Below are 72,089 nucleotides of genomic sequence, written 5' to 3' on the forward strand. Positions count from 1 at the left end.
GAAGAAATGTATTCTGTTGTTGGATGGAATGTTCTGTATATATCTGTTAAGATAAGTGGTCAAAACCACTGTTTCCTTATTGATTTTCAGTCTGGATGATCTGTTGATGTAAATGTGGTGTTAAAGTCTCCTATTATTGTATTATTATTGTATTAGGGACAGTTTTTCTCCTTAAGGTCTATTAATATTTGCTTAGGTGCTCCTATGTTGGGTACATATTTACAATTGCTACATCCTCTTGTCGGAAAGATCCCCTTTTCATTATTTAATGCCTTAGTTCCTTTTTATAGTCTTCATATTATCTATTTACCTATTTATTTATTTTTAATCATTTTAATTTTTTTCATCAGGGTGAGTATACTTTTTCATCCCTATCTACTACTTCCCTCAACTCCCATCCATCTCCCCTTTGGTAACCATCAGTTTGTTCTCTATAGTTAAGAGTCTGTTCCTTGGTGTCTCTTTTTTTTTTTTTTCCTTTGCTCATTTGTTTGGTTTCTTAAATTCACATATGAGTGAGATCATATGGTATTTGTCTTTCTCTGAATGACTTTTTCGCTTAACATCACACCTAGCTCCATCCATGTTGTTGCCAGTGGTAAGATGTCATTCATTTCTATGGCTGAGTAATAGTGTAATGCATACACACACACACATATATATGTGTATATATATATGCATACATATATGTGTGTATAAATAAATAAATAAATATATTTATACACACAGTCCATCGTCATTCTAGTCACCTGTCAATGGACAATTAGGCTGCTTCCTTAGTTAGGCTATTGTAAATAATGCTGCAGTAAGCATAGGGGTGCATCTATCCCTTTGAATTAGTAGCTTTGTATTCTTTGGATAAATACCCAGTACGATCCTGCAATCATAGGATAGTTGTTCTATTTTTAATTTTTTGAGGAACATCCATACTGTTTTCAACAACAGTTGTACCAATTTGCATTACCACCAACAATACAACAGAATTCCTTTTTCCCCACCTCCTCACTGACACTTATGGTTTCTTGTGTTTTCTATTTTAGCCATTCTGACAGGTGTGAGGTGATATCTCCTTGTGGTTTTGATTTGTATTTCCCTAATGATGAGTGATGTAGAGCATCTTTTCATGGGTCTTTTGGCCATCTGGATGTCTTCTTTGAAGAAACGTCTGTTCATGTCTTCTGCCATTTTTAAAATTAGAGTATTTGTTTTTTGGGTATTGAGTTGGATCCATTTTCTGTATTTTAGACACTGTATATTGGATTATGACATTTTGCAAATATCTTCTCCCATTTAGTAACTTGCCTTTTAGTTTTGTTGATTATTTCCTTCACTTTGAAGAAATTTTTTATTTTGATGAAGTCCCAATAGTTCATGTTTCCTTTTACTTCCCTTGCTTAAGGAGACATATCTAGAAAACTATTGCTGCAGCTGATATCAGAGATTACTGCCTGTGCTGTCTTCAAGGACTTTTGTTTTAGGTCTCACGTTTAGGTCTTTAAATCCATTTTGAGTTTATTTTTGTGTATGGTGAAAGAAAGTGGTTCATTTTCTTTCTTTGCATGTTGCTGTTCAATTTTCCCAGCACAATTTGTTGAAAAGATGGTCTCTTTCCCAATATTCATTCTTTTTTGTTGAAGATTAACTGACCATATATAACTGTGGGTTTATTTCTAGATTTTCAGTTCTTTTCCACCCTTCTTTGTGTCTGTTTTTATGCCATACTGTTTTAATTACTGCCACTTTGTAATAAAACTTGAAATCTAGAAGTGTGATACCTCCAGTTTTGTTTTTCTTTTTCAAGACTGCTTTTGTTATTTAGGGTCTTTTGTGTTTCATACAAATTTTAGGATTGTTTGTTCTAGCTCTGTAAAAAATGCTGGTGGTATTTTGATAGGGATTGCATTAAATCTGTAGAGTACTTTGGGTAGTATAGACATTCTAACAATATTTACTCATCCAATCCATGAGCATGGAATATCTTTCCATTTCTTTGCATCATCTTGAATTTCTTTCAGTGTTTTTAATAGTTTTCAGAGTACAGATCTCTTGCCTCTTAAGTTTATTCCTAGATATTTTATCATTTTTTGGTACAGTTGTAAATGGGATTTTTTTTTTTTTTTTAGAAATTTCACTTTCTGATGTCTCATTTTTAGTATATAGGATGGCAGCAAATTTCTGTACTTTGATTTTGTATCCTGTGACTTTACTGAATTCATTTATCAGTTCTAGTACTTTTCTGGTAGAGTCTTTAGGGTTTTCTATATATACTGTCATGTCATCTGCAAATAATAAAAGTTTTACTTCTTCCTTGCCAATTTGAATGCCTTTTATTTCTTTTCATTGTCTGATTGCTGTGGCTAGGACTTCCGCTATTATATTGAATGAAAGTGGTGAAAGTGGACATCTTTGTCTTGTTCCCTGACCTTGGGAGAAAAGCTCTTCATTTTTCACCATTGGATATGATCCTGGCTGTGGGTTTTTCATAGAAAGTCTTTATTACGTTGAGGTATGTTCCTTTAAAGCCAATTTTGTTGAGGGTTTTTATCATAAATGGATATTGTACGTTGTCAAATGCTTTTTCTCTGTATCTGTTGAAATGATCATATAGTTTTCATCCTTTCTCTTCTTGATGTGACATGTCACCTTAATTGTCCTGTATGTATTGAACCACCTTTGCATCTCAGGGATAAATCCAGCTTGATCCTGGTATATGATCTTTTAATATATTGTTGGATTCAATTTCCTAATATTTTGTTGATGATTTTTGCATCTATATTTATGTGAGTTATTGTCTTCTAGTTCTGTTTTTTGTAGTGTCTTTATATGATTCTGGTATCAGGATGATACTGGCTTCATAGAATGAACTTGGAAATTTTCCTTTCTCTTTTATTTTTTGAAATAGGTTGAGAAGAATGGATATTAACTCTTCTTTGAGTGTTTGGTAGAATTTACCTGTGAAACATCTGGTACTGGACTTTTGTTTGTTGGGGTTTTCTTTATTATTGTTTCAATTTCATTGCTGGTAATTGGTTTGTTCAAATTTTCTATTTCTACTTGATTCAGTTTTGGTAGGTTATATGTTTCTAGGAATTTATTTATTTCTTCTGAGTTGTCCAATGTGTTGGCATGTAGGTTTTTAAAAATTGTCTGTTATAATTGCTTGTATTTGTATGGTGTTGGTTATTTCTCCTTTTTCATTAGAAATTGTGTTGATTGAATCTTCTCTTTTTTATGACTCTTGGTAAGAGGTTTATCAATTTTGTTGTTCTTTTCAGAGAATGAGCTTTCTGTGTTTGTTGATCTGTTGTTTTGTTTTTTAGTTTCTATATCATTTCTGCTCTGATATTTTTTTTTTTTTTAATTTTTAGGAAGAGCAGGGGAAAGAGCAGAGGGAGAGAGAATCTTAAGCAGGCTTCACATCCAGTGCAGAGCTTGACGCAGGGCTCAGTCCCACAACCCTGGGAACATGACATGGGCCATATCAAGAGGATGCTCAACCAACTGAACCACCCAGGTGTCCCTGCTCTAATCTTAATTATTTCCTTCCCTTTGCTGGATTTTGGTTTTGTTTATTCTTTTTCTAACTCCTTTAGGTGTAAAGTTAGGTGTTTACTTGAAATTTTTCTTATTTCTTAAGTAGGCCTGGATTGCTTTAATCTTCCCTCTAAGAACCACTTTTGCTGCATCCCAAAGATTTGGGCTGTTATATTTTCATATTCATTTGTTTTCATATAATTTTTAATTTCTTCTTTGAATTCTTAGTTGACCTCATTCATTGTTTAATGCATGTTATTTAGCCTCAGTGTATTTGTGGTCTTCCCACATCTTTTTTTGTGGTTGATTTCTAGTTTTATGGATTTGTAGTCAGAAAAGATGCATGGTATGGCTTTGATTCCTTTGAAATTGTTGGAACTTGTTTTGTGTTCTCATGGGCACTTGCAAAGAGTGTGTATTTTGCTCTTTTAGGATAGAAGGTTCTGAATAGGTACGTTAAGTCCATCTGGTCCAGTGTGTCTTTCAAAGCCACTGTTTCCTTGTTGATTTTGTATGGATAATCTGTCCATCCATGTAAGGGGATTGTTAGTGTGCCCTACTATTATTATTATCAATCATTTCTTTTATGATCATTATTAACTGTTATTAACACTGTTATTAATTGTTTTATGTATTGGGGTGCTCTCAGATTGGGTGCATAAATATTTACAGTTATATCCTCTTACTGGAAACTATTATATCCAATTATAATTATATCCTTTATTATTATATAGTGTCCTTCTTTGTCTCTTGTTACAGTTTTTGTTTTAAAGTCTAATTTGTCTGATAAAAGTATTGCTACTCCAGCTTTCTTTTGGGATCCATTTGCATGATAAATGTTTCTCCATCCCCTCACTTTCAATATGTAGGTGTCTTTTGGTTTGAAATGAGACTCTTGTAGGCAGCATAGAGATGAGTCTTATTTATTTATTTAACATTTATTCACTTTTGAGAGAGAGAGACAGAGCACAAGTAGGGGAGGAGCAGAGAGAGAGAGACACAGAATCTGAAGCAAGCTCCTGGCTCTGAGCTGTCAGCTTAGAACCCGATGCGGGGCTTGAGCTCACTGACTGTGAGATCATACCCTGAGCTAAAGTCAGATGCGTGGCCAACTGAGCCACCCAGGCGCCTCTTGAGTCTTATTTTTTAATCCACTCTGTCACCCATTGTCTTTTGATTGGAATGGTTAGTCCATTTACATTCAAAGTAATCATGGATAGACATGTATTATTGCCATTTTGTTACTTGTTTTGTGTGATTTTACTGTAGATGTTCTCTAATTCTTGTCTTGCTCTCTTTCATGGTTTTGGCTTTCTTACGTGCTATACTTGGATCCCTTTCTCTTTATTCTTTGCATATCTATGACTGGTTTTTGAAACGTGGTTACCAGTAGGTTTGTATATAACATCGTTTGCATATAGCAGTCTATATTAAGTTGATGGCTGCTGAAGTTTAAACCTATTCTTTATTCCTGTCCTCCCCATATTTTAATTACATAGTGTCATATTTTACTTCCTTGTATTTTAGGAGTCCTTGACATATTTTTACAGAAATATTTATTTTCACTGATTTTGTATTTTTTACTTTTCATACTTTTACTTATGGTCTTTCTTTCCATTCTGAGTCCCCTTTAGTATTTCTTGTAGGACTGGTTTAGTGGTCATGAACTCCTTAGTTTTGTTTGAGAAACTCCATATCTCTCCTAATCTGAATGATAGCTTTGCTGAATAGAGTATTATTGGCTGCAGATTTTTCTCTTTCAGCACTTTGAATATATCATGCCACTACCTTCTGGCCTGCAAAGTTTCTGCTGAAAAATCTTCTCTGATATTCCTCTTGTATATAACTGTCTTCTTTTGCTGCTTTTAACATTTTTTCTTCATTGCTATTTTTTGCCAGTTTAATTACTGTGTGTCTTGCTGTGGACCCCCTTGGGTTGAATTGGAGAGGGTAGAAATCTCTGCCTCCTGAATCTGGATATCTGTTTCTTTCCCCCATGTTAGACAAGTTTTCAGCTATTATTTCTTCAAATAATTGTTCTGCCCCCTTATCTCTCTTCTTCTCAGATCCTTCTAATGTGGATGTTATTATACGTGATAGAGTCAGTGAGTTCCCTGAGACTGTTCTCAGCTTGCATCATTTTCTTTCTGTCCTTTTCTCAACTTGGTTACTTTGCATTATTTGTCTTCCAGATCATTAATTTGTTCCAGCGCTTCATCTAGCCTGCTGTTTATTCCATAAAGTGTATCTTTAATTTCATTGATTTTATTTATCTCTGATGGGTTTTTAAAAATCTGTTTTAAAGTTTTCACTGATGTCTTCTACTCTTTTCTCCAGTTAAATTCTCTATCAGGCATATCACTTATATCCTTTTCACTTTGGCCTGTTGTTGTGGTTTGGTCCTGTTCTTTTCATTTGAGAGATGTTTCTTGTCTCTTCATTTTGTCTGATTTTCTGTGTTTGGAAAGTCAGCTACTTCTCCTGCTCTTAACAGTAATAGCCTTAAGACGAGGCCCTGTGTGCCCTGAAGTGCAGCGTGTCTCCTGTTCTCCAGTGCTTGTTGCTTCAGAGAGTATCTTCCATGTGTGTTATGTGTGCTCTGCTGTTGAGTCTTGACCTCTTTTTCCTTCAGTCCAGTTGTCTGCAGAGGTTCTCTCTGCCTGTTGTGGGTAGCAAGGTGTGCAGTGATCTGCTTGCAAAATGAGACCTACTCCCTTGCATGGGAAACTGAGGTCCTGAAAAATGGGTGGATCAGGAGAGGTGGTGTTGGCAGGGTTTGCACAGGTTTTCTTGGGGAGGGGCCCATGGCACCAGGACTCAGGCAAATGTGACTAAAGAGGGTGGATCCACCAAAGCAAGGGGGCCTGGGGCTCGGGCTAGTAGGTTAGGTAAGGAGTGTCCACACCATGCTGGTTTTCCCAGGTGGCCATTGTTTATGCCAGGGGTGGTGGTGGAGCAGGGAAATGGTGTCTGCCAGCGCCTTTGTTCTTGGAGAGGTTTCCCTGTGATCTCAGTCTTTCCTGGTGGTGCTGAGATGAGCAAATCATTCTCCCTCCCATCTGCCCTGCTTTGTTTCTCAACTTGCTAGTTCTGAGCTGTATCTGTGTGGACTGTTGTGCTGTCTGTAATGTCCTAATGCCATCCAGGCTTTCTGAGCTGAACCCACTGATTTTTCAAGTTCTAGGCTTTAAGTCTTGCTGGTTTTAAGAACCATATCCTCCCTCCCCAGTGTGTATATGAGCATGGTCCATTTTGCTCCTAGACCACATCTAGGAGTGGAGTTTGTTCTTCATTTTCTGGGCTATTTACTCTGATATGGGTGTTATCTAATTGTATCTGGGGGACTAAGCAAGCTCAAGGTCCTCTTACTCCCCCATCTTCCCAACCTGTAGTCTTCATTTTAAAGTCTACTTCATCTGATATATGTATTGCTACCCTGGTGTGGTTTTTGGGTGAGGAGGGCTCCTTTTGCATGGAATAACTTTTTCTTTCTCTTCAGTGTCAGTCTGTATGTGCATTTAGATTTGAAGTGAGTATCTTGTAGGCACCATGCAGATGGGTCTTGTCTTTTTATCTATTCTGTCACCTTTTGTCTTTTGATTAGAACATTTAGTCTTTTTACATTTAAAGTAATTATTGGTAGATACGTAGTTAATTGCCATTTTATTAATTGTTTTCTGGTTGTTTCATGCAGTTTTGTTTCTTTTTTCTTATCCTGCTTTCTTCCCTTGTGATATGACATTCTTTAGTGTTATACTTGGATTCCTCTTTATTTTTTGTATATGTATTCCAGGTTTTTGGTTTGTGGTTACCTTGATGTTCACATATAACATTCTATGTATATATACAATACCTAGATTATATGTAGATTTTTGATAAGTTGATGGTCACTTAAATCCAAACACATTCTAAAAGCACATTTTTACTTGCCCTCTTGATGTTTTATGTATGTGATGTCCTGTTATACATCTTTCCTGTATCCTTTAATTATTGTAGATATAATTGATGTTACTACTTTTGTCTTTTAACCTACAATACTAGCTCTGTGGTAAGTGATTGATCTAGTGCCTTTACTATATGTTTGCTTTTATCAGTGAAATATTTTTCTTTTAGAATTTTCTTCTAGTTGTAGCCTTAAAGAAGAAGTCCCTTTAACACTTCTTGTAAGGCTGGTTTAGCTTCGATTCTAAATGTTAACTTTCCTGGGTAGAATATTCTTGATTGTACACTTTTTTTCCTTGCGGCACTTTTAATATATTCTGCCACTCCCTTCTGGCCTGCAGCGTTTCTGGTGAACAGTCAGCTTATAGCCTTATGGAGTTTCGTTGTATTTAACTAGTGCTTTTCTCTTGCTGCTTTTATGATTTTATCTTTAATTTTTGATATTTTCATTATTGTTGTGTCTTGGTGTGGACCTCGGTGGGTTCATCTTATTAGGGATTCTTTGTGCCTCTTGGACCTGGATGCCTATTTCCTTCCTCAGAGTAGGGAACCTTTCTGCTTTTTATTTCTTCAAATAAGTTTTCTGCCTCTTTCTCTCCTCTTTTGGGATCCCTATAATACAAATGTTAGTACACTTGTTGTTGCAGAGCTCAATCTTAACTTTAAATTTTTTTCTTTTTGCTGTTTAGCCTTGGTGGTTTCTGTTACCCTGTCTTCTAGATTACTGATCTGTTCTGCATTTCTAACATGCCGTTGATTCCCTCTAGTGTAGTTTCCATTTCAGTACTGAACTCTTCAGCTCTCATTGGTTGTTATCTGTTTCTTTGTTGAAATTCTGAGTTCATCCAGTCTTAAGTCCAGTGAACATCTTTATGACCATAACTTTGAACCTAAGTAGATTGTTTGTCTCTGTTTAATGTAGTTTTTTTCCTGAGGTTTGTTTTCTTTTGTTGTCTCATTTTGTCGGACTCTGTTTCTGTGTATTAGGTAGGTCAGCTATATCTCCTGGTCTTCAAAGTAGTGACTTTATATAGAAGTCAGCCTGTGGGGCCCAGTAGCATAATCCCCTTGGTCACCAGAACCAGGCATTCCAGGGGTGTCTTGTGTGGGCTACATGCAACCCCCGTTGTGACTGGGCCATGACAGCTGACGTTTACTGGTGGGTGGAGCTGGCACCCAGCCCAGGTGGATGTGTTGCACTGCTGCCGGTACCCTGGTGGGCAGGGCTGCTGCAGTGACTGGTCATGACTGCTGTGGGCAGACTTGTGTGCAGGGCTTGTCCCCTGCATGGCTGGCTAAGAGGTGTGGCTGTAGCTGTAATGGGTGTGCTGATGGGATGCGCTTAAGTTCCTGGTACGGTTACCTGCAGCTGCTGCCATGTGTGCTGGAGGACAGGGCTTAGTCCCTCCCCCCCACTTTCTGGAGCAGGATATGTTTTGGAGGGACACAGGGCTAGGAGGTAGCTGCCTGCTGGGTTTTGCATGATGAGAGCTACTCTGGAGGGGAGCCTGCTGGGGCAGGTCCACAGGAGAACACCAGGGCTAGGCAAGCAGTGATAGCAAGGTAGATGGAGTATAAGAACTGGCTTCTGCCAGCGGCTGGCCAGCTAGGCTTGAAGAATGGCAAGAAAAATTATGTGCACCAGCATGTCCGTTCATGGAGAAAGTGTCTGCAGATCCCTCCTCTGCAGTGCATAGCCTAAAATTAGTCTGTAAGTCTTCACATATAAGCCACTTTAAACTGCTGCCTCTGTGTTGGCCTTAAACCTAACGATACAGGGTTCAGGCCCGTTAAGAGTGGAATTGGTTTTCTGTGGCCCTCCAAGTCTCCCTGAGAGAAGTCGTGCTGATTTTCAAAGCCAGATGTTATGGGGGCTCATCTTCCCAGTGCATATCCCCAGGATTGGGAGCCCCCCCAGGTGGGATCTGATCCCCTCACTCCTCAGGGAAGACCTCCATGCCTGTGATACCCCTCCTGCTTATGGGTCACCACACTAGCTGTTTGGTTCTCAACTGCATCTTTGCCTCCCCTGCCCGTCTCAGTGTTTTTGTTCAATATCTCTAGCTGCAGGAGAGCTGTGCTGCTAGTCTTCAGGTCATATTCAGAGTTCGTTGCATCCTCAGTGTGTCTGTGGGAGGAGGTGGGCCCAGGAGTCTCCTGTGTGTGGTCATATTCCCAGCCGTTCCAGTGTGCTTTAATTCTTCTATTTGCCTCTGTTCATGTTCAGAGTTTTGAGTCAACTATCCACAAGAACTGTTAGCCAGTTGAAGCTTAAACACAGAACTTGTATAAATAGTACTGGAAAACACAACTTAGTCCTGCAAATGGGTCATTCTTCCTCCTACCAACCCAAACTAGAACTTGACTCACTTGCTTGGGCCACACCTGTGGTATGACCGAGTCCAGTTATCTAACAGCCTACAGGAACAAGGGTAAGAGGCCTGCCTTAACATGTGAAGTTAGTAGGATGGGAGGCTGACTGGCCCTGTCTAGAAGTATTTACCTTGTGAAATTAGCAGCCTAAGAGTATCAGAGCACGAAAAATGAAAGGCTAGGGAAGTGAACATAGTATACATGACTAGCAGTCTTGTCTACTAGAGCATGTGGCTCAATGAGTAACAGTTCTCATCAGTTACATCAACAGCTCTTCCTACTGTAGGAGGGCATACAGAGAGACAGAAACTCCTTCCATACTCTGCTACATGCATGAGGATGGGACTGACTGCCTACACAGGTAAAGAGAGAAATTCCTTTTCTGGCACTGTTGGAATTGGCACGATGAGTAGGAAAGTGTGATGGAAGAGGGTATAAAAGTTTGCATGGCATTAACTTGGCAAAACTGGCCGCAAGCTTTTAGCACCTAACTTAGAATCATTTTTAAAGTTCCCAGTCTCCCACACTTTAACCTAGTTTATAGCTGGACAGCACTTCCTTCCGTGAGATCTGAGAGGATGGCAAAACTGATGAAATGTAAGCACACTCCTCACCATCCCCATAAACACTGTGTGCAAGATTCACGGGGCTGTTTCTCAAAACACTTCTCATTACAAGCCAAAGCATGACAGAAATGAAAAGTTGAAGCATTACAGGAGGGGCCAACATGCAGCCCAGGGGTGAAGTAGTCAGAAATTGTTTTAAAAAATTACCATTTTACATTATAATGTCTAATTCACATTCTCCTAGTGTTTTCAGTTACTAATGATACATTAAGGAATTCTTTTTAAATGTTTAATTTTGAGAGAGCACAGGTGGGGAAGGGGCAGAAAGGGAGGGACAGAAGATCTGAAGCAGGCCCTGTACCGACAGACAGGCAGTAATGAGCCAGATGTGGGGCTCAAACTCACTGCATGATCATGACCTGAGCCAGTCAAATGCTCAACTGACTGAGCCACCCAGACACCCCAGGCATTTCTTTACTCTGGATGATAGTTGACATTTTACTTGCCATAACCTAGTCAAAACAGGTCAGCATTGGGGCACCTGAGTGGCTCAGTCAGTTAGGCATCTGATAACAGCTCAGGTCATGATCTCATGGTTCATGGGTTCAAGCCCCGCATCGGGCTCTGTGCTGCTAGCTCAGAGCCTGAAGGCCGCTTTGGATCTGTGTCTCCCTCTCTCTCTGCCCCTCCACTGTTCATACTCTGTGTCTCCCTCTCTCAAAAATAAACATTTTTTAAAAAAAAAGGTTAGCATTGATAGATTTTCCGTAGGATGGAAAAATCAGACTTAAGACTAGAATTCTTGAATTGTGATTATGATTTAATACTTGTGAGGACATGGCTATTTTATTTTCTCAGAGCCAAATAAAGCATCAGACAGAATTATATAAAATTACAATCAAGAATTTATTTTTTTCATTGTTTTAGAAATAAAAAGTTCTAAAAAACAAAAAAGTTGCAAAAATGACAACATGTAATTTTGTTATATCCTAATTGCTTAAGTGTGTTCTGTAAATTCCAAATAAGTAAAATAATATAAAAATATATTTTCAAATCTTTATAGAATGAAAAGAAAACCACATTAATCGTTAAATACTCTTGGATTTCCTTTATGCTTCCCACAGATGAATTCACAAATATATAAAAACTGACATACATTTACATTCTGAAATACAAAGCTCCAATAGCCAAGTAGTTACAGTTTATTTTGTTATGTGCAAAGTAGGTATTTCATATTTACTTGCTATGGAAAGCAGAGTATAGGCTCACTGGAGAATAATCATTAAACACTGATTAGTTTTAAGAATAATGCTGCTGTCAAAATGTACAGCAGCACATATTTTTCATAATTATGTACTTCTCTTTTACAGTAACAGCTTTCAGGTATAAATCTTTCAAAGGCTATCTTTGAAGAACTGTGAAGCGGATATTATTTCAGATCTGATGAAAAATAATATGACAGTAACCTCCTCAAAAGCCAGGAGAGGATTGTTTTGCTTTTTCTCCCCTCCATGTGGTCAGTTTCATTCTGAAGAAAGGCCTGATGTTGCAGGAAGATGCATTTCACAAGCCCTTAACAAAAGTCTGTGAATTGTCAACTAAAGACACCCCCTCTGATGTGGATGGTTTCATTCAGTCCATGTTCTACCAACTTTATATCTTCTAGGTCATCTTTTATGATGCTAATCAAGTGGCTAAGGCCTTCCTGTTGTTGTTTCAAATGCTAGAAGGAATTTAAAAAATATATTAATATATTAACCTATTAAACTTCAAGCTACACACAAGAAAATACTTTTTTCACTATTTTAGTAGCAATACAGCACTTGGTAGCTGCTATGAATAGAGTGGACATGTGTATTTAAACATTCATACACATTTCTATGACCTATAGTAACAAACTAAAAAAACAATAAAATCAAATGAACAGTATTTTCAGTAGAAATTTTAAAGATATATATTTTTTATATTAAATAGAATCCAAGAAGGTACTCAAATATAGATGACCAGCAAAATAATCATTCTGAAAACTACAAGTGTTTATGTTTTGAAGAACCAAGTATATAATGATAACAGTGAAAACTACAATTGCTAACATTTTTAAGTATCCAAGTGTTAAGGCAGTTTTTCAGAGCTTCATGGCTGTTAACTAACAAAATTCTTTTAAGCACCCTTTGAGGATGTCATTATTACTGCTTCTCTACAGATACAAAAATTGAGATGCAGGTAAGAAACCTGCTCAAGGCCATAAACTAGGTGAGGAGCTGTGATCCAATTCCAAAACAACTGTTCATGTTACTCTAAATTGTATTGCATAAATAATATAATTTTTCACCCCAATATACTGGAATCTTTCTCAGCTAATTTTGTGTAGTTATTTACAGTGGAATATAATCAAGTGTATGTTTATGTCCCTAGAACCTAGGAGCCAAACTGGATTTTTAGTTGTATAAAATGACAGTATCCACTCTAAAGCACATAATAAAATTGGATTTGTAGATGACAATTACAGCCATCTAAAATCCTCTGGGCCATGACAACAACCCTACCTAATATGTTCCTCAAAATTTACCATATTAATGCCTTTAAATACAGTTACTGGTTGGACGGCTTTCATTAAATCCATCTGTATTTATAACTGAGGAACATAAGCTAGAGCAGTACTTTCCAAGCTTTTCATATCAGATGAGCCTAAAAGTGGTTGGAGTAGTTCTGGCCATCAGACCTCCACCTAGGTCCCCTGAGGGCCGAGGAGATCAGTAATTGGTACATACTTACAATTTATATGTGGTATACAGGCTGGGAATAGAGGACAGAACAGTTACTTCTCAAATTGTAATGTACATGCAAATCACTCTATGATCTTAATAAAATGTACATAAGTAGGTTTGGAGTAAGGACCGAGATGATGCATTTGTAATGACCTCTCATGCTGTTGCTGCTGCCACCTACAAATTGAGTAGCAGGCTATAGGGAACTCTGGTACATCCACTAACTAACTGAATTCATCTTTATTATAAAATATACAAAACACAGAAATATCCATTTTAACCCTTTTGAAAAATAAACAGTTCGGTAACATTAGTATATTCACATTCTGCAAAATCGCTAATCTATTTTTAGAACTTTTTCATCTTCCCAAATTCTGTACCCATTAAATACTCCCCATCCCCCTCCCCTCAGGCCCTTGGCAGGCACCATTCTACCATGAACTGGACTACTCCAGGTATACTATATAAGTGGAATTATACAATATCCTTTTATTTAAAAAAAAAAATTTTTTTATGTTTACTTTTGAGACAGAGAGAGATACAGAGTGCGAATGGGGAGAGGCAGAGAAAGAGAAGGAGAGGGGCGCCTGGGTGGCTTAGTCGGTTAAGCGTCCGACTTTCGCTTAGGTCATGATCTCGCGGTTCGTGGGTTCGAGCCCCGCGTCGGGCTCTGTGCTGACTGCCAGCTCAGAGCCTGGAGCCTGTTTCAGTCTGTGACTCCCTCTCTCTCTGACCCTCCCCTGCTCACGCTCTCTCTCTCTCTCTCCTAGAAATAAATAAAACATTAAAAAAAAAAAAAAAAAAGAGAGGGAGAGACAGAATCCGAAACGGGCTCCAGGCTCTGAGCTGTCAGCACGGAGCCTGATGCAGGGCTCAAACCCACAAACTGTGAGCCAAAGTTGGACACTTAGGACTGAGCCACCCAGGTGCCCCTACAATATCCTTTTAAACTGGCTTATTTCACTTGGCATAACATTTTCAAGATTCATCCAAAGTGTTAGTTTCCTTTGTTTTTAAGGCTGAATAGTACTCCACAATGTATATATACTGTATTTAGTTCATCGATTCATCTGTCTAGGGACACTTGAGTTGCTTCCACATCTTAACTATTGTGAATGCTGCTACTATGAATGTTATGTGAGTTCCTGCTTTCAATTCTTTTAGGTATATATCCAGAAGTAGAACTGCTAGATCATATATCAGCTTATAAGTTTAATTTTTTGAGGAACCATTTTCCATCACCACCAGCAATACACTAAAGTTCTGTTTTCTTCACAAGCTTACCAACACTTGTTATTTACTGTTTTTTTGGGTAACAGCAAGCCTAATGGATATGAAATGAATTCTCCCTTTTAGAAGTGCACTCTAGCACTAGTGCACTTACCTGCTTGATTTCTCGTAACAGATCTGCATCTATGTAGTATCTTTCCTCAGATTTGACTGCTCCAAAATGATTCTGCATCCTGATTTGGGACATCAGTTCATTTAGTCGGCCCTAAAAATAAAACTGAGTCAAATTACAACTGCTAATAACAGCAACTACTTCTAAAAGAGAATCTTTTAAAAGGATGGATACTACTCTTATAAAGTTGTATAATTCTCCCTCTGTACATTATGTGAAACACTAACATAAGCCAAAACCACATCATTAAGAATCTACTTTAGAAAGGAAGTTTTGAGTAAAGAGAACAAAATGATAAAAGCAAATATACATAATTCCTCTTTTTGAAGACTAACAAATTCTAGCTGTACGGTCTTATAAATGCCTACCTTGAACTGGGTAGGTGCATTCAGTTCACACTGAATTGTATCTAGCTGAACTCGCAGCTGCTCTTCATCAGCTTGAATGGCATACCCACTCTTCCTCTGAATTTCCTGTTTGATTAGGACCTGTATAAAGAAAATCCACCAACAATACCAACAGAATCAGGATTCTTTTTTTAGTTATGCAAGTAATTTTATTACAGTCAGTTGTTGAAAGAAACCAGCTTAATACACTAACAATATAGTAGGAATCTTAACAGTTTGAGATTTGGATTAGGTTTGTCCATTTTTATTAAAGGCAATCTACATTAGTATATTGGTATGCCTCTAATTTGTTTTTAATGACTTCATGATTTGTCATGCATTAATAACCAATGCTTTACTCAGTTATGATCCTCCTACTGAGGGGTATATATTGTTTCTAGTAATAAACATTTATATAGAGAGATGCTGATCTAGACCCCCAAGAATGAGACTGCTGAGTTTAAAAGCATGTGTTTTCAGTCTAACAGAAACTGCTAGACTGTTTCACAATTTAAATTCATAAACCACATAACAGTACACTTTTCCCCATACTGCTATCAGCAATAAGTTATTTAAATTTTGCCCCAACTGATGAGTGTATATGGAGCTCACATTTTTTCTTTACTCTATACTTCCCTAGAAATTAAAGGAGCATCTTTTTGATAGTTAAAAACTACTTTGCATTTGCTCTTCTGTGAACTGCCTTTACACATTTTTCTCCATATTTTAATTGAGATTTTTGAAAAAATTTCTTTGTATAATATGAAAATTCACCATTTGCAAATTCATTTTTCTTTCTCTGGTATCTGTCACATGACTATTGACAAATGGCTTCTGTTATCTTTTGCTTTGCAAAATTTTCTATTTAGTCTTTTATAGTTTCTGGCTTTCTGGCCAAAAATCTCTCCAATCTCTACAGTCATGAATGTAGCTTCATCAATTTTTTAGAGTTAAATCTTTAATCCACCTGTTTTTGTCTATGGTATGATACTGGAGTCCAGTTTTTTTCCCAGCCAGTTACTCTAGCATTATTTATTAAATAAACCAACTGAACTGAAATACCACCTTTACCATATGAAACTTTAAGATACAGTGGGCATCTATTTCTGGATTCTGTTCTATTTATCTTTATTGTCCAATCTTATGCCGGTCCCACAATAATTTGTTACAGAAACTTTAAGACAGGTTTTAAAATCTTGCAAGTCCCCTTCACTATTTTTTTTTGTCCTCCAAAAGCTATTCTGAAAACACTTACCCTTCTCAATTGATGAACTGAAAGATTTCTTGATCGAGTCTTTAAAAGTTGTAAATTTTCAAACTTTAGAAAGTGAACAGTAAATCTTCTCACCTAAATATGGTTTATATGTCATTTTGTAAAGACTTTAATTCAGATTTTGTACTTCCCTCATAAATTTATTCCTCTAAATATTTTATAATTTTTTCATCACAGTAATTGAAATATTTTCCTGTTTTCACTAATATGGTATGCTGGTTTCGGTACATTTATCTTGCATCTAGCCATTTTATCACGTTCTCTAGTTTTCTCCTAGAGTTTTTCTAGATACACAATCATGCCATCATCAAAAAGACAAATTATTTTCTGAATGTGATTTTAATCCTTTGCTTCTCTGAATAATTGCTGTTCATTTTTGGTAACAGTCTACCATTTTTCCTTTAATGTGCGGATTATGATAAATTATATGCTGATTCCCTGTTATAGAACCAACCCTGCATTCCTGAAATAAACCTTCCTTTGTCACAGTGTATTGCTTCAGAATTTGATAAATTGGATTCTTTTTGCATTTACATTGCTTTTGGTCAGATTTATTGAGGTATAATTCACATATAACAAATCACCCATTTTTGGTGCACAGTTATGAATTTTGACAAAGTCATGTTACTATCCCCATAATCAAGGTACAGAACATTTCCATCTACTCCTTGTAGTCATTGCTCTCCCTTTATTACCTGCCCCTAGCAACTACTGACCTGTTCTCTGTCCCTCATTTTGCTTTTTGCGTAACATCATATAAATGGGATCATGCCTTTTGTAGCCTTGAAATATGGCTTCTTTCACTTAGCATAATCTGCATCTCTATTTATTAGAAATGTGTACTAGTAGATTTTTATTGGGGGGTACGAGAAGCAGAGATGTAAAACAGTACAGCTGCTCTGGAAAAGTTTTTAGCAGTTCTACAAAAAGTTAGACATAAGTTACCATATGACCAAGCAATTCCAATCCTAGATTCATATACCCAAGAAAAATGAAAACATGCATCCGCACAAATATTTGAACACAAATGTTAGTAGCAACATATGTAATAACCAAATGGGGGAAACAACCAAAATGTTTATGAGTTGATGAATATTGGTATGTTCATGTAATAGAATATTATCAGCAATAAAAAGGGAGTAATATTACGTGCTACAACACAGATGAACCTTGAAAACACGATGCTACATAAGAAGCCAGTCACAAAAGACCACACCTCTTGATGCCATTTATGTGAAGTGTCCAGAATACGCTCATCCAGAGACAAAAAGTGGTTGCTTGGACGGGGGGGTTTGGGATGAAATGGGGAGTGATTGCTAATAGGGATGAAGTTTCTTTTTAGGGTGAGGAAAATGTCCTAAAACTGGCTGCGGCAATGTTGCACAGATGGACTATACGAAAAACCACTGAACTGTACACTTTAAATGGGTGAAATATATGGTGGGTAAAGTTTAAGAAGTTTCTCAATTTAAGATTTCTGCACCTATGTAGATGACTTTTTTGTAAAATTGAAGTCACCAAAATGCATCTATTTTCTCCAGCTCCCTAATTTGTTGCCCTGAATTGCATGTGGTGTTTTCTCATTCTGTTCTATCATCTATAGTAATGTTTCCTTTCTCCTTTTCCTTATTTGGACTCATGAGATGTTTAATCATTTCAAAGATCTTTTCAAAGAAACAGTTTTTTGTTTATTCTTTGTACTATGATTCATTTGTTTCACTCATTTCATATCTGTATTTCTCTCTCATTGGCGTCTCTTGATAGTCTCTAACTGCTTAAGATAAGTACTAGTTCCTTATTCTTTGCATTTGTATTTTAAAAAGAGAGCTTAAGGGCATCTCTGTAACTCAGTTTAAGCATCCGACTGAGGCTTAGGTCATGATCTCTTGGTTCATAGGTTTGAGCCGTCAGCCCAGAGCCTGGAGCTTGTTTCTAATTCTGTGTCTCCCTTTCTCTGCCCCTACCCCACTCATGCTGGGTCTCCATCTCTCTCAAAAGTGAATAAATATTAAAAAAAAAAAAATTTTAATGAAAGCTTAAATGCTACAAATTTTATTCTACATACAGGTCTTGCTGTCTTCAGTTGATTCTGGTAGCTAATGCTTGTTTTCATGACAGTTTAAACTTTCAGTTTTTGTTGCTATTCATGCTTTTACTCCCTCTTGTTAATTTTGAAGTTCTGTTTTTCATTCCACTGTTTCATTAATGGTTATACTTTTCTAGCATTGAAAATCAAATAATTTTACTTTTATGAAAACTAGATACGTGCTTTCTATACACCAAGATGATTTACTTCTTCACTGCTTCTACCCTCTCAAGATATGAATTTTAGAATCTATTTACTTTCTTCACCCACTCCTAGACTTCTCTTCTAACTCCTAGGTTTTACTGAGAAAGTCTGATACTTCAGTTTCAAATTACTATTTCTTCCTTTCAGTGTTTATGTTCTCTATCCCAAAAATCTCTATCTGGCGCTATCACACATACAGTCTTACAGATATTCAAAAAAAATTCTAAATCACTACCTGTAAAGTTCTATGGGAAAGGTCCATGAGTTTCCTCTTGTACTGTGCAATTTTGGCCATAGTTGTGGTTTGATTCTTCTGTAATTCGCTAATATCTTCAGATATGATCTGTTTTTCAAAACAAAGTTTTGAAGGAGAGTATAGACATCACAAATATGTATCAGGTTTACTGTATGCAAAGTCTGATTCTAAGATGAGACAGAGATTCATCTTTCAAAATACAAACACCTGTAAATCTGCCTTTATATTTCTTCACGTCTATGCACCTAAAATTAAAAAGTACCATTCAAAGGCTTCTTAAGAGCTCTGGGAAATTTAATGATGAGACAAAGTGTACAGAAAAACAAAACATATACTTGAGAAATATTAAGGAACAGGACGAACAACCAGCCGATGAATGGAAAAAGTTATCTATAAAGTCACATCCAGGAGTGGCCTTAATAGACAATCTGAAAAGCATAACATAGTCCAGTATTCAGTGAGTAATTTAGAGTGATCAGAGTGGAGGAGAAAGGAAGGATATTTATTATACAACCTAATACATTTTTATGCCTCTGCATCTTGGATTTGCCCTTTGGCCTGTAATCATACTGTTCCACTTTATGAAGTCTTAACCTTACAAAGTTAAAAATGCACTGCATTAAAGCTACCAAACCTGAATTAATCCCATAATTGTCAACTATCCTAATTAATCATTCTGTGGCACTGGCGGGAGCTGTTAAAAGAGGATAAGAAGATTGTGCAAGACGTTTTAGTATGTCCACATGGACATATCACCTTTTAAGAAAACTTTCCAGTGACAGGTCATGCTGAAGGAACAAAATTAGGTGGACCATGTTTTATATTACATAATCTAGGCACTTCTACTACCTTTGTTTTAAAAAGTTGGCAGGCTTCCAGACAAGAGTAATACAGTGGTCTTCACAACCAGCAATAACTAAGAGGGTTAGAAATGTTTACCATTCAGTATTTATTCACAAACACTAAAGCAATCTAAGGAATTAACCCAAGAAAGAAGGCATAAGGTTTTTTAAAATTATTATTTTTTAATTTAAAGTTCATTTTGAGAGAATTCCAAGCAGGTTCCATGCTGGCAGTGCAGAACCTGGTGCAGGGCTCAAACGTATGAACTGTGAGATCACGACTTGAGCCAAAATCAATTGTCCATGCTTAACCAACTGAGCTACCCAGGTGCCCCAGAAGGTACAAGGCTTTTAAAGAAAATACTTAAAAATGGGGCACCTTGGTGGCTCAGTCAAGCATCTGACTCTTGATTTTGGCTCAGGTCATTATCTCAGAGTCGTAAGACGGAGCCCTGCATCCGCACTGGGCATGGAGCCTCCAGTACTATAGCAGTACCCCCTCTTTCTGTCCCTTCCCACTACCTCAAATATTTTTTTAACTGTTTCAAAAGACTAGCTCAATGAGTAAAGAAATATAATGTGTTCATAATGGAATAATTTATGAAGATTCAATTATCTACAAATAATTCCAACTAAAATTCTAGCATTTTGATAATTAGATTCTGAGACTGTTATAGAACAGTAAAAATCCACAAAGATGAAACAACTCTGAAAAGAACAAAGATCAGAGATTCATTCTACCACACTGAGATACACTACAAAGCCACAACATGTAAAAAAAAAAAAAAAAAAAGTGAAACTGATTTAAGAACAGAATATATCACATGTACATAGATGGGAATTTGGTTGGGTAAATTTGCTTTGATAAGTCACTAGGATGTTATGTAAGTCACACTGGATATTATTTATGGATGACACTTGCAAACCTGACCCACTAGAGAAAAATAAAGTTGGGTTTGTACCACTTCCTGTACAAAGTCAAACTCCACGAAGATACAAGAACCTAATGGGAAAGGTTAAACTGTAAATGTTAGAAGAAAAAAGTAAGAGATGAGACCTTGGAGTGAGAAAGACTTCTTGAGCAAAATCCCAAGAAAAAACACAAGGCAAAAAACTAGTGGGTATCGTTANACGGTTCATGAGTTCGAGCCCCGTGTTGGGCTCTCTGCTGACAGCTATGTCAGAGCCTGGAGCCTGTTACAGATTCTGTGTCTCCCTCTCTGACCCTCCCCTGTTTACACTGTCTCTCTCTCTCAGAAATAATTAAAAATACACTGAGTGTTATGTGGAAACTAATTTGACAATAAACTATTTGTAAAAAAAAATAAAATAATAATAATAATTAAAAATAATTTAAAAAAAAAATTAATGTTTTCTATTCAACTGAGGACACCAAAAGCAGAGTTAGCAGAAAGGTGAGAAAGTAGACATTCGTAACAATTAAGTCAGATGAGGGATTAAAATCTAGAGTAAACCATGAACTCCTGAAATACAGTAAAGATAAATCTAACAGAAAAACTGGGGAAAGATAATAACTTTTTAAAAATGTTTATTTTTGAGAGCAAGAGAGAGGGAGAGAGACGCAGAATGTGAAGCAGGCTCCAAGCTGTCAGCACAGAGCCCAGTGCAGGGCTTGAACTCACAAACTGTGAGATCATGACCTGAGGTGAAGTCAGAGGCTTAGTCAACAACGTTTCTTAAAGTAGGCTCCACACCCAGAATGGAGCCCAACGTGGGGTTTGAATTCATGACCCTGATGATCAAGATCTAAGCTGACATCAAGAGTCAGAAGCCTAACTGACTGAGCCACCCAGGCGCCCCAAGACAGGAAAAAATTTGATTCTGGACAAGATGGACTTAAGTATATGTCACTCTATCTCACCTATTGAATATAGCTATAAAACTTAAGACTGCATGGGCAACTATTTGAAAAATAAATAGTGGCAGAAGGATTAGGGAAGGAGACATGAACTGAAGTACCACTGAACTGGTGGTGAGGTTACCATTTCCCCCACATCTGGCATCCCCCACTCGTTTCAACAAAACCCAAAACTGAGAAGTGAGCATACTGCTACAACTCTTAAGAAAAGCCTTTTAGCTCTGATGGAGGAGATACACTGTAATATCTAGAGGTTTCCTCAGCTCCAGTACTATAGCAGTACCCCCTCATCCATACATCCCCCATGCCTGGAACCATGGATAGTACCAGACCCTATATATACGATGTTTCTTCCTACAGGTACACATATCTGATAAAGCTTAATTTATAAGTTAGGAATAGTAAGAGACTAACAATAAAATGGAACAATTATAACAATCTACTGTAATAAGTTATATGAATGTGGTCTCTCAAAATACTGTACTGTACTACTGTTCTTGTGATGTGAGATGATAAAATGCCTACTTGATGAGATGAAGTCAGGTGAATGACACAGGCATTGTGACTACTGACCTGATGATTCATCAGAAGAGGATCATCTTCTTCTAGATTGCAGTTAAGGGGGAAAACCACTGTATTAATTTGGGCCAGATAACTGCTGCAGTGGCATGGTTCTGTACACAGCAGGATGCTGATCAGCATCCTTGCCTCATCTCAGTCGATGCCTGTAGCACTCACCCAGTTCTAACAACCAAACAAGTCTCCAGACATTGCCAAATGTGCCTGGGGGATAAAGCACCACCGCAGTTACCACCACCTCCCCTCTACTGAGAAATGCCCTAGGGCAATCACTTAAAGAATTGAAAGGAGAGGGGCAGTGCCAGGGTGGCTCAGTTGAGTAAGCCAGTAAGCATCCGACTTCGGCTCAGGTCATGATCTCACAGTTTGTGGGTTCGAGCCCCGCGTCGGGCTCTGTGCTGACAGCTCAGAGCCTGGAGCCTGCTTCAGATTCTGTGTCTCCCTCTCTCTCTCAAAAGTAAATAAAACATAAAAAAAAAAAAAAAAATTGGAGAAAAGACAAACCCACAATTCTAGCTGGAGACTTCAACTCTCAGAATAGAACTAGCAAACAGAAAGTCAAAAGTATAAAGAACTGAACAATTACCAACTGTATCTCACTGACACTAACAGAAAACTTCACCCAGAACAGCAGAATACACATTATATTCAAAGGCATGTGGGTTAAAAACCTTAAAAAGAATTGAAGTCCTACAAAGTTCTCTGACCATAATAGAACTAGACTAGAAATCAACGGGAGTAAAAAAAGAAAATTTCCAAAGATGCAGAAATGAAACATACTTCTAAAATAATCTATTAGTCAAAAAGATCCAACAGTCAAATAGAACTCCCAAGATAAATTAGAAAATAGCTTTAATGCATCAGAGATGAAAATATAACTATCAAAATTTTAGATAAAGCAGTGCCTGCAAGTAAATTAATAGCATTAAAGTGCTATATTAGGAAAGGTCTCAAGTTAGAAAAAGAAAAAGACCCAAAGCAAGCAGAATAAAGGAAATGGTTAAAAACAGAAATTAATGAAATTATTAACAGAATACTATTGAAAAATCAGTGAAACCAAAAACTTGGTTCTTTAATAAGATCAATAAAACTGACAAACCTCTGCCAAGACTGACAAAAATAAAGGCAAGTAACAGCTACTTCAGTCTTACTTTGAAGAACTTTGGTCACACCCTATTTATAGTACTATTGCAACTCATTTGAAAAGTTATGTGGATAAATTCAGTGTGTCCAGGCTAAGATGATGAAGGCCCTGGAAATCATGTCACGTGAAAAATCATGCTTGGGGGCACCTGGGTGGTTCAGTCGGTTAAGTGTCCCAACTCTTGGTTTCAGCTCTCAGGTCAAGATCTCACGGGTTGGGAATTCAAGCCCCACATCAGGGCTGTCAGTGCACTGTCAGTGCAGAGCCTGCTTGGGATTCTCTTCTCTCTTCTTCTCCCTGCCCCTCCCACTTGCTTGCTCTCTCTCAGAATAAATAAACTTAAAAACAAAACAAACAAACAAAAAAATGCTTCAATTTACAGCCAGAGAAGGGAATGGAATATTAAAAAGGAAGAATTGTTCAAAAGAACAATGTTCAAATATCTATAGTGCTATCATGGGAAGCACAGCGATCACCTACAAAGCAGTGCCAGGGAAAATGGGTGTAAATTATACAAATACAGATACTGGATCAATGTAAGAGAATTTGTATCAATTAGAGCTAGCTGACAATGACATGGGTTGCTTCATAAAACAGTAAGCTTTTCACTATTCAGTCTGAATGAATATGTTATCAGGATTTCCACATAAGAGAATGTGGAGGTAACTTGTAAGAACTTTCAAGTATTTGATTACTAGGTCTACTTAATAAAACATCAGGTAGATTTAACCGTTCCGTAATTTAAATTTGCTTCACTACAATTATACTATGCCAACATAAAGAATCGTAATTGTGGCCTTCATTCTGATAAGGCCTCATAAATATAATTGTTCAATTAAGAAAATAATATGCATTTTCTGGCTGGAAATGGAAATTACAACCTAAGAGCAACGCTAAGGAGCAATTCTAAATTCATTGCTAAAATGTATCAAAACAGATTTACACATTTTGGAAGCTCTATATTAAGTAGTTGCACAAAACTATGATTGTTAATTTGCAGTGTACACTATTTTTTTCCCTGTAAAACAAAACAGTAATCCGCATGGTAAAAAGAAGTGTCTGTAATTGTAATCTCTTTTACTATTGCCAAAAGCAGAGAATGAAGGTAAATGCTTACATCTAATCTGGTCTGATGTTGCTTAGTCATCTGATCTTGAACCTTCAGTCTTCGAAGAAGTTCTTTGAAACCCACCATGGGTACCGGAATTAACCTGAAAAATCCCAAGTGGTCAATTTTCATACCTTAACTTAAGCCTTTTACTATTATTACAAAGTAAAAGAAATTAGGGTTTTCGTAATAACATTCACATATTTTCACAATAAATTTTGAGGGTTCAAAGGCAGATCAAGGTCTACGGAATCAATCATGTTAAACCACACAGATTTTATTTGCCTCCTTACTTTATTTTACAAATGAGGAAATAAAATCAGTCAGAAACTGTATTTTTAAAAACAAGTAGAATTAGGGAACTGGTACTCAGATTTTAATGTTTACACTACACTACACTGCCTTACCAGTTAACATTCTTTAAAAAGCAGTGAAACTGAAATTCACCTCAAAGGTAAGAATTCTAATTAATAGTTGGCATTTGTTTGCTTCCCTAGTAGCAAATGTTAGTTTTTATATGAAAACAAGATGAAGATATACTTGCTTTTCAGAATCAGGGTTATCCACCTTGGCTTGTTCCCAGATAATAGGATCAACACCTACCAAAAAGACAAATATTTTTTTCTGAAAAAACAAAAACAAAAAACTATTCTCCATTTTCATATTTGTATGGGAAAGGCCTTCCTAAAATAAGACAAAAAACTCAGAAGCTGTAATAAAAAGGCCTGTCAAATATGACCACTACAAAAACGAAAATTTTTGTAGGATAAAGCTTAAAAAAAAATTACAGATTGAAAGAAAATACCTAAAACCTACAGGAAAATAGGTTACCCTCCAGAATACAGAAAGAGTTCCTATAAATCAGAAAGGAAGACAAAAACATCTAACAAAGTGGGCAGGGGTGTCAGAGTGGCTCAGTCAGTTGAGTGTACAACTCTTGATTTTAGTTCAGGTCATGATCTTCTGATTGGAGGGACTGAGTCTCACGCTGGGCTCCATGCTAGGAGCAGGAGCCTGTTTAAGATTCTCTCTCTCCCTCTTTCTGCCCATTCCCCACTTGCACGCACAGTCATGCTCTCAAACAACCATTAAAAAAAAAAGTATTAAATTTTTGCAGTCCGAGTGGCAAGATTAAAAAGATAACCTCCACTATTGCAAAAATAAATCAAAATGAGAAAATATTAGAAAAATTAAAAAAGAAAAAAACACCTTCATGTTATGTTTACAACTTTCTTTTAAGAGCAATTTGGCAGTATCTAACAATACATAAACTATACATAATCTTGAGTCAAAAATTTCATTATCAGAGATCTATTCTAAAGAATACAGATCCACATGTTCTAAGACATATTTATATTTACAAGGATGTTAACTGTTGCATAGTTTATAATAATGAAAAGGTAAAAATGACTTAGAAGTGAAGTATGGTACATCCATGGTATTCCATGTAGGTTTTAAATTTTTTTTTTAATGTTTTTTTATTTATTTCTAGCAGAGAGAGAGAGAGAGAGATAGCGTGAGCAGGGGAGGGTCAGAGAGAGAGGGAATCACAGACTCTGAAACAGGCTCCAAGGCTCTGAGCCAGCAGTCAGCACAGAGCCCGACGCGGGACTCGAACCCACGAACCACGAGATCATGACCTAAGCGAAAGTTGGACGCTTAACCAACTAAGCCACCCAGGCGCCCCTCCATGTAGATTTTAAAAAGAACATTTACTTTCATGTACTGACATGTGGAAAGTGCTAAGAAACGCTGTTAAAAGGCAAGTTGCAGTAAATGTACAGTGCAGAATCTTTTTCCTTTTTTAGCACTTCCGTATACATACACATATACAATGAGTTATTATTAGCTAATTTTTATTAGTAGCTATTTCTGTGGAAAAGAGATAAAGAGGCTCTGTCATGTAGGTCATATGTTCAATTTAGTTATGCTATCTACAATCTTTGATGGTGAGAACACATTCAGGTTTTACTTGAATACTCAGAACAATAGATAAGCTAGAAAAAAAAATATTAAAAGTTAATTACCCTTGGGTAGATAGCTTATGGACTATTTTTCTTTAGTTCATCATTTCACAAAATTTCTAACACACACATGAACTATATAAAAAAGCTAAACGACAATGACTACAATGAAAACATTCAAAACTATGTCCCAAAAAAGCAGACATGATAAACACTGATTTTATTAATAACCAACTACTTTCTCTCAAAAGAGAGGAAGCATATATATTTCTAAATCTTTCATTTCTTCAACTCTGTGATTCTAAAAACGTACCAGCAGGAGGATTCTGTAAAAGTTGTTTGATCTGTGCTGGAGAAAGTTCTGTTCTAGTCATAGAAAGGGTTACACCAAGCTGCTGCAACTGTGTTTTTATGTTAGTTTGTTCAAAATGCGCATATAGTGTTGTAGCTGGAACTCTTCTTGAAGTACCATTAGGAGAACGCTCAACAACATAAATGACAACTTCCGTCCTGGGGAAAGAATTACTAAGTTATAAAATGGCACAGAACTCACAGTCCCAAGTATCAGTGCACCATGTGACTCTACAAAGGTGCTAGATGAATTCAAAGATTGTTGTTTTAGAAGAGAATTAAAATAGCATTTTCTTAAATCATGGAAAATAAAGAACCATTACTTCACATTCACCTCTAAATCAACCTAAATGAGATAGGCATATATTTGTAAAAGGTATGCTTGGCTGCAAAGTCCTATGTCTTTTCCAGAATGGAGAAATACTTTGGAGATTCTGCTGAAGATTATCTAAGCTCAGTTATTATATCTCACTAATAATTCTTCTAACCCAAAATATCCTAAAATAAATGTTTTTGCCACTAAGTATGAAAATTATGCAGAAGATAAGGGAAGTTAAGTCAGTCCTATTTAGCCATGAATGGAATGGCTTTCCAGTAACATCTTTTTGGGCTTTGATTTGGATACAGGCAAAACTGTTTCTTCCTGTTTCTGAACGGAAAAATCTAAGGAATTATTAGCATCCAGTGGGTTAAGAACTCCAAGATTAAGAAAAAAGCTTTTAAACAAATGTTGCTGTCAATACTGAATAATCACTAGCTGAGAAATAACATTCTGCTCTAAGATTTACTCAGTGTTTTATCAACAAAAATGCTATTGATCACTCTTTTTGGACCCAAGCACATAGAAATAGATAGGACATTTAATGTATACTTACTGATCATCTGGCAATGTTTTAATACCCTCTACATTTACAGTAAGGGTCTGGTTTCCTCCCAAAACTTTATGCAATGATTCTACCAACTGCTGTTGCTGGCTTCGAATATCTGTTTCTTTTTTGTTGAAAACTAAAACCACTAGCCCATCTTCATCCTTATTATTGGGCATACAACTATAACCTACTGCCTGTAGAATGACAAAATAAACAATATCAAAAATATGTAGATTTTAAATTAGACATTTAATATTAATATCTTAAATATCTGCTTAAACAGGGAAAACAGCTTAATGTCTGCTAGAGAAGGAAATAATAATTTTTCCCACAACTCTGTACCCTATATCATCACACAATAATAAAAAGAAACTATTTTACCCAAAAATATAAACTTCAATGAAATTTAAATCCTCTCCAACAGAGTAACCAAAGAGCTTTCTCGTCTGAAAAACTTTGATATTCACTATTGTTGGGTGTTTCTGAACTCTGATGAAACAATTCTTCATGTAATTGTTAAAATAACTGCAAAAGTCATGGACCAAGATGTAATTTATTTTACCATATACTTAGTGGATCTTAAACTAAGTTTTAAATATAAAAAGAAATGACTTACTAAACATAAATACTTTTAAGGTAGAATAACACTGTCAAATTTACAAATACTGTAGGGGGAATGTCTACATCACTTTATAGTTTCATGTAATGCAAAACTTTATGAAGCATGTTAGTTTTTAACTAATATTAAATATGACAAACTATGGCTTTCTAAGTACTCTTTTAGATAGAAGTCTTTCTCTTTGTCACCACTTATAATACAACTTTTAAAAAAAATAACTTAAAAATGAGGAGCCTGGGTGGCTCAGTTGGTTAAGCACCCGACTTCGGCTCAGGTCATGTTCTCAGGGTTCATGGGTTTGTGCCCCATGTCAGGTCTGTGCTGGCAGCTTGGAGCCTGAAGTCTGCTTCAGATTCTGTGTCTCCCTATCTGCGCCTCCCTTGCTAATGCTCTCTCAAAAATGAAAATAAGCATTAAAAAAAATTTGTTTAAATTTAAATTCTACACTAGCTTGCATTTCACTGTATGTTATATATTGGATTAAAAAAAAGAAAATGTCCACTGTATAGCTCTCAGTCACTAAACAAAGGTATTAAAACTTCAACTATATACACTCAAAAACTTTTTATTAGGAGTGACGAGACAGATGTTCTTTAATAAGATAAGCCAGTCACTTTTTGTTGTTTAACCATGTTCAAAGGGTCTGATCCTCAGCCTTGCAGCTCCAAACAAGGCTTTATGTACATACTGATTAGAGACTGACATAGGCAGCAGAAAGTGGTTTGTTTGTTTGTTTGTGGGGTTTTTTGCCAAAGTGGCTGAAGTATAAACTGGATTGCAAATTTGTTGTGAAAAATATGCCATCAAGTTGACCTAAATACTCTCACTGGCTGATGAAACAATGTCTGGGCAGTTAAATTCCAATGAGAAGGTTGTTTGGTAGGCAAGGAATCAGAAAGAAAATGGAGTATTCTGTTTTAATGGCTTTAACATCCAGCTGTAATAGTGACAACAGAATTATACACACCAAACACAACATCTACTTGTATGCTGGTTAGGATATACTTCCTAGACAGTGTTGGATGAATACAACTAAGTTCTAATTTGGGGTCCCCCCTTTATAGATGCCAAGCAGACCACTCCCCTTCTGTTAACGCTTTTTCCTCAGTTTTAGGTTATATTCTAATCACACCTTCCTTCAGTCATATTCTGGTCACCTTCAATGACGTATTTGTAAGAAATCACTTCATTTTAATAACTTCTGTATTTTTAAAGCAAAAGCATAAGGTACCGTGTTCAAGGCGTGCTAAAAACCAAGCAATTGTTTTCTTGGTATTATTTTAATCCAAATATTAGATTCTCTTACACACACTCTTCAAGAGGATCAAAAGAAGTACTAATACCTTAAATCGGCAAAAGGGATTTTCTTGTGTGAATTCCACTGGTGGAATGTTATTGTTGAAATATCCTTTTCCTGTTCCCCAAAAGGCCTGCAGCTGATTCCATTTTGCCAAAATAGCATCCCTCTCATCTCCCAACAGTGTTGGAGCAGAAAGAGCACTCGCAGTATTTATCAGCTGGTTGGACTGGGTAGGAGCTTGTGTAGGCTGACTGAAGAGACCACCTAATGCTAAAAGTGTACCCCATAATTAGTATTTCAAGAAAAAAAAAATCAATTCAGAGCCTAGGTATGGTAGACAGAATAATATCCCCCCAACCTCCCCCACCCCCACAATGTCCACATCCTAATCCCCAGAACCTATGTCACCTTACACAGCAAAGAAACTTTGCAGATGTGATTAAATTAAGAGACTACGAGTTGAGATTATCCTGGATTATCAGAGTGGCTCAACACAATCATAAAGGTTCTAATGAGAGAAGCGGGAAGTCAGAGTCAAAGTGAGATCTGAAGATGGAGGAAGGGACTACAAACCAAGAAATGCAGACAGAGACTAGAACCTGGACAAGGTAAGGGAATGGATTCTCCCCTGGAGCCTCAAGAAGTAACACAGGGCTATGTACATAAATTGTCCTGCCTACACCTTGATTTTAGGCCAGTGAAACCCATTTCCTCAATTTCTGATCTCCAGAACTGTAGATAATAAATCTGTGTTGTTTTAAGCCACTAAACCTGTGATACTTTGTTATAGCAACATTAGGAAACTAATATATGAGGACAATCCTTACAATGTGAAACTTGCTTTTCTAATGATTATCTTCTTCATACAAGTAATTCCATTACTAGTATACAAGTTGAATCCAAATTGGACCCACAAGAAAAAAAAAAAAAAAAAGCATATGGCTATACGGAAAAGTAAAGTTTGTGAAGTTGTGGAACTTTTTTAAACCTTTACTGGTATTAAGTGTGTATAATAAATAAAAATTGGAGGAAACAAAATAAACAGAATCATTATATCAATATTTTGTCAATATCAACTTAATCACTTTTCCTTCACTCATTACAAAGAAATATGTAATAAAAAGAACAAATGAACTAATCATCAAGAGTCTAAACTACAAGTTTTAGCAGGTTATGGGGCACCAGGGTGGCTCAGTTAAGTGTCCAAGTCTTGATCTCAGCTCAGGTCAAAATCCCCTGGGTTGGTCAGTTCAAGCCCCACACTGGGTTATGCATGGTCAGTGCAGAACCTGCTTGGGATTCTCTCTGTCCCTCCCCTGCTCATGTACTCTCTCTCAGAATAAACTTAGAAAAAAATTTTTTAAATAAAAGCTTTAGCAGATCATATAGCTTTGGGTAGGCCACTTAACCTCTATGGGCTACAATTTCTCTAACCAAAAGGGAAAAGTTGCCAAACCAGATCAATATTTCCAAAGTGGGAGATAAGTATCCCTAATATATGCAATTATAGCTGTTAGGCAACAGCTGAGTCACTAAATGGACTAATTCACACAACAAAAAATTATCTTTTAATTACCTAATAATATATTTTAAAAAGTCTGTTTGGTGCTAATATGCCTTTAATACCTCACAACACCTGCTTATCCGACATTACATCAAAGAACAAGTCTAGGAGCACCTAGTCTGGGTGGCTCAGTTGACTGAGCATCCAACTCTTGGTTTCGGCTCAGGTCATGATCTCAACAGTTCATGAGTTTGAGCCCCACATCAGGCTCTGTGCTGACAGGAGCAAGCCCAGTGTGGGACTCAAACTCACAAACTGTCCGATCATGACCTGAGCCGAAGTCAGACACTTAACCAACTCAGCCACCCAGGTGCCCCTAAAGAAAATTGTTAACACAAATGGGTAGTTATGAGAAAAATCATGACGATATTACCAAAATGGTCTGAGTTGTAAGGCCACTCTATGAGATGATATTTAAGTTTTCTTTCAGGTCTAAAGATCACTGGGGCTTCTACAGGGCTGGAGAGACTCTTGTCACCCTCCAGATGAATAGTATAAATTCCCAAATGGGTACATATAAAAATTCTAAGAACTGCACCTGAAGTCAGAAGACTTAAATCCTGGTTATTATAAGCTCAATAAGCTATTTATTGTAGCCTTGGCCAGGAAATTCCAAGGCTTTATCTCAACTTTTAAATGAGACAAACTATGATCTGTACTGATTCATTTAGCTTGCTTTTTACATTTCACACTGGATTACAACCACACTAGTCTACTCAGAGTTCACTAGCTGCAAGGCACTTAGGAACTCAAATCACAAAATTCAATACATTCTTTTCAAGCCACAGCATATTAGATTTCTCACCTTTCTACCTTCTCAGGGTCCTTATGTTATTGTTCCTTCAGCTCCCAAAAAAAGATCTTCAAATTTCATTGAACACACATCCTCCTAGAAAAGCTCTTCTCCCTTAGATTTCCTGATAATACATAGTCTCTCCTGGTTTTATGTATCATACATTCTTTCACTCATTCAACAAGTATTTACCAAGTATCCCCTACATGTCACACATAGAGCTAAATACTAAGGACAGGATGGCAAACAAACTCAGCATATCAAATAAATATTAACAATTGTGGTAAGTTCCTTAGAGAAATACAGAGGCTATAAGAGTACTAAATGAGGGAGCTAATCACATCTGGGGGGTGGGAGATAAGAGAGGGCTGCTCCATTAAAATTTCACTGAGGCCTAAAGGACGTAGTCAGCCAGGCCATGAGGTATGGGCAAAGATGAACAGCATGTGCAAATCTCTGTGGCAAAGAGGAGGGGTGAGATGAACCAACAGAAGCAATAAGGAGTACTAACAATAAGGTAAGAAAAAACAGACGGGTATTATTGAAGTTAAGGGCTCATACTGGCCAAAACTGTGATAATTTGATCAAAAAGAATAATGAATGTAACCAACTCAAGCACACTCAATTTATGAAAACTCATGCATTCAAAATTAAACTTTTTAAAAGTAAAGATGAAAAATTTAAAACTCAGTTCCTTGGACACCACTGGAAATAATCAGGCCACTAACAACTTCTTATAAAAACTGTCAATTAAAAAGAATTTTTAGGGGCGCCTGGGTGGCTCAGTCAGTTGGACATCTGACTCTTGATTTCGGCTCAGGCCATGGGATAGAGCCTGCACTGGACTCTGAGCTGAATGTGTAGCCTGCTTGATTCTCCCCTGCGCCCCTCCCCACCACTGCTCTAAAATAAAAATTAAAAGAAAAAAATTTTTTGGCCTACCCTTACTATACAAATTCTATTTCACGATGACCAAGCAGTCCTGGGGGAAGAAGAAAAATTTCGTTTCACAGAAGAATTTTAGCGTGGAAGGAAGGAAAGAAATAGGAAATCACCATTTTCCAACTCCTAATAAAATAACTGACTGAGGCAATGATCATCAATGAATGAAACCATTAGGCTAAAGACTGATGAGGAACTTTACAAGAAAGATTGGCTGTCACCACCTCAACTCAATGCAATCTTAGCATCACCAAAAGAGGGGAAAAACTTTCAGTGTGATATAGCATGATATAGCACATAGCATACATGTGATATAGCACATAGCATAACTGGCAAAGTATGCATGCCAAAAAGTCAAACTTGAATATAAAGTACCTAAAGCTAACTTCATTTACCAGAAAAATGGGGGATAAAGTTAAATGACACTACAAGGAAACAAATAAAGAATGGGGGACATTTTGCAGGACAAGTTGCCCAGTTTCTCCAACAATTCATAAAGGGTGGGGGGGAAGGAGCAGGGGAATACTCTATACTGAAAACAAACTTGAGACACAAGAAAATAACTGTGGGGACCTTGTTTGGATCATGATTTGAGTAAACCAGCTGAAAAAACTTTAATGAAACATACAGGGAAGTTTGATTAGACACCAAGGAATTATTAACACCGAGGTGGAACAATGCCCATGTTTTTAAAGAGAGAAGTAGAGTAAAGTAACACTGAAGGGATGTGTTGAGATTTGCTTTAAAATACTTCAGCAATCTGGGGCGCCTGGGTGGCTCAGTTGAGTAATGTTGGACTCTGGATTTTGGCTCAGGTCATGATCTCACATTTTGTGAGATGAGCTCCGTGCTGGGCTCTGTGCTGTCACTGCAAAGCCTGTTTGGGATTCTCTCTCTTAGGCTTTTCCCCACTTGCCTGTGTGCACCCTCTCTCTCCCAGTCTCTCAAAATAAATAAACATAAAAAAAATAGAAACTTTGCAGAATTACCAGGCAATGTTGAGGCCCCAACTTAGGTCAGTGATTAAGAATTTAGAGGTACTGGGGCCCCTGGGTGGCTCAGTCAGTTAAGCATCCAACTTTAGCTCAGGTCATGATCTCACAGCTTGTGAGTTCAAGCCCCATGTCAGGCTCTGTGCTGACAGCTTAGAGAGCCTCGAGCATGCTTTCAGATTCTGTTTCCCTCTCTCTCTGCCCCTCCCCTGCTTACGTGTGTGCGCGCTCTCTCTCTCTCTCAAAAATAAACACTAAAAAAAAAAAAAAAAAAGAACTTAGAGGTACTGTTCATTCAATCTTTTGTATTGTGTCATTTTCTCAAGCAGTATCTAGATGCACAGTTGGGCTTACACCAGCTTGGATTTTTTCCCCCCTCGGGCACAGAATGCAATGACAGGGAAGTTGAGCATACTGACAACCACCGACTGAAATGGAAGGCCATGGAATCTTAGCTAATTAGAGAGTACAGACAAGAAGCTGATGGAAGAACAGAAAATGGTCTAAATGAAAACGTCACTGGTCTAAAATAAAAGTCCTAATGAGGTCTAGGAACAGCTACACGGGAAGTAGTTAAAAAGGCAGGCTAAAAGAACAATAGGTTGAGGGATGTTCACGTTAGTGATTTTGAATATTTTCAGATGTTGCCAAGGTCCAGGATAAAAATTGTGGTTTAAGTGAAATGGAAGAGGTCTTTGGAATAAAAGGTAGATGGCACGGTTATCCCAGTATAAAGCCATGTGATGTTTAAATAACCCAAATAGAGAGAAGTTGAAAAGCAAAGCAAAACAGACAGCCAGCTGCCAAAATTTTCATTGAGTAAGAGGGGCTGTCCAGGAAGTCAGCAAATAACAGAGATTAAACAAATCACAGATGGAACAGCTAGATAGCAAGCACCTCATACAAGCAGGGATTTGAAAAGTAAGGCAACAGCTCCATAATCTTTGCAGATTAAACTCAAACTCCTTACAGCAGCAGGTCCCAAATTCATTATGCTATGCCATACACTGATGCTTCTGTCAGTTATCCCCTCTACATGGAATATCCTGACTTTATTCAACTAATTCTTTCAGGATTCAGCTCTTCCTCTGTATTGCATAGTGCTTTCAAGTATATATGTATTTTTATAATTTGGTGTTTATTATTCTAATTATTTGTTATTCTATCTCACTATAGACTATAAGCAGGGACTATGGCTTTCAACCTTATATACCCAATGCCTGACATATAAATATGCAGTCAATAAGTGGCTGCTGCGTAACTGAATAAACCCCTTTCATTATGCAAATGAATAACAACAAATCCAACTTCCCAATTTCCCTAAAAAGCAAGTGTAACTACCGTAATAGCTGGAGAGACTTTATTTCAAGGAACAAAGAAAAAATTTCACTTTCCCTTTCTTCTAAAGTACTTGGATTTCCAACAAACTTTGCATTTTTGCAGGAAAATAGAAGAGGAATGATTAGAATACTAGAAAGAACTCTGAGACTATTATTATCTTCATCCTACTGGCTAGACAATTCTTGAAATTTATGTTAAATAAACTACTAATCTTGAGGAACTTTAGGATAAGTTAGGATGACTTTTAGCCAATCAATCAAGGTACTTAAGAAAAATGCAGCAAAAGTGATTTTGAGGCAGAAGACTGGAAAAGTGAAAAGAACATTACACAGGAAGTCAAAGAACTCGAATTCGTGTTTCTATACTACTTCCTGGGAGGTACATGGAAAATCACAATCTCTCCTCACCTATAAATGGAGACAACACGAGTATTATTTCATAGGATTCTCATGAGAATTAATCAACCCACACAAGGTAACCCTGGAATACACTGCCATACCAGATAGCAAGGAAGCTATCAAAGACTAATTCTAGGGGCACCTGGGTGGCTTAGTTAAGTGTCCAATTTGATTTTGGCTCGGGTCATGGTATCATGGTTCATGGGTTCAGGTCCCACACTGGTCTCTGTGCTGAGTGCAGAGCCTGCTTGAGATTCTTGCTCTCTCTCCTTCTCTCTGCCTCTCCCCACCTCTCTCTCTGTCTCAAAATAAAACTTAAAACTTTAAAATAAAACTTTAAAAGCTTAAAAATAAATAAGACTAATTCTACATTGTGTCAAAGGACTTGGGAACCAGCCTAAAGAGGCGTGCATCTTTGGCCAAAGATGTAACATTTAAGCATCAATAAGGATAATAACTGCAACAGATTAAAAAGTACCAAATACAGGTAGTTGAAATATTTAAGTTCTTAACATTATAAAAATATTAATTGGTTTCCTTTAGAGAATGATTGGGCACCAGCTCTTTATTTTGAAAACTAATAATAAACATGGTAAAGAATGAACCAAATAGTAGATGAAGTTTCTCTTTATTAAAGTACAAATACATGGAAAAAGGAATCACAGGGTTGGAATAAATACCATTTTGCAACCCCTAATGAATTAATAGATCTACGTAACAATCGCCAATGGCTGCTGCTTATATAATGAGAAAAAGAGACAACTGACATTATATACCTCTTGATAAAGAACACACAAAACTATCAGAGCGCCTGGGTTCAGGCTCAGTGGGTTAAGCATTCGACTGCTGGTTTTCGCTCAGGTCAAGATCTCATAGTTGTGGGATTGAGCCCCACATCAGGCTCTGCACTGACAGTGCAAAGTCGGCTTGGGATTCTCTATATCTCTCTGGCCGTCCCCCCACCCCTTACCATCTCTGTCTCTCAAAACAAACAAACATTAAAAAATACAACACTATCTTTACAACACTATCTTTAAAGTAGTCTTAAAACCAAACAAAAAAACAACTATCAACGTAAGTAAGTGCCTAGGTACAACCCACTTTACAAGAAACACAGAAAACAAAATATGTTAAACTCTACCACAGGAATGCAATCCAGTAGAGTCCGGACTTGAAAAACTCTACCAAAAAAAATGGTCTTATTTAACAAATTGGGGGGAGGAGGGGAAAGAGGGCTAACAGGAGAACTTACAAAGGTTTAAGACAAATAAAACTAAACTACTGTTACACACTTACATGACAACACTATAAATAAAGAAAAGTAAGGAACAGATCACCATGAAAGACAGAACTACAGCTGCTCTGACTGGGAAGTGACTGACTGGGAGGGCAACGTACAGGGCTTCTCAAGTGTTGCCCAGGGGTCACCTCCCAATGTAGGTACTGTTTACAAGGGTGTTCACCTTCTATACAATTCATTAAGCTGTACTTTTACGCAGTTTTCTGTGTTACTTTTAGCAACCGCGAGAGAAATTTAAATGGAATGTCACTAAACACAGAAGCTTTATAGTCCTCATCCTGCCCATGAGTCTTCTCCCCAGTTGCTATTATCATATATTAACATGAGAAGTAGCTTTTGGAATCTTGTGGAACATACTGATAAATCTTCAAAAAAAAAAAAAGACATCATTAAAGTGTCTTGAACAGTGCATTCAATGTCAGCTATAGCTTACAGTTTTAAATGTGAAGACAAAGGCCCCTCATACTTACTAGTTTGCTGTTGCTGCTGCTGTGTATTAAATCCTCCAAATCCCAGTCCAGTTCCCAAACCAGTACCTAAACCAGTACTACTTCCAGTTGTTGTACCGAAACCAGTACCAAATCCAAACCCTTTGGTCTGAGTACCACCGAAGAGTCCTTTGAAGGAAAAATTTAAATTGCATTAAGTTAACCACAAAAACCGACCTCTAGTTCATTCATTTCTACAAACGGCTTAAGATGTCCTCTTACCAGTAGTTCCTGTGTTAGCTGGAGCAGAGAAGCTGAATGCAGAACCAGCTGTTGTAGATGTTGTCCCAAATCCTCCAAACCCAACTAATTAAAAAAGGATAAATAAAACAGAAAGAATCTTTTACATAACTAAATCATTTCTTTTTCAAATTATTCATTCCCACATATAGAGACAAAATACACTGATCTAATTTTTCCTTTCTCTACTTTTAACTTCAATTTTTAAAAAACTATACTACTACTACTACTACTACTACTACTACTACTACTACTAAGTCAAATGTTGCAGGAAGTGACTAAGTACTTAAAACAATAATAGCACAATGCAATACATACCCTTAAGTCATAGCAGAGAAAACATGTTAAGCCTATAAGCAAACTCTAAAATGACTGTGTACACTTTTAGAGCTGGAGTTGCAAATTCAAATGTCTATAAAATTCAGGCTGTAACATTAATAAGTGAAATAGACCAGGTGTTTACTGACTGGTAGAACTGTATAATGTAAACAGTTTTTAAAAGTGGAAGCAGTTTCTAAATTTGAACAGATTACTGCTACAGGAGAATGTTAGTAAAGTTGTTTATTCCCATTTTTCCCAAAAGAAACAGAAGATCTACATTTTCTCCATGAAATTTACAGAATTTTAGACCCTTAGTGATTGACTGATTGGAAACTAATTCAAATATTTTTAAAGTAGTGTGCTAAACAGATCACATTGGCAGACAGCAGCGCCAGTTTGAAACTTTGGCTTTGGTGAATTAACTTCGGTTCTATTTTAGCTTATATTTCTACTTAGTCTTCATGAACATTTAGCAACTTTCCAAAGGAAACATACTGACCTCCCTACAAGAAGAATGTGTTTCTTGAAGGACGAGCTAAGGGGGAAAAACACAAACGGAAGGCAGAGGTATGGAAGGGGAGCAGAGCTAGCACAGCTCTCTGGACCAGCTCGGAAACGGACAGATCTACAAATTTCATTTGTAGATTTCAGAGATGTAACTAATCTTAACCATATGTATGTAACCTGACATATGGATGGAATGGAATACAGACAAGCTGCAACTGTTTTATGTGTGTTTTTTCCTTATTGTCAGTCTTTTCCTGATAACCAAGGTGGTCCCAAAAACACTTTTAAGAAAACTGTTTTAACTATTAGTGATCTTGGAGTTATGCCACAGGTTTTCTGGAATTCTAATTATTAATCTCATATATGTATAGTGTAAGAGACAGAGACTTATGTTATATAAAAGATAGAAGGAAAAAACCCAACCCTTTGATATTCCTCATATAATTTTGATTTGGAAAATGACTCGAATAGGCTGCAGGTTGCAGCCATAACCAGGTAGGTTCTACTGCAGTACTGCAAACTATAAACATTTTGATAAAAATCACCTAACGTACAGCAAACTGTTCTCAATCTTTTTCATTATTCTTCACTTCCACAGAAAAACTATGATATATTCTGGATTGGCTACATAATGAAAATATTAGTATCTTATGTCTTATAATACCAAAAATGTTTATTAGTAATAGTGGATCTGCAGAGATACAAACAAAATAAGCGTTTCTATCCCTTCTCTGAAGATTCAGTTAATGAATGTATATAAAGTAGTTAAAATACAGTTATTATCACAACTCAACACTTAACAGTGGTAACTCCAAATGAACATGAAATCAAGCAAATACCAACAAATTTATTTACTGTTGTTGAATTACAAGGTGAGTGGCTTTGTTCAGAAACACAAACTTCAAAATAATATTGCTGTTTTACCCAGTGCCAATTTTAAGCACACAGGGAGAAGTAAACATACCAAGTGGCAATGATACATGATCATTTAATAATGGGTTATTTTATCTTTGGAATTCAAGGTTTCAAGTATTCTTCAAAACGTTTTAAATCAGATGCCAAGGCAATATTTGCACTGTACTAACAAATACTGAACAAACACACACACTTCCCACGTAAATTTTAGGGAAATAAGTAATAATAATGTTTACTAAATGCATATAATTGGCATGGGCATTAAGTGGCATAATGTAAGAGAATATGAACAAGAAATTCATATACGAGCAGCAGAGGAACAAGACTTTTCTATAGGGTGACTGTATGTAAAATACAATAAACCTATTTTAAATTTATATACACATACACACATTATAGTTTGTGTTTTGCACATTTCCAAAGAGCTTCAATCCACAGAGACACTAAAAAAATCTTCATAATTATCTTTTTGAATCCAAAGATGTCTAGCCTACCTACTTGAACTCAATGCTATTTGACAATAAATTGCTCTGATCACTTCTCAAAAAAACCCACTAAAAAGTCGGGGGCTCTTTCCATAATTACAAATCTTACAGAACTGTATCCTAACTTGCTGAGTTGACCAAAGAAATACAGTATTATTCTTACACACCATAAAAAAACAAGGCAAGTTACTGCTGTTCGTATAAGACTTGTTTCTCTTGGGAAACACGACGACAATTAAATGAAATTCCAATGAAAGATGCAGGAAAAAATGAAAAAAAAAAAAAAAATGACTGCAGGAGTCCAAGAATTCCAAAGAAAGGGGCCTGACTGCTGAGCTTGTATTTTGGAAGAGATATGTAGTAATTTGGAAAACATAATCTACTCAAAATAATAATCCATTCCAAATTCTCATCACTCGGAAGGTAAATTCTGTTCAATTAAATGCAAGCTTAAAAAAGGAACATTATAACTTGCAAGACTTCCTAAAACCAAATCTTTTAAGACAGTCGAAACTAGATACAAATGTTTTTGATTCGACGCTAGAAAGTGAATTTCTGTTCATGAGACAACCGCTGTTCTTTCCCAAACTAGGAACCACAAAACATTCTTGGACTCCAGCTCCCAGCATTCGTTACACATACGACCCGCATATCTACCTGCACTTGCCAGACTGTTACCAAAATTGAACGGAGTCGCCGAGGTAGTAGAAACACCGAAATTCCCAATATTAAAGTTCACTGCAGGATTAGCAGTTAATCCGAAACCCCCAAAATTAAACCCACTGGCGGTGGAGTTGGCAGTCTCAAGCCCACCAAATCCTGATAGGCGTGTAGGCAAAAAACAAACAAAATTTTAAAAGGGGGGAGGGGAAAGAAGAAAAAGAAAAGAAAGCAAGAGAAGGATTAGAAGTCAGCAGGTTTCACAGACGTGAACAAAGACAAACCTTGACTTAGCTCCAAGCAAGTTAAGAACGCGGAGGAGGTGGGGACAGGCGAGCGAAGTCCCGCAGCAAGGACCAAAGGGGCCAGGACCGAGGGAGCCGCAGGGCGGCTTCCCAGGCTCCCCTAGCCCTAACCTCACCGAGCCCAGCAGCGGGAGGCGAGCAAGGGCTCCCGCGGGGCTGGGAGGCTGAGGTGGGGAGGGCAGGGCGGGTCTCCGGCAACTGGAAAGAGGAGCCGCCCTCCAGTCTCTCCGAGTCTGGTTCGTCGGCGGCGGGAAGCGAACCCTAGGAGGATAGGGCACTTCAGGAACCCACGCACAGCGTGGGGGCCACAGGCTGGGCCTCAAGTTCCATAGCGGCCTCCTCAGGAGCCGCCTGGGCTCGCTCTGCCGCCGCCCGCCCTTTTCCGGGCCACCTAAAGTCTCCAAGTGGCCAGGAGACCCCAGGATGGCCAAACTGGAGTCCCGGATCGAGGGGGGGGACCAGAGGCCTCCCTTCCACCCCGGGAGAAGGTCCGCAAGGATCACTTACCCGCGGGGGCCGCGGTGGCTGCAGCGGTGCCAGAGGTGCCCGAGGGAGCCCCAAAGTTGAAGGCCATGTCGCGGGAGCAGGGGACCAAGGCTCTGCTCCCGCGACACTAGGTGCACTCGGCTTTTTAGTCCGGCGGGAAACTGCTCTCGGAAAACGGAGTCCCGCCTCCTTTCTGGCCTAGCCTAAGAGGCCGGAGCGCAGGAAAGGCGCCGGGGGGCGGGGATTGGAGGGGGAGCGCCCCCCCCACGCCCTCCAGCTTCCGGGCGCTTGGTGGCCTCACGTGGCGTCGGGCGTCACAACCGAGAGGAAGTGGTGGTAAATTAGCGGCTGCTTGGCGCCTGAAAGCGGAAAAGACTGGTAGGGAGGGCCTTTGGGAAAAGCGTGTGTTAACACGCGGATGGGGTCGTGAGTTCGGGCTCCGCACTGGGCTGTCCGCTAGCTGCGCAGGGACCGATTCGGGGCCTCTGTACTCCACTCTACCCGTTCCCTGCCCGCAGGCGTGCCGGACACTGTCTCTCAGAAATAAATATTTTAAAAAAACAACAACAAAAAACGGTGTGCGTGAGGATGAATGCCATTGTGTAATGAGTACTAAATAGGCCAAATCTCCGTGGTGGAGGGTCAATGAATAATGCTAAAACTCATGAAAATTCACTAAGCAGCTTGTTACCTTGTCATGGGGGTAAATTAAAAACAAACCAACAACCAAAAAAACCCCAACAGAGGTAGCTTTGAGAATGATGTCTGTTTAGGGCTTTTCTTTTTAAATAACAAGCCTTATAGAATTATTTGATTCTGAAATCCATATGCTTGTATAACTAATAAAAAGAAAAAACAGTAATAAGCCATTGTGTCTATCAAAATTACAAATCCTTGGACGTAGCAATGCTGCTTCTAAGAATTTATCTTATAAATGATCAGGAAAAGTTATGGAATACAAAGTTGTTGGTTACATCATTGTGTATACTAACAAGTGACTGGAAACCAACAGGTTTGCTTAAATAGTTGCATTTATACAAAGAAATGCTATTCAGACATGAAATGGGAACAGTAAAGCTCTTTTATGTACTGAAAAGAAAGATCTGAAAGGTTAGTTACATGAAAAACAGAACACTATCTGTGCTATGCTACAATTTAGGTGACAAAGGATTAAAATATATACAGATTAGAATATATACAGTTTTGTATAAAATATTCCTAGAAAGCTATATATATGTAAAGGGGGTTTCATTAGTTGCCTCTGGGAAGATGAACTAGGGGTCTGAGAGATGGGTGGAAGACGACTTTTCACTAGAAAGCCCTTTTTTGCTTTTTGAAAATGTAAATGTATTAGCTATTCAAAAAATTAAATCTTGCTGATACTGGCACGTGTCCCGGTGAGAGGACTGATAAGCAGGAAGGGAGACAGGAGCAGATGGGCTGGAGGACTGATGGGGTGCGGAGGGAAGGGACAGGAGGAGTCTAGCAAGAGTCCCTAATTTCTGGCGTGTACAACCGGGCAGATTATGATGGCGGTCGTGGAACAGAGACAAGAAAAAATGAATTCCTTTCTTAACTTTCTGGATTTGAGGACAGTCTGGCCGAGAACCTCCAGCAGGTGTTTGGTGTGTGCGGCTGAGGTTGAACGGAGACCTGTGTTTAGGTTGTGATTGAAGTCAGGGAGTTGCTGGAATTGCCAGGAAGAGCGTCAAGTGAGAGGAGGTTGCAGCTGAGCACAGGATCAAGACTCGAGCAGGGCGCCTGGGTGACTCAGTCGGTTCAGCGTCTGACTTTCCATTGCAGCTCAGGTCATCATCACACGGTTGTGAGATCCACCCCCACATCTGGCTCGGTGATGACAGCACAGAGCTGGCTTGGGATTCTCTCTCTTCCTCTCTCTGTGTCCCTCCCTGCTTTTGCTCTCTCTCTCTTTCAAAATAAACAAACATAAAAAAGAAAAGAGAGCAAACAGCCCTCAAAGGAGCCTGAGAGAGCTTGGCCAGAGAGCTAGGAGAACCAGCAGAGTGAAATCACAGAAGTAATGGAGGACGGAGAGAAGGATCGGGGATGAAAAACAATGGGTGAATATTTCTTTCATAAGAAGCCTTCCCTGACCACCCTTTCTAAAATACATTCAACTCCTGTCACTATGACTACTTAAATATCTTAGTAATTACCACCACCTATTTATTGCTTCTCCCAGTTAATATAAGCTAAATGAGGGCAGGGAGCTTTGTTTTTTTTGTTTTTACTGGTTGTATTCCCACTGCTAGCAGTGTCTTTCCCCACCCCCACAGACCTTATTTAATACTATAGGATGGATGAATGAGTTCCTTGACATGTCCCTGGTCCTTGCCTTTCCCATATTCTCCAAGCTCTACATATTTTATTAAAATTTTTTTTTAATGTTTATTTTATTTTTGAGACAGATCATGAGCAAGGGAGGGATAGAAAGAGAGAGGGAGACACACAATCTGAAGCAGGCTCCAGGCGCTGAGCTGGCAGCACAGAGCCCAACACGGGGCTTGAACCCTTGGACTGTGAGATATCACCTGAGGCAAAGTCAGATGCTTAACCAACTGAGCCTCCCAGGCACCCCTACATATTTTATTTTTAAACATTTCTAAAATACTTTGTCTCCACTGCCATCTCCCTGATTCAAATTACCATAATCTTTTGCCTAGACTAAGAATTAGCAAATATGGCCACATTGCGCATTGTCAACTTTTTGTGTAAATACAGTTTGGGGGACGTATTGTTTTTTGTTTTTTGTTTTTTTTAGAGAGAGAGAAATCACACAAAGGGGGGAGATTGGCAGAAGGAGAGAGAGAGAGAGAGAGAGAGAGAGAGAGAATCCCAAGCAGGCTCCATGCTCAGCGTGGACCCTAACACAGGACTGGATCCCATGACCCTGGGATCATGACCTGAGCCAAAATCAAGAGATGGACACTCAGCCAACTGAGCCACCCAGGTGCCCCATAAGTACAGTTTTACTGGCACACAGACACATCCATTTGTTTACATGTTGCCTATGACTGCTTTTATGATACAAGAGTAGAATTGAGTGGTTGGGACAAGAGAGGCTTGCAAAGCCAAAACCATTTGGCCCTTTACAGAAAACGTTTGCCAGCCTCTCCCTAGACACCGCATAGCCCCTGCAGTGCGGTGAGCAGGGCCGTTAGACTATGACCTCCCTCTGGGTTGCCTGGAGAACAGGCTGGCTGTGGCGAGGATTTCCCCCCTTCTCCTGGGGAAAGGGGCTGCACCCACACTCGGATCCCATGGAACCAGTGTCTTCTTTCCCTAGCAGTGGAGATGGTGACATACCATGGGCAGCTGGCATTCCCAGACAATTTCTATAAAGCATTCACCCCAAATCCAAGCTGCCTGTTGCTCAGCGGCTTGGTTATGGGGTACATTCCCCCATCGACAAGACTGCTTCTTCACGCTTGCCGCATTAAAAGAGGACTAGCAAGCAGATAGGGGCTCCTTAGTGAGACCAAATCATACTCTGACCCTTGGCTTTCCTCTCCATGGGATGACAGAAGGATGGAGAGTCTGCCTTTTTTCTTGCTGTCCCGGCCCTATACGTTTTTATTTCCCCCAGTAAAGCCCATTACTTAACCCTGGCTATGCAGCTTTGTGGAATTCACCCTGGAGGCTTGTGCACAACATCCAGACGATATCCATCTTGCATGCCAGTGGAGACCCCAAAGGACCCACCTAACACACGACCTCCTAACTAACCTCCCTGCATCCACATCGACTCTTCCAAGTTGTTCACCCTGCAGCCAGAATAGGTCTTTCTAAACAAACCTGCCCCCTCAATCCAACTTACAATACAACAGTGGCTTCCTGTTGGTCTTTAAAATAAACCAGAATTTTTTACATGTCTTAATAAGACCCAAGTTGATCTGGCCCCCGCCTTTCTCTCCGACCTTATCTCCCACTGTTCTTCCTTCTCTGAACTCTGAGCAAACATCTTCTCAGGCATTTGTAAACATGTTCCTTCCTTCCATGACCTCCTTCCTCTGTCTGAAATGCTAAAATGCTTCCTTTGCCTAATTAACACCTATTCTTTAGTCTCAGTCAGATGTTACTTCCTTGGGGAAACCTTCCTTCAACTGTTAAGCCATGTTCCGGAGCATCATGAAACTTAGTTGAAATTTTACATTTATAATTATTTGGTTGCTTTTCCCCCCCACTGGACCCTAAGATCTATATGTATCCTTGTGATTACCAGTAGCCTAGGTCACAGTGCCTGGCATAAAATGGCTGCCCAATAAAATTGGTTGAATACATTATTTATTTTATTTTATTATTTTATGTTATTTTATTATTTTATTTTAGAGAGAAGAGCACGAATGGGGGAGAGGGGCTGAGAGAGAGAGGCTTCTCACTGAGCAGAGCAGGGCCAATCCCACGATCCTGGAATCATGACCTGAGCCAAAATCAAGAGTCAGACATAACTGACTGAGCGTATAAAGAAGCCAGGCCTTAAAGACCACACATTTTATGATTCTTTTTTTTTTCCAAATGTTATTTATATTGAGAGTGAGAGTGCACAAGTACATGGGCTGGGGTGGGGGGTGGTGGCTGGAAAAGAGAGAGAGAGAGAGAGTGAGAGAGAGAGGGAATCCCAAGAAGCCTCCACAAAATCCCAGTGCAGAGCCCAACCTGGGGCTCAGTCTCATGGACCATGAGGTCATGACCTGAGCTGAAATCAAGAGTCAGACATTTAACTGATTGAGCCACCCATGTGCCCCACTTTTACTTCTATGCGATGCCCAGAAAGGCAGGTCTATAGGGACAGAATGTAGGTTAGCGGTTGCCTAGGGCTGGAGGTGGGAAGGGAGATTAACTGTAAACCCGAATGAGGGATTTTAGTGAGGTAATCATGTTCTAAAACTACATGACTCAGTAAATATACTAAAAACCATTGTGTTATACATTTAAAATTTTGTGGCATGAAAATTATACCTCATTAAAGGTTAAAAAATAAATACATTAGGGGCACCCGGGTGGCTTAGTTGGTTAAGCGTCCGACTTTCACTCAGGTCATGATCTCGCGGTTCGTGGGTTCGAGCCCCGCGTCGGGCTCTGTGCTGACTGCCAGCTCAGAGCCTGGAGCCTCTTTCAGAGTCTGTGACTCCCTCTCTCTCTGACCCTCCCCTGCTCATGCTGTCTCTCTCTCTCCTAGAAATAAATAAAAAACATTAAAAAATTTTTAAAAAAATACATTAGTTGAATAAATGAAAGACTATAGTTTTTGGAAATGGGGCCTTCATCTTGTAATAAATATGTACCCATGTTTCTTGTGTTGTCTACGACTCACCTATACCACACGTTATTAATAAACCTGGTAGTACATGTCACCCCTTATTAGTATTCTTTTAAATATACTTTCCGGATCTCTCTCTTACTCCTTGATTTGAAATAATTAGGCTTGGTAGCTTACAGAGTTCCAGATGTCTCTATATGCCATTGAGCAAGCAGAAATAGACACACGGAGCTCCCCTAATGACATAAGCCAGCTAAGAGCATATTTGTGATTCCTTTTTTTAAAAAATTTAAATCCAAGTTAGTTAACATGTAGTGTAATAATGTTTTCAGGAATAGAATTCAGTGATTCATCACTTTCATATAACACCCAGTGCTCATCCCAACAAGTGTCCTCCTCAATGCCCATCACCCATTTAGCCTGTCCCTCCAACTACCTCCCCTCCAGCACCCTCAGTTTGTTCTCTGTATTTAAGAATCTCTTATAGTCTGCCTCCCTCTCTGTTTTTATCTTATTTTTGCTTCCCTTTCCTTATGTTCACTGTTTCTTAAATTCCACATATGAGTAAAATCATAGGATAGTGATCTTTCTCTGACTGACTTATTTCACTTAGCATAACACACTCTAGTTACATCCACGTTGTTGCAAATGGCAAGATTTCATTCTTTTGGATTGCCGAGTAATACTCCTTTGCATATATATACCACGTCTTCTTTATCCATTCATCAGTTGATGGGCATCTGGGCTCTTTCCATACCTTGGCTACCGTTGATAGTACTGCTATAAACACTGGGGTGTGTGTGTCCTTCAAATCAGCACTCCTGTATCCTTTGGATAAATACCAGTAGTGCAATTGCTGGGTGGTAGGGTAGTTCTATTTCTAATTTTTTAAGGAAGCCTCCATACTGTTTTATTTTTTTTATTTTATATATATATATATATATATATATATTACAAATAGTTTATTGTCCCCTCCATACTGTTTTAGATTTGGGATTCCTTGAAAGCACATATGCTAGGGATCAAGCGTCCTCAATACATAATGACATTTGTAACACTGAGCTAGCTATGTGATGGCTGATCTGGATTTGCTCTGAGTCCAGAAATAAGATGCAATATTACTGGGATGGGAAAGGTTTTAAAGGTAGTCTATTTGGGGGGGCTAATCATTTTGGGACAAATGTCTATAGAAACAAAGGTCCAGGATCTCTCCCATAGCTCTCTGGCCCTGCTGGGCCCTTCTGGGTAGACTGGTATGCATTTAGTGTGTGTTTACCTGAGAGTAGGCCTGAGTAAGAATGTTTGCACAAGTGGGTTATTTGGGAGGAAGCAGCAGTTAAGAGGATGGAGACAGTGACACAGGGAAAGAAGAAAGGATAATGGGAAGGAGTTTGTACTGTGAGCAATCCTAGTTAGGGAACCACCTAGAATGAGCCTGAGAACTGTCCCTCTGATTGGAGTATATATCAGCTGACTTCTACTCCCTTTAGTTGAAGGTCAATACCTGGGCCTATTAACCCCCCAGAGCTCTTGAGGGGCTTCCAGAGCTCTGGAGAAAGCCCTGGGGCAGAGGAGCACAGTGTGGGACTCCCTTCAAGTGCGACTTGTCAGGCTGCATAGAACTGTCCACCACAGGGGCGCCTGGGTGGCTTAGTCGGTTAAGCGTCCGACTTTTGCTTAGGTCATGATCTTGCGGTTCGTGGGTTCGAGCCCCGCGTCGGGCTCTGTGCTGACTGCCAGCTCAGAGCCTGGAGCCTGTTTCAGTCTGTGACTCCCTCTCTCTCTGACCCTCCCCTGCTCACGCTGTCTCTCTCTCTCTCTCCTAGAAATTAATAAAACATTAAAAAAAATTAAAAAAAAAAAAGAACTGTCCACCACAGCTGAACAGAAATCACAAGTGGCCCAAGAAGGGAGACTCAGGCCTGCATTTGTCAAGAGGGCAAAGAGCATCTTTCAAATGAAACCCCAGGGGCACATGAGTGGCTCAGTCAATTGAGCATCTGGCTCTGGATTCTGACTTGGGTCATGGGATCAAGCCCTGCATCAAGCTCTGTGCTAAAAGTGGAGCCTGCTCAGGATTCTCTCTCTCCTTCTGACCCTCTCTCCCACTCTCTCTCTCTCTGAAATTAAAAACAATGACAACAAAAAAAGGAAACTCCAGAGACAACTGGTCATCTGATGACATAACAATTTCCAGTGCAATTTCATATAAACAGTTTTATTAGTGAAATACTTCATTGCATTAAGGGTAGAAATAAGCATGTCAAGAATCACATGAAACGAATCAACTACTGAAGCTACATGAAGAACGGTCTGGTCAGTATTCTGTTTAATAGCCACAAGCAATTAATTCTAGTAATAATGGCCAGAGGGCCAAGTGTGAAGGTCACCTTTTGTAGAACTCATAGCTCGAGCAATTTAAATTAAAACAAAACAAAACAAAACAAAAACCTAGCCTCCCTTAAGTAAAAACCCCAATAGGGGTTAGTCATATAGTACTTGCTCCACTTGACCGTTAGTGATCTTTCTAGAACATGAGAAAATAAATTCAAGTAGGAAAAGCCTTGAGCTAAAAGTGGCAAAGCCCATTTCCTGTCCTGTGTTCAATTCCCAATTTTCCCCAAGAGAAATGTGGTAACCTCTCTCTGGTTTCTCCCTGGTGAGTATCATAGTACCGTATCCAATACATATTCTGGATTATGACGATCACAAAGACTTTGGGGGCCTTTCCAGAATAATGGCTCCAAGAGTATAAGCATGAGGAATAGCTTGTTATTTTCAACCTAAGACCAAATATGTACATTAGTTCTTAATCAATCTATATAATCTTGGCTGCAGTTTATGGGTTTGCCACAGATTTTTCAGAAAGATGATATCAAATGTGATTTTAAGCCAAATGACTATTCAGAATTGTATGGAAGTTAATATGCATTTGGTCTCCTCACCTGTGTGGGATTCAGGCTAAAGTGTACATCACCTGCTACCATTCCTAGTATTTAAAAATTTCCTCCTCACAAGCGACTATATCCTGATAATCAGATGAACCAATAAATACGCACTGGCTTATATGTGGGTAAGTGGGTGCATTAAAGAATAAGGTGTGCCAATTACATAGTTAAATATTGATACAATTTACAAATCTAGATGTTTGGTATTATTGACAGAATATTTGCAGTTCAGTGTTTTACATTTTGGTGATTTGGGATATTAACAGATTCTATCCTAATTTATAGAGAAGGTGAATGTTTAATGAATTGCCCCTTCAAGAAGGGAATATATCACATGTTGCTTTAGTGTACAGGGAAGGAAATTGGGGCAAGTGATGGGATTTATTACCTCTATACAGGGATCAGCAGCTGTTATTTGTGAAACGCATGGCTGTTTTCTTCATTTGCTTACATTAAACTCCAGTTTTATACAGAAAATCTTTTAAGATGATTCGGTTGTTAAGAAATTCTATGTGCTTTTTGCTGGATAACTATGTAGGTTTCCTGATCAAAAATGAATGGTGAACTTCACTAGTCAAAGAAAATGCTCTTAAACGGGCTTGGATTTTGTGACATATGGTGGTCCTATCTGACTGACTTAGGGTTCATTCAAAGTCAAGAGGTCTTCTGAGGAGAAGACTCTGCTTCTGGAGCCCAAGGGACCTTCCGTTAAAGCATTTTTTGTGCAATATTTTAAAACACCATCATTCATTCTGTCAGCAAAATGATTGTCACAGGAAGTGTAGGGCACGTTTTTCTCTCTTCAGTAAGTGACAGTGACCCACAGAACACTGGAAGAGACCAAATGTGAGGAAAGAAAAACAACTTACAAAAACAATTTCAAAGTTCCCAAGGAGACTTCCCCAGAAGAAACATCTTGTTAGTGCAGTCAGACTTCCCAAAATGTATGTGTAACAGGCTGTGGATGGATGGAGTTCTCATATTCATAAATAATTTTACAAAGTCTCGCAATAATATTGCAAATTAATAGAGTATCAAATTTGGCAAGGGTGACTGGAGGAAAAAATCAGTTACTGATGATTCCTCCCAGAAGCACCTTTCCACATCGAGATGCTTCTGATTAAAAAAACAACAAACTACCCACAAAGGTCATAACTAGCATTTACTTCTATTCCTATGAAATATCTGTACTTGTCCTCACCAACATAATCTGTGCATTCTCTCCATTCACAAAGGTACGAGTAAAAAATCCTCAGGTGCTTATCACTATCAATCAACTTGAGGGTTATCGTCCCACTGCATACCTCAGCCCACCCCACCCCTTCCCTGCTTGGTTCCCAGACAGTTTGAAAGTAGTCAAAAGATTGAATTACTTTCCTGGAGGAATTATGAACTGAAGGCTAGCATACGAAATATGATCATGTAACTTTTTAAAAAGGGAAATTCAGATGCATTTTAGTGATGTATTGAATGAGGCTACTATTTTACCCTGGGTTCCGAACTCTTATTGACTTCTGTTGGGGGGTGAAATGAATGGAGGAATGCCACATAAAAGAAGATTTATATATTTTGAGCACAAAGTTTGGTAAATGAAGCATACTGAATAAGGTTAGACCAAGGAACATTAACAAGTGATGCAGACACATTTCAACCACAACAGTGGTCACAAAATTCTGGAGCTACCAGCACCCAACAGCAAAAAAAATTACTATACAAGAGTTTATTAAATACTTGCTAGACACAAGAAAAACAAAACAATTTTATAAAGCCTAATGGCCAACCACGTCAGTCTGTTCTTTAACCTCTGCCAGAATGTTCTCGTCACTTGCCAGCACGGGGTTTCCTCCCTCCTCTCTGCAGCAGGCACCATGCCCATGAAGACATGGATAGTTTCCGCACATTGTGGTCCAGGTGAGGACAGCTCACATGGTTCCTTTCCCAAGCTCAGGCCACAGTTAGGTTCGTATGAGGGGTGCTCTTTCATCTGCAGTTCCCTGAGACTCAGAAGAGGACAGCAACGTCAGGAGTCAGGTATTCACATCAGAAATTTCTCCCAGGATGTGAAAAGTTGGGGGACAGGGTGCCAGAGAAAGATGGACGGAGGAGAGACTGAAAGGAGGCCAGTCGTCACACTCAGCTCTCTTCTCTCTTGGCCTGCCTCTTCTTTCCCATTCAGCCCTGACCTTGAAGAAGCCTGCTCTGACCACCCGCACCCTTGATACCAGAGCAGTACCTGTCCCTGTGCTGACCAAGGCTATAACTCTCATCAGACTCCGTTGAATTTGCTCCTTCCTGGTTTGAAACCTACCAGAGAACAATGTCTCAGAGCGGTGGGCGCTCAGTCATTGCCCGCTTGCTGAATCCATGAAAATGGTTCGACGCAGGAGCAGTGATAACATTTACACGGGCTTTCACCTGTGCTTGTGAAAATCTCAGTGACTGTATAAAGTCAGACTGGAAGTGAGATCCAAAGCTAGAAATGCCAAAATAATTGCCTCATACCTAATTCCCACTAGCCTGATGGGCATAGGTTAAGAGAAATAGTGGAAGAATGTAGAACTGAGGTAACATTACTCAGATGGTTTCAACCCATTTCATTTCCTACGTCACATCTGCTTCAGACACGCAGCTGAAGCAGCTGGGGGTGGAGAGGAGCCTTTGTTGCAAAAAGGGAAGCTGCTGAAAATTTAAGAAAGGCTCTCACAGAAAAGACATTGAAGGTTGAGCTGGATTGGCCTGATGGTCACTTAGGGAAGCCAGCCTAACTGTTTATCCCAACAATTTGGTGATGTTCCCTTCTCTGTGGAAAGTTACTGCTCTGCTGGGCCAATCGTTTCTTATCCAATGATGACTGAGTGATGGATATATTACGGATTCTTTCCAAGCAGGTCTCTGGTTGCCTTGCTCTATAATCTCGTAATTGTTGTGTCACATAATTAATGTTTATTGAGTTCTTACTGTAAATGCTAATACTGGGCCAAGTGCTTTCTCTTTACTGTATCATCTAATCCTCATGAAAAACTACTAAGGGAGCCTCACTTATTATCTCACTTTCCAGATGAAGAACTGAGGCACAGTTTCTAGGGTCACACAGCCATCAAGTGGCAGAACTGGGATTTGAACATAGGCAGGCTGACACACCAAAGCCCAGATGTTTACTGTTAAATACTCTTCCTCTCCTTTCAGGTTATTCTCAGAAACATCAAGCTTAATCACAGGGATTCCATGCCCGCCAAGAGAGGCCCAAACTGGCCTGTACCGTTTCATCACCCCTCTTTCTCTGACACACTGCCCTTGCATCTCATTTGGCTTAGTAGTAATATAACCAGGAAATCACTGTGCCCAGCATAAAACCTCAGAATCCACCCTGATGAACCAGCCTGTTGACAGCCCTTCGGCGAAGCACAGTTGGCTTCCTCAGGTAAGGTCACCCAGTAAAAGAGAAGTTCCTCCTGCCCCTGCTCACCTCATCCATGGATCCTTGTCCTCTGCATGCAAGCCAGGTGAAGATCAAACCAAACAACACACCCAGCGCCATGATAATGTAGGGTATGTTGGTGATGATCAAAGTAGTGTTTATCACAGACTTCAGTCGACTCGCAGCCTCTCTATCAATGAGAACACTCTGGAAGGCAAGAAAATGTATTCCCCAGATTACTAAATATCCAGGGTGTAAAGGTTTTGCTGTATCTTTCTTCTAAATCATTAAACATAATTTGGGTAAGTTTTCCTGTTAGCTAACCAGAGATACTGAAAACCCCATTTATAAATTAGATAACCAGAGGGGGCATTTCTTAACATCTTCCTTTTTTTTTTTTTTTTTTTTTTCCTGAAGACATGTCTTACTTTCAAAATAGGCTGAAAATAGTAGGGAAAAAATATTGAAAAATAATGAAATAGTACCATCTTTTGTATCAGACAACTCCAACTCATCCTTTAAAATTCCAGCTCAGCATCACTTCCATCCACAAGTTTCCTCTGGCTACCTCAGACCTGGTTAGAGGTCCCTTTACTGCACTTCCATATCACTCCTTAAAATCCCCCATACTACGCACTCTGCATTATAACTGTCTGTCTGGTCTCCTTGTGACTGTGAGGTTCCCAATGGCAAGACTTACATCTCAGTCACCTCAACATTAGGAATGGCACTCTGCATGCAGTGGGTACTGAATTAACGTCAGTTGATTGAGTGAATGAAACATTCCAACAATGGTATGTGGAAGGTAGAATTACTGTCTTGATTAAATCTCTAGTAATCAAGACCAGAGGTCTCAATAGAAAGTGTTCAGGGATGTCGTGAGGCTCACCAGAGTTCCAGAAGGTGTTGATAACCAAGAAAAAGTTCTAGAATAACACTTTATGGATGCAGACAGAACAAAGATATTATCTCCTTAAACTGTCATGGGTTGAAGACACTTAATTTCATAAAAAGTATGAACAACAAATGGGACTTCAGGCTTAATTTAGGCTGAAACCACACTGGACTGAGGCAGAGGATGGGTTTCTAGAGCTGGTACTTCCAATAATGGGCCAAGACCCATCAGAGTCAGAGTCTCCTTCTCTGGAAAAAGAAGGTGGGAGAGTAGTCTCCAAAGTCACTTCAAGGTATAATGTTTTCTTTTCTTGGGATAAAGTCAAGTTCTTTTTAGGAGGCACCAAAAGTACAAGGTTTTAGTCCATAATTCCCTGGACTCTATATGGTCTTTAACAAGAGAGCTAAGCAAAGCAAAGTTTGAGTTAGAGGGGAGTTCAAATATGCCACAACTATAAACATAAGCTGGCAGCACAGGGTCCTTCCTCATTGGAGGAAGCTCACTGGGATGCGTTGGTGGCTCAGTTGGTTAAGCATCTGACTTTGGCTCAGGTCATGATCTTACAGTTCGTGGGTTCAAGCCACGTGTTGGGCTCTGTGCTGACAGCTCAGAGCCTGGAGCCTGCTTCAGATTCTGTCTCTCTCTCTCTCTCTGCCCCTCCCCTGTTCATGTTCTGTCTCTCAAAAATAAATAATAAAATATTTTTAAAAATTTAAAACAAAAGCCCTTCTTTCATGTCCCTCTCCACAAACAATAAGAGTGAAGACCCAGAAGCAATTGCAAATAGATCATATAAATTGGTAAATATTGCCTAAATTTTTCCTATGAAACAATAAAAGCCGTGTCTTAGAATTGTAATCACAAGCCCTTCAAAAATTTTTAAATGTGGCTACCAAAGTAATGCCAAATGAAAAAAACAGGTTATAAAACTGTATCTTCATTATGGTCTTAACTATTTAATATCAAAACTAGAAAAATATTAAGCGACAACATAAACAGATGTCAACTGTACTTGTCTCTGAGGGGCAGTTTATCACTGATTCAGTTGTTAATATTAACAAAAATTTTTTAAAACTGAAGTAAAATTGACATATAACAATATATTAGTTTTGGGTGTACAACACAATGATTCAGTATTTGTTTGGCGATTCACTTTTAAAATATATATTTTTAGTTTTCCAAATGCTCTGTAAAGAGCACATGTTAGTTTTACAAAGTGTGAAACATTAAATTACTTTTTACAGAGTTCTTATCGGAGACAATTTTGCAATACACTTTCGAGTACAACGAAACAAGAACAATGTCATTCTGACTCAGGTTTTGTGAAAGTCACTTTAATTTTCTTTTTTCTTGCCAATCTCTGTTACCAAATTTTCTATACAGAACAAGATTTGTTTAGGGAACAGAGAAAAATAATAAAAACTTAAAGTTGCTTCTATTAACAACAGAGGTAATAGCTCCAATAAATTCAATCAAGAATTTATTGGAGAGGAAAACCCCCTGCATGAACCCTCTCAAAACTGAGTGGAAGAGAGAGAGAAATTGAGGAGGTAGAACTATAGTAAATGTATGTGATTCAGAAAAGAATTTATCACAGGTGTCCTAAATAGGTGTTTTCTGAGCTTTCCAAATGTGTTTTTATTTACAAAACTTTAATTTATACTTAATGTTTACTGATAAAATTTCTGTGAGTACAATGTTAAAGAAAGAAATATTTCTTCAGGGAACTCTTCTTTCTTTGAACTAACACAGGATCTGTGTCGGGGCCCCTGGGTGGCTCAGTTGGTTAAGCGTCCTACTTCAGCTCAGGTCATGATCTCACAGTTCGTGAGTGTGAGCCCCGCATTGGGCTCTGTGCTGACAGCTCAGAGCCTGGAGCCTGATTCAGAATCTGTGTCTCCCTCTCTCTCTGCTCCTCCCCCACACTCTGTCTCTGTCTGTCTCAAAAATAAACACTAAAAAAAAAAAAAATAATAAATTTAAGACAGGATCTGTGTCCCATAATTCACGATATGTGTGTTTATCAGAAAGTAAACAAAACAAAAAACAACTTCTATGCTATCATAAAAGATAAGGCAACCGTATATCATCAAAATTAATGAGGATGTATCACATTTTATTCACTCATTTCTTTAATCACTTTATACTTAAAAGTTTCATGTAACGTTGCCAATCATTTTAATTTTACTCTCTTCTCTTCTTCCTTTACTAATAAATGGTAAACTGATTACATTTTACAAACTGGCAGGGGTTCAGAGATGGAGGAGATGCAAAGAAAGGTTTAACTGGACATCTGTGTGAGTGTTGGCTACTTCTTCTGCTTCAGCAGTGTCTGACATTGCTTCATTCACCTTTGCCTTTTCTTACATAACCAGATTCCCAAAGGAGAGTTTTACCAAATAATGTTCTTGAGAAGGGAAATTTTTGTTCTGTCATTTTCAAATCTCAAACACAGGCAGCTTCGTGTCAACATATAAAGAGAAATTTTCTGAGAACAAACAGGTTCTTAAAAATCACCTTTTCCCCTTTCTTGCATCTTAAATTACATAGCTATAATAGTCGACATCATAATGGAAGTTTCCCAAGCTTCCACAAGTAAAACATACCCACGGCTCCCTCCCAGGACTTACCTCATTGATATGCATCACTGGGAAAACCATGGTTTGAATGTTTCCCGTTTCACTATGGAAGACAAGAGGTGACAAATCAAAATCACAATGAGCTATCAAACACATCATACCTGTTAGAATGGGTATTATCAAAAAGCAAAAGGCAGTAATGTTGGTATGGATGTGGATGAAAAGGAAGCCATGTGCCCTGCTGATGGAATGTCAACTGGTGCAGCCGCTAGGGCAAACAGTATAGAGATTCCTCACAAATTAAAAACAGAACTATCATATGATCCAGCAATTCCACTTCTGGGTATTTAGCCAAAGAAAATGAAAACCCTAACTCAAAAAGATATATGCACCGCTATGATCACTGCAGTATTTTTTTCCAGTAGCCAAGATATGGAAACAACCAAAGTGTCCATTGATGTACAATTATATAAAGAAAACATGGTATATGGTTGCACTGGAATACTATGCAGCCATATAAAAGGATGCAATCTTGCCATTTGTGACAACATGAATGGACCCTCAGGGTACTACACTAAGTGAGATGAATCAGGGAAAGACAAATACTATTTATTCTCCCTTATATGTGGAATCTAAAACAAAAAACCAAGCTCAGACACAGAGAGCAGACCGGTGGTTGCCAGAGTTGGAAGTTGGGGGGTGGGAGAAATGGATATAGGGAGTCAAAAGGTTCAAACTTCCAGTTATAAAATAAGTAATGTACAGCCCAGCAACTATAGTTAATAATACTATAATGCCCAGTTGAAAGTTGCTAAAGAGAGTAGAAATTAAAAGTTCTCATTACCAGAAAAAAAAATTCCATACCAAGTATGGTGACAGATGTTAACTAGACTTACTGTGGTGACCATTTTGCAATATATACAAATATTGAATCATTATATTGTATACTTGAAGCTCATATGTTGTATGTCAGTTATGCCTCAATTAAAAAAGACAAAATATAGATTATTTTGCAGACATCCTTATTGTGATAGCACACTGGCCTGGAAAGACGAGTTTGTATAAAAATTCTAGCGCTCTCATTTCATTAAATTTCCCAGAACTTATGAAGCCTTCTTTGTTACCCTTTGCAAACACTTATCAATCAGAAGTTAGATTCCAGTCTGTCAGCCTAACAATTCCAAGTGTTGCCCCTGTATGTAAAGCTGTTTTATTTTAATCAAAACACAAGATAATGAAAGCAAATTCATCAAAACAATTACTGTTCTCCCAAGAGCTATCAGAGGCGTGGCCATGGCCAGCAGAACAATGCTACCATTTCTCAGAATGTTTTGTGACCAGACCACTAAGTACTGTCTTCACTAGAGCTCAGAGCACTCTACCAAGAATCAGCCTGACAGCTGGTGTTTGGGGGACACTATCTCATTTAATCTTCACACTAATCCCATGTGGTGGCATCACTGTCCAGGCTGGAAGACATGGAAATTATGGCTCAGAGTCACTTACCCAGGACCCACAGGAGGAAAAGGTGAGGTCAGGATTGTAATTCCATTTTGATTCTACGGCTCTAGATCTTAACTACTATACAAGACTGCCTCAGAAATACATTCGCGCAAACCACATATGTGATCTAGAATGATCTGTGACATATGGGGTTAAATCTGGCAAATCTGATAGGGGAAATCAACCAAGTTTTATAGATAGATAGATAGATGATAGATAGATAGATAGGCAAAAAAAAAAGAATAGATACATGACATATACCGGTTTGCAATTTGTTTTTTCATTAATATTAAGTCATACGCATTGTCTCATATCCAAAAAATTCCCATTGAAAGTTTGAGCAGGATATTATATTTACTAATCCTAATTAAGTAGTGTTTTTCAGATGGAGTATGGAGAGGAAAGACTGGACACGGGAGCCTATTTTAACTGCCCGAGTGAGAGCCTATGGCTGGTCCTGAGTGGGAGCAGTGGGAAGACAGGAAAGGAGCCAACTGGAGTCACGGCAAGGGAAACATTGCACAGAGTGGGGAAGAACAAACTGCGTAGTCTTACTTCGCCTCTCTGTGCCTTAGTTTCCTCATCTGTAAGACGGGGGTAACACAGGGTTACTGTGAGGAATAAATGAGTTACTGTATATAAAGTACTTAGAACAACGTGTGATCCATGGAAAGCACTCTGTACGTGTTTGGTTAAATAAAGTAAGTAAATTCCAAGACCAAGGCAGCCTATGAAAATGCTGATTCTGGGGGCGCCTGGGTGGCTCAGTCGGCTGAGTGTCTGACTTCAGCTCAGATCATGATCTCATAGGGTCCGTGAATTGGAGCCTTGGATCGAGCTCCCTGCTGTCAGTGCGGAGCCTGCTTCAGATCCTCTGTCCCCCTCTCTCTGCCCCTCGCCCACTAGCGCTCTCTCTCAAAAAAAAAAAAAAAAACCACAAAGAAAAAGAAAGAAAAGAAAAAAGAAAATGCTGATTATGCCTCATCCCTGAAGGGCAGGGTGAGCAGACTTAGAAAGTGGGCTGTCTCCTGACATCAACGCCATCAGAAAGTCAATACAGCACAGCTATCCTTTGCCTCTGTAGAAAGAAGTAAAACTTACACAAAGTTGTCAAACTTTCTCACATAAACGTTGATTTGGATCCTCTTGGCAGCTCTTAGAATAATTCCAGTCAACTGCAAATCAGAGATATGGAAAAAAAAATTAGGATTTCTCAAAAACACATAATGTTTCTCAATAGTGCACCATTTCTGTGTGGTGCTGATAACCAGGGTGCCATGTTTGGTAGGAAGAGTGGGACAAGAGAAAACCGACCCCAGAACAGAATGAGAGCTGCGAACGGGGTTAGGTGCTTGGTAGACTGTTGTTTCTCAAACTTCAATCCGCATATGAGTTCTTGGGGACCTTGTGAATATGCAGATTATGATTCAGTAGGTCTGGAATGAAGCCTGAGATTGGGTCTTTCTAGCTGTGCCCAGGATGCTGCCACTTTGGATAGTAAACCCTAGGGCACCCTGGCAGGAGGAAGGTGTGAGCCAGAGAGTGGTGCCCAGTTTGGACAGGACCACCCCCACCGAAGCTGGGAAAGCAGCGCCAGCACCCATCTCCCTACATAGCAGTTTCACCCCCGCACTCAGGTTACAGGACTGAGCCCAGCCCTTGGTGACAATCACCTGCCGACAGTTCAGCTGGGGAGAAGGAACTGACTGAAGGTTAGGAGAGAAAAGGGGGTGGGGGGGAATACCTAATATTATTCACAAAAAGATAAGACAACTGATTTCTCACATAGAAGAGTGAAATGTCCACATTGCCATGCTCAATGACCATTCTTGCTTTTTCTTTACTATTCCATGTGTTCAAAAATCTCAAGAATGAAGATACCTGGCCTTTAATTAGGTTCCTACAGTAAGAGGCTTTCTTGTGGTTTTAGTTTTTCTCCTCTTTGAAAACAGGATTCAAGCATATGTGTATATAATGCCTTTTAAATTACTAGTGTCATGCAATAAACTCTCAAAAGTGCTTGTAGAAAGAGGCTTGCCAAAAGTCAGTGAAGCTAATATGTATATTTAAATTTTAGCCAAAACACTCCTGGCAGTAAGTAGAAGAATGTCCTCAACCTTGCTGAGTTGTTCACCAGTTGAATGTATGCTCAGGCCCAAGGCTGGCATGAGGCTATGTGGGTCCAATCTCATTTGTTCCTGTGAGAGGCTTTTTACAGTTGTGTTTCTGTAAAAGCAGGTTTGTGGATATTTCTGCATATCAGAGCTACTGAGTTCAGCGTGTAAGGCCATGAGATTATGCATCACAAGCACTGAGCTGAGTTTTCTCCATTTGAATATGTATATGAAAGGAAGACAGAATATTAACAGTGCTCGGGACTAAACTGGTAAACATTGTGTAGACAGAACAAAATGCATGCTTTTTACCAGGAAGATGTGTGTACTCACAGGATTAATGTCCGCAAATGTCTCATGATAGTCCTTATTTGGATGCATGCCGTCTATGGCAGAAACAAACCTCTCATCTGCTTGGTAGAAGTGTGGGAAAGATAAAATAATAGGCACACCTGCATTTTAAGGAAAACAGAGATGAATGATATGGTTCTTAAAAGTCCAAGATGGGGATGCCGATGGGGATGCCATCGGTTAAGCATCTGACTTTGGTCCAGGTCATGATCTTACGGTTCATGGGTTCAAGCCCCACATCAGACTCTGCCGACAGCTTAGAGCCTGGAGCCTGCTTCAAATACTGTGTCTTTCTTTCTCTCTGCCCCTCTCCTGCTCATGCTTTGTCTGTTTCTCAAAAATAAATAAATGTTCAATTAAAAAAAATTTTTTTAATCCAAGATGAATATAAAGTTCCGGACTACAAACCTGATTCCTAAGGAGGGAGAAATTCTATACATAAGTAAACGTGGTGGTGGGGCAGGCTAAAATTCTGTTCAGCAACTCCTAGTTTAGGATTTGTATTTCATTTTCTGACATCTCATTTACCCTAACGTTATTTTATCCCATAGTATATATTGAAGTCATGACTAAATTATTTATTCTTCAGTATTTACTGAACCTATTAAATATAAAGGCTTTATACACACCATTTTAATTAACATTTGCAACAGCCCTTTTAAGTTAAAACTATTATCTTCATTTGAGGAAGGCGAGGTTCAGAGAAGTTACAAAACTGACCCAGGGACATCCAGCTGTCAGGTGATGAAGGCAGAATTCTAACTGAATGAGGATGCCTCATCTGAAAGCACTTGTTACTTGCTTTCTGTTTTTTTCTTGATTTACCTAAGACAGGCTTTCCTCTCCTGTATACGTTGATACAGAACTTTTAAGACTTTGTGTGGTCATGCTATCTGCCCATTCTCTGACTAGATCAAGGTCTGACCACATGAGGACTCCATTTTTTCTTTTCTTTTTATTTCCTATTCATTTTAAGAATCAAATAGACGGGGAAAAAAAAGAATCAAATAGAGAATGTCCATAATACCCAAAGCAATCTACGAAATCAACGCAACTGCTATCAAAATACCAATAGTATTTTTCACAGCACTAGAACAAATAATCCTAAAATGGATATGAATCTACAAAGACCCTGTATAGCCACAGCAATCTTGAGAAAGAAGAACAAAGCTGAAGGTATCACAACCCTAGATTTCAAGATATACTACAAAGCTCTATTAATTAAAACAGTATGGTACCGGCACAGAAACAGACATAGATCAACAGAACAGAATAGCCCAGAAATAAGCCCATGCTTACATGGCCAATTAATCTATGACAAAGGAGGCAAGAACACATAATGGAGAAAAGGCAATCTCTTTAATAACTCATGTTGGGGAAACTGGACAGGCACATGTAAAAAAATGAAACCAGACCACTTTCTTACACCATACACAAAAATAAACTCAAAACAGATTAAAGAGCTAACTATGAGACCTGAAACCATAACACTCCTAGACGAAAACATAGGCAGTAATCTCTTGGACATGGGCCTTAGCAGCATATTTATAGATGTGTCTCCTCTGGCAAGGGAAACAAAAGCCAAAATAAACTATAGGGACTACACCAAAACAAAATCCTTTTGCACAGTAAAGAAAAGCATCAACAAAACAAAAAGGCAACCTACTGAATGAGACTGAAGATATTTGCAAATAATACGTCCGGTTAGTATCCAAAATATATAAAGAACTCACAGCTGTTAACTCCAAATAAATAAATAAATAAATAAATAACCTGTTGAAAAAATGGGCAGAGGACCTGAATAGCATCCCTCCAAAGAAGACATCCAAATGGCCAACAGACGCATGAAAAGACGTTCAACATCACTAATCATCAAAGAAACACAAACCAAAACCACAAGGAGCTATGACTTCACACCTGTTGGAATAGCTAGTATCAAAAAGACAAGATTATAATAACAAATGTTGATGAGAATATGGAGAAAAGTAATGCTCATGCACTGTTGGTGGGAATGTAATGGGTATAACCACAGTGGAAAACAGTGTAGAGGTTCTTCTAAAAATTAAAAATAGAAATACCATACGATCCAGTAGTTCTATTACTGAGTATCTACTCAAAGAAAATGAAAATACTAATGTGAAAAGATACACGCACGCCTATGATCACTGAAGCATCACTTACAACAGCCAAAATATGGAAGCCACCTAAGCGTCCATCAATAAAGGAACAGATAAAAAAGATGTGATATCTATATACAATGGAATATTACTAGAGCATAAAAAAGAATGAGATCTTGCCATTTGTGACAACATGGATGGAACCTAGAGCATAGTAACCATATTATGCTAAGTGAAATAAGTCAGACAGAGAAAGACAAATACCATATAATTCCACTGATTTGCAGTTATCTAAAAATCAAAACAAATGAACAAACAAACAAAAAAAACAGAAACAGATTCATGAATAGAGAACAATTTGGTGGTTGCCAGCAGGTAGGTGGCTGGAGGAGTTGGGTGGAATAGGTGAAGGGGATTAAGAAGTACAAACTTCAGTTATAAAATAAATTAAGTTACAGAGATGAGTAGTAGAGCATAGGGAATATAGTCAATAATATAGTAGTAACGTATAGTGACAGATGGTGACTATACTTATTGTGGTGAATGTTAATGTATAGAATTGTCAAATGACTATGTTGTGCACCAAAAACTAATGTAATACTCTATGTCAAATATATTTCAATAAGATTGTTTTTTAAAAAAGAAACAAATAAGAAGACAAGTTACTAAAGGAAACCTACTCTAGACTGTGCTATTGAAGAGGAGAGAGGGATCCAATAATTGCTGCCAGGGAAACATACATTTGGAGAAATTAACTTATTGCCAAATGATTTAGATTTGCTTCAGCCATGGCTGAAGATGCATATCATCTGTCACATCCATGTGTTTTGTTTAGGAAGAAGCTGTTCAGTAAACAGTTTCACAAAGCCATAATTTCCTTCTTTGTGATCTACAATGATCTTTAAAATGTATTTTTAAATATTTATTGAGAACTCAATAAGGGCCAGACACTGTCTTGGGTGTTTTAAATACATTATGTCTAACCTCCACACAGCTTTCCAAGGAAGTTATCGTCACCCCCATATGACAGATGAGAAAACTGAGGTCTAGAATCCTCCTTAATCAACTTGGCTAATATGCTAACAAACAGAATCTGAATCAAACCCAGACTACCTGACTCCAGAACGCTCACTCATCTCACAATCCAAAATGTTGTTGTCGGGGGGAGGGGGATGGGGGGGNGGGAGTACAGAAGAGTTAAGAGGAGAAGGATTGTAGTGTTTGAGTGTTGCAAGTGAAATCTTTGTTCACTCTGACATCAACTTCTTCAGAAAGCAGAATGTTAGCAAAACAATGAGAAAAAAAATATGTCTGCATTTGTGCCTTGAGCCAGAGGCACATGGACTAAGTGTGCAGAGTGTGATTTCAGGACCATTCATCCAGTAAGAAACAGGAGAGGTCAGGAGCAGGCACTTGTTCCCATTTACCTTTGGTCTTATCTCCACGTTCCACACAGTGGTTCCCAAATGCCTAGGCACCATCTTTACGAGGATCACCTGGAGCTCATGTTAAAAATACAAGCTCTGGGGGCGCCTGGGTGGCTCAGTCGGTTAAGTGTCTGACTTCAGCTCAGGTCATGATCTCATGGTTTGTGGGTTCAAGCCCTGCATCAGGCTCTGTGCTGACAGCTAGCTAAGGGCCTGGAGGCTGCTTCGGATTCTGTGCCTCCCTCTCTCTCTGACCCTCCCCTGCTCACGCTGTCTCTATCTCTCTCTCTCAAAAATTAAAAAAAATTTTAAAAAACTAAACATTAAAAAAATACAAGTTCTGGGACCTAGGATGTGGGCCCTGGGACATATTTTTTAACGACTCTCCAGATAATTTTCATGCAAGGCCAGGTCTAGGAGCCACTGCCCTATCAGACAAAGACAGGAAGGTGTACTGCTGACTGCAGACTTACCCCAAAAGGAGATTTATCAAGAAAATTAGGTAAGAGGGCAAAAGTTATCACATTACTTTATTCAGGAGATAAAGACAACCTTATTCAGGAGAAGGGGTTACAAAATTTCTCTGAAGAAACTTCACAGAGGATTTGTAGCCTAAGAAGTATCACAGTACCAACAGGAGAAGACCCTAAGTTCGGGTAGGGATTTTCTCAGAAATAAGAATTTTATAAAAATCATTCTCCCCATCTTAGCCCTGGTTTCCACAATTATAAAAAGGGGCCTCTGAATGCCTATCTAGTATGCATATTGTGACTAATTTTGTGACATATGATCGTTAAAGTTGGTTCTCAAGATGAAGAAAATGCTTTTGTCAATATGGTGATAATTCGGCCTCATTCATTGAAGGAAGTAGAATAGCTCAGACATTTAGAAACACTGGGAAATTTGCAGTCAGTGTATAAAACTAACTCTGCTTTGAAATCATCATTTATTTTTAATAAGATATGTTCTTTCTCATTACCAAGTTCTCCACTTTCTTTTTTAGCAGTTATGACCATAAAATCAGTTCATGCTTTACATGTATTAACTACATGTAAATATCTAAACCACTTAGAACAATGACAAGGGAACAGTGACTAGTGTAAATGCTCAGTAAACACGAGCCATTATTACTATTAAGACTTCTAGGAGTGCCTGGCTGGATCAGTTGGTTAAGCACCTAACTTCAGCTCAGGTCATGATCTCGTGGTTCATGAGTCTGAGTCCTGTGTCAGGCTCTGTGCTGACAGTTTGGAGCCTGGACCCTGCTTCGGATTCTGTGTCTTCCTCTTTCTTTGACCCTCCCCTGCTCACATTCTCTCTCTCTCTCTCTCTCTCTTTCTCTCTAAAATAAACATTAAAAAAAAAAAAGGACTTCTAAAATACTGCCCAGAAAGAACACAACAGGGCATTCTAGAAATAAGAATCATTACCCAAGAGAAAGAAGAATGGAACAGAGGAACTACAAAAGGCCAGAAAACAATTAACAAAATGCCAATAAGTCTATACCTATCAGTAATTACTTTAAATGTAAATGGACTAAACTCTTCAATCAAAAGAGTGGCTGAATGGATAAAAATATAGTATCCATCCGTATGCTGCCTAAAGAGACTTAATTCAGATGCAAGGACACACACAGATTGAAAGTGAAGGGAAGAAAAAATATGTTCCATGCAACTGGAAATCAAAAGAAAGCTGGGATAGCTATAATTACATCAGACAAAATAGACTTAAGATTTTTTTTATGTTTATTAATTTTTTAGAGAGAGAGACAGAGCATGAGTGGGGGAGGGGCAGAGAGAGAGGGAGACACAGAATCTGAAGCAGGCTCCAGGCTCTGAGCTGTCAGCACAGAGCTCAATAGGGGGCTCAAACTCACAAACCATGAGATCATGACCTGAGCTTAAGTTGGACCCTTAACCAATTGAGTCACTCAGGTGCCTCAAGATAAAATAGACTTGAAAACAAACACTTAAATAAAAGACAAAGAGAGGCATTTTGTAATGATAAAAGAATGAGTCCAACAAGAGGATATAACATTTGTAAATATTTATATTTACAACACGGGGACACCTAAGTATATAAAGAAAATATTAACAGACCTCATGGGAGAAATAGACAGCAAAACAATAATAGCAGGAGACTTTAATACTCCACTTACATCAATAGATCATCCAGATGGGAAATCAATAAGGAAACATTGGCCTTAACTACATTAGACCAGATGAACTTAGGTATATACAGAACATTCTATTAAAAAAGCAGCAAAGCACATATTCTTCTCAAGTGCACATGAAACATTTTACAAGCTAGGTCATTATGTTAGGTCACGAGTCTTAAAAATTTTAAAAGATTGAAATCATGTCAAGCATCTTTTTCCTCCCACAATGGTAGAAAACTAGAAATCAACTATAGGGATTAAACCTGAAAATTCACACATATGTGGAAACTAAACAATGTGTTCCTGAACAACCAATGAGTCAAAAAAGAATTCAAAGAGAAATAAAAAAATACCTCGAGAGAAATGAAAATGAAAATACGTCATACCAAAATTTATGGAATGCAGCAAAAGGAACTCTAAGGGAGAAATTCATGGTGAGAAATACCTACCTCAAGAAACATGAAATTCTCAAATAAACAGCTTAACTTCAAGGAACTAGAAAAAGAAGGAAAAAATGAAGCCATTGTAGAAGAAGGGAATAATAAAGATTAGAGTGGAAAAAAATGAAAAAGAGACTAAAAAGATAATGAGAAAGATCAATGAAGCTAAGAGCTGGCTCTCTGAAAAGATAAAATTGTCAAACCTTTGCTTTCTCTTTAACAAAAGAAAAAGAGAGTTCAAATAAATAAATCAGAAATGAAAGAGGTAATGTTACAACTAATACCAGAGAAATACAAAGAAATGATCATGAGAGGCTACTATGAACAACTATTTGCTAACAAACAACCTAAAAGAAGTGGATAAATTCCTAGAAAGACAACCTTCCAAGATTGAATCATGAAGAAACAGAATATCTGAATAGATCAATCATTAGTAAGGAGATTGAGTCAATAATTGAATTTTTTTTAGGATGTCTGGGTGGCTCAGTTGGTTGAGAATGTGACTCTTGATTTTGGCTCAGGTCATGCTCTCACAGTTTGTGGGTTTGAGCCCTGTGTCAGGCTCTGTGCTGGCATTCTCTCACTCCCTCTCTCCCTCTGCCCTCCCCCACTTGTGCTTGTGCATGCACTCCCCCCCCCAATACATAAATAAGCTTAAAAAATTGGAAACAAAAAACAAAAAAACTTCCTAACAAACAAAAGTAAAAGTCCAGGATCAGATGGCTTCAGTGGTGAATTCTACCAAACATTCAAAGAAGAATTGTTACCAATCCTTCTCAAAGTCTTCTAAAACATAGAAGGTAAGGAAATATTTCCAAACTCATTTCACAAAGCCGGTATTACCCTAATACTAAAACCAGACGAGGACATCACAAGAAAAGAAAATTATAGGTCAATATCCCTGATGAACATAAATGCAAAACTGTTCAACAAAATATTAGCAAACTGAACTCAACAATATATTAAAAAGATCATACATCAAACAGGGATGCTTGGGTGGCTCAGTCAGCTAAGCTTCCAACTCTTGGTTTTGGCTCAGGTCATGATCTCATGGTTTGTGAGATGGGGCCTGACATGGGGCTCTGTGCTGAAATCATGGAGCCTGCTTGGGAGTCTCAGTCTCCCTCTCTCTCTGCCCCTCCCTCCTCACTCTCTCAAAATAAATAAATAAACATTAAATAAAAGAATCATACATCATAATGAAGTGGGATTTACTTCAGGGATGCAAGAATGATTCAACATTTGCAAATCAATCAAAATGATATACACATTAACAAAATGAAGGATAAAAATGATATGACCATTTCAATAGATGCAGAAAAAAGCATGTGACAAAATTCAATATCCATTATGATAAACACTCATGATAAAGTAGATATAGAGAGAATATCGCTCAACACAACAAAGATCATGTATGACAAGCCCATAGCTAACATCATATTCAACAGTGAAAAACTGAAAGCTTTTCCTCTAGAATCAGGAACAAGACAAGGATATCCACTCTTTCCACTTTTATTCAACATAATATTGGAAGTCTTAGCCAGAGTAACTAGGCAAGAAAAAGAAATAAAAGGCATCCAAATTGGTAAAGAAGAAGTAAAACTGTCACTATCAGCAGATGACATGATATACAGATAACATGATTAGCAGATGACAGAGAAAACTCCAAAGACCCCACCAAAAAACTGCCAGAACTAATAAATTCAGTAAAGCTGCAGGATAAAAAAAGAAAAAAAAAACCAAAATACAAAAATCAGTTGTGTTTCTATACACTAATAATAAACTATCAGAAAAAGATATTAAGAAAATAATCTCATTTACAATAACATCTAAAAGACTAAGAGATCTTGAAATAAATTTAACCAAGGAGGTAAAAGATCTGTACACCAAAAACTGGAAGACATTGAGGAAAGAAACTGAAGAAGATACAAATAAATGGAAAGATATTCCATGTTCATGGATTGGAAAAATTAATATTGTTAAAATTCCCATACTATCCAAAGGAATCTACAGATTCAATGCAACCCTTATCAAATTCCAATGGCATTTTTCACAGATATAGAATTAACAATCCTGAAGTCTCTTATGGTTTGTCTCCTTCTCTGTTTTTATCTTATTTTTACCTCCCTTCCCCTATGTTCATCTGTTTTGTTTCTTAAATTCCACATATGAGTGAGATCATATGATATCCTTCTCTTATTTCGCTTAGCATACTACACTCTAGTTCTATCCACATTGTTGCAAGTATAAGATTTCATCCTTTTGATTGCTGAAAAATATTCCATATGTATATGATATACACACACACAACAAATTCTTTATCCATTCATCAGTCAACGGACACTTGGGCTCTTTCCATAATTTGGCTATTATTGATAATGCTCATTGCAGCATTATTTTCAATAGCTAAGATATGGAAATAATCTATCAACGGATGAATGAATAAATAAGTAGTGGGAGATATACACACACACATATCACACACACACAATGTGAATACTTTTCATCCATAAAAAGAATGAAATCTTGCCATGTGCAACAACATGGATGGATCTGGAGGGCATTATGCTAAATGAAATGAGTCCAAGACAAATACCGATGATCTCACTTACACATGGATTTTATTTATTTATTTATTTATTTTAATTTTTTTTTAAAGGTTTTTATTTATTTCTAGGAGAGAGAGAGAGAGAGAGAGACAGCGTGAGCAGGGGAGAGTCAGAGAGAGAGGGAGTCACAGACTGAAACAGGCTCCAGGCTCTGAGCTGGCAGTCAGCACAGAGCCCGACGCGGGGCTCAAACCCACGAACCGCGAGATCATGACCTAAGCGAAAGTCGGACGCTTAACCGACTAAGCCACCCAGGCGCCCCAAAATGATAGCAGCAACAAACCAACATTCTATAGCCATATTGTGAAATATTATTCTTTAAAAGTCAGAATCACTTTTTCATTTGGGCTGACAGCATTGTTTATTGAAGAACACTAATCCTTCATCCTAGACACTCATAGATACAGAGAACAGGTCAGTGATTGCCAGGGGCAGCAGAGCTAGGGTGGGAGAAATGGATGAAAGGGGTCAACAGGTACAAACTTCCAGTTATAAAACTGTCATGGGAATGTAATATACAACATAGTAACTATAGTTAACAGTACTGTATTGCATATTTACAAGTTGCTAAGAGAGTAGGTCTTAAAAGTCTTCATCACAAGAAAAAAACCCTTTTTTATAACTATGTATGGTGATGGATGTTAACTAGATTATTGCAGTGATCATTTTTTAAAGTTTATTAATTTATTTTGAGGTGGGGGGAAGGGCAGAGAGAGAGAGAAAGAGAAAGAGAGAGAGAATACCAAGCAGGTTCCATGCCATTAGCACAGAGCCTGAGATGGGGCTCAAATTCATGGACCGTGAGCTCATGACCTGAGCTGAAATCAAGAGTCTTAACTGACTGAACCACCCAGGCGCCCCTATAGTGATAATTTTACAATATGTGCAAATATTGAATCATTATATTGTATACTGAAACTAATATAATGTTATACATCTATTAAATCTGAATTAAAAGAAAAACAAGCATTACAGAAAAGCCAGTAATTTTTTTTTTTTACCATTCTATTGCCATATTGTGAAATATTATTCTTGAAAAGTCAAAATCACTTTTTCATTTGGGCTGACAGCATTCTTTATTGAACAACACTAATCCTTCATTCTAGACACTCATAAGTATGTCCCTTCTCTGAGTTCTTACCATTCTTGCAGACGCTGATATTCAAAACTCCTGAGCCCAGGCAGTTTCCTTTAGGTATACAGAAGCCGGCATTGTCCGAGGTATTGGCTAGCACTTCTTTAGGCACCGTATACCGAAAAGCGGGCAGTCCCTGCACACTCTCAAAGTCACTGAAGGTTATATACACTGATCTGTTAGGAAGTAAGCATGAAAAGTCAGTGTGGGCTCCGGTCAGTGTAATCTGCCCCAAACCAATAAGTTAACAACCATTCTCAGGTACAACATGGTTAAAGCTTATAGGGGATAGCTGTAAATGAAGTTGCAAAAGAAAGTTTGAAAGGAACTCTATCCACTCAGTGTAGAAGGTGAATTATGATGAAATTTGTTTAAGAGGTAGCAACTGTAGTAACAGCCAAACAAGGCCAAGGAAAAAATACGTGTGTTAGGAAATTAAGATGACGTTTAGGATGGAGCCTCACTCGAAAGAAATAAGACTCGTCTAGACCAGCATGGGCATGTGTCAGCGTGGATGAAGCAGAAGCAAGGGGGAGGCAGAGCAAGGGCAGAAAAGGTCACCAAGGGCTCGGCTGGGTAGATTTTGTGCGCACTTGAAAAGTACCCCATTAGACAGATACTTGACTTAAATGTATACTGAGATACCCATTTCCCTCAAATAAAAATAGCATCTGTATTTTGGAATCCATTTCAATGTTTATTTCAGTCATCTGTTTCAATGGAGTTCAATGTAATTTTGTCTTGAGTCCTTACTGAGCGTCAGTGATCCCCTATAACACTAACCACCCTTGTGTTTGCATAGCGCCTGAGTGACAGACAGAGCACTCTCACAGGCTCTGTCTCAAGGGTCCTTCGGCCCTTCATTTAAAACCCAAAGGGAATTTCTTCCTGGGCCTGGCTTTTTCATCTTTGAACCAGAGGTGGGCTATGTTTCGCAGGGCTGTGGCCAGCATGGCAGCTGCCTCCCAGTCACATCCCAGCCCTACTGCATTTCCCAAATAAAATATTTTAAGCAAATGGAAAAATAGAGAAAACATTATAATAAATACCTTTTACAACAAATACTAGTCAGGTAGATACAATATATTATATGGGTACAACTGCAGCCCTCTGTATAACACTCCTGATTCCAGTCCTCCGCCTCCTCAGAGGTAGCCACTGTCCTAAACTTGGGGCTCAACCCTCCCTCGTCGGTGTTCATCCTTTCACAAAGGTGCACATTCATAAACAATATGTGGCACCATTCGCTACTTTTACGTGCTCTGTAAACAGTACACCATGTTCTCTTCCTGTAATTTGCTTCTTCATTCAACATCACATTATTAAGATTTATAACAGTACACAGCCTGGTTCTTACATTTTAAAATTTACACGATATTTCATGATATGAACACACCACATTTATTCCAAAGACTTTTTTTTTTTATAGAGACTTAGATAGCTTCCAATTTTTCACTACTAAGAGCATGCTGCATTGAACTTTTCTGTGTATGTCTCTTTACACGTCTATACAAGGGTTCTTCCAGCCAGGGACCCTACGTAGGAGAAGAGTGAAGCACCATGGGGTTTGCACGTCTTTGGCTTTACTAATCATTGCCAAATGTCCCTTCAAAAGTGGCTGTGCCAGGTAAGAATGTGTTTCCTCTGTGCCAAATTATTTTTTAAAAAATTTTTTTAAATTAAAAAAACTTTTTTGTAATGTTTTATTTATTTCTGAGAGAGAGAGCGAGCGAGCAGGGGAGGGTCAGAGAGAGAGAGGGAGATACAGAATCTGAAGCAGCCTCCAGGCTCTGAGCTGGCTGTCAGCACAGAGCCCGACGCGGGGCTCGAACCCACCAACTGTGAGATCATGACCTGACCCGAAGTCGGACGCTCAACTGACTGAGCCAGCCAGGCACCCCGTGCCAATTTTTTTAAAAAGCCTCCTTCTGG

At 38.5% G+C, this 72,089-nt stretch overlaps 2 protein-coding genes across 3 annotated transcripts in view; both read right to left on the reverse strand.

Annotated features, from left to right (window-relative positions):
* Positions 1 to 11,503: 11,503 nt before the first annotated feature.
* NUP54 (nucleoporin 54) lies at positions 11,504 to 41,438 on the reverse strand. 2 transcript variants are annotated; one of them, XM_077750483.1, is made up of 13 exons: positions 41,204 to 41,438; positions 40,389 to 40,550; positions 37,486 to 37,569; positions 37,246 to 37,392; positions 29,489 to 29,715; positions 27,533 to 27,720; positions 26,620 to 26,816; positions 24,887 to 24,941; positions 24,352 to 24,445; positions 18,770 to 18,877; positions 14,954 to 15,073; positions 14,568 to 14,678; positions 11,504 to 12,138 (listed from the first exon to the last, which is right to left on the reverse strand). In XM_077750483.1, exons 1-13 carry the CDS (start codon positions 41,268 to 41,270, stop codon positions 12,010 to 12,012), a joined length of 1,689 nt encoding a protein of 562 aa, XP_077606609.1. In that variant the 5' UTR covers positions 41,271 to 41,438; the 3' UTR covers positions 11,504 to 12,009. The 2 variants fall into 2 exon arrangements, with proteins under 2 accessions (XP_077606609.1, XP_077606604.1); XM_077750478.1 differs by lacking the exon at positions 40,389 to 40,550 and having other exon boundaries at positions 41,204 to 41,434.
* A 9,522-nt stretch (positions 41,439 to 50,960) lies between these two features.
* Positions 50,961 to 72,089, reverse strand: part of SCARB2 (scavenger receptor class B member 2) — a 76,686-nt gene continuing 55,557 nt past the window's right edge. The window contains exons 8-13 of the mRNA XM_077750882.1: positions 70,164 to 70,333; positions 60,254 to 60,372; positions 58,908 to 58,981; positions 56,355 to 56,406; positions 52,878 to 53,036; positions 50,961 to 51,405 (exon numbers count right to left, since the gene is read on the reverse strand). Of these exons, the coding sequence (XP_077607008.1) occupies positions 51,367 to 51,405; positions 52,878 to 53,036; positions 56,355 to 56,406; positions 58,908 to 58,981; positions 60,254 to 60,372; positions 70,164 to 70,333 (613 nt within the window). The 3' untranslated portion in view covers positions 50,961 to 51,366. The remainder of the gene's footprint in view (positions 51,406 to 52,877; positions 53,037 to 56,354; positions 56,407 to 58,907; positions 58,982 to 60,253; positions 60,373 to 70,163; positions 70,334 to 72,089) is intronic.

The sequence above is a fragment of the Crocuta crocuta genome, unplaced genomic scaffold (genome assembly GCF_008692635.1).
Source record: "Crocuta crocuta isolate KB4526 unplaced genomic scaffold, BGI_CrCroc_1.0 scaffold1, whole genome shotgun sequence".
Classification (NCBI taxonomy): Eukaryota; Metazoa; Chordata; class Mammalia; order Carnivora; family Hyaenidae; genus Crocuta; species Crocuta crocuta.

Coding starts and splice junctions, on each gene's coding strand:
- NUP54 (XM_077750483.1), bottom strand. CDS start 41,270: ATGGCCTTCAACTTTGGGGCTCCCTCGGGCACCTCTGGCACCGCTGCA. Junction 27,721..29,488: donor ATCCCTTTTGCCGATTTAAG/GTATTAGTACTT, acceptor GTCATTCTACAG/GCAGTAGGTTATAGTTGTAT. Junction 15,074..18,769: donor TTTCCCATAGAACTTTACAG/GTAGTGATTTAG, acceptor TTCTTTATACAG/GTCCTAATCAAACAGGAAAT.